Source organism: Phragmites australis, chromosome 11, assembly GCF_958298935.1.
Source record: "Phragmites australis chromosome 11, lpPhrAust1.1, whole genome shotgun sequence".
NCBI lineage: Eukaryota > Viridiplantae > Streptophyta > Magnoliopsida > Poales > Poaceae > Phragmites > Phragmites australis.
The window spans coordinates 30,561,452-30,627,373 of NC_084931.1; the positions used below are offsets into that span (position 1 = coordinate 30,561,452).

The window sequence follows — 65,922 nt, forward strand, 5'->3', positions numbered from 1 at the left end:
CCTGAATTGAGTTCGAGGTTTCCCCTTCATCCTGTTCGGTAGGCAGGACGGAAGGCCATGCGAGTCTTTCTTCAAAGACTCCTGCAGGGACGCGCGCACGTGAGGAGGCCAGGCGAGAGAGCTCGTCGGCCGGAGTATTGTCGCGGCGAGGGATATGCCGCAATTCGAGGCCGTCGAAGCGTCTCTCGAGCTTCCTGACTGCAGCCACGTACGCCGCCATTTGAGGATCCGTGCACTGGTACTCCTTGGATACCTGGTTGATGATCAGTTGGGAGTCCCCTTTGACCAGGAGGCGACGAATCCCGAGCCCCACCGTAGCCCGGAGGCCGGCGATGAGACCTTCATACTCCGCCATGTTGTTGGATGCGCGGAATTGCAACTGTACGACGTACCGGAGCTCTTCACCCGTTGGGGAGGTGAGAACCACTCCGGCCCCTGCGCCTTTCAGCGAGAGGGAGCCATCGAAGTGCATAACCCAGTACCCGGGCGCGTCGTGCCCAGGATAGGCAGAGACCTCTTCTGGGACGACGCAGGGGACGAGCGTCCACTCTGCCAAGAAGTCAGAGAGTGCCTGGCTTTTGATTGCCTGGCGACAGACGAAGTGTAGGTCGAACTCCGCCAGCTCAACCGCCCATTTGACAACGCGCCCGGTGCCTTCCCGGTTCCGGAGAATGGGTCCCAGTGGATAAGTGGTAACCACCGAGATCTTGTGCGCCTGGAAGTAGTGGCGCAGCTTCCGGGAGGCGATGAGCACGGCATAGAGTAGCTTCTGCGCCTGGGGATACCTTGTCTTGGCCTCCCGGAGGACCTCGCTGACGAAGTACACCGGTCGCTGTACCCGGCGGGCTCGGACGGTGGCCCCACCCGGGGGGCTGCCGCAGCCCCCAGGGTCGGCGGTATGGTCGGGGCTGGCCGGGCATTCGGGCTCGATTCCTTGGCTGGGAAGAGCAGTGTACTCGGGCTCGACCCCTTGCCCAGGGGGAGCCGCGAGGACAAGTGAGTGGTCGGGGGCCTCTGGGAGCTGGGACCCAGCACCCGGCCCCGAACACTCGTCGCGCTCCACCACCAGTACTACGCTCACAACCTGAGGAGTGGCCGAAACGTAGAGTAGCAGGGGCTCACCTTGAGAGGGAGCCACCAACACGAGTGGCGAAGTAAGGTACTTCTTTAAGTTGCGGAAGGCCTGCTCGGCCTCCGGCGTCCAGTCAAAATGACCGGATTTCTTCAAAAGCTTGAAGAGGGGGAGCCCTCGCTCCCCGAGCCTGGAGATGAAGCGCCCGAGGGCTACCATGCAGCCGGCGAGGTGCTGAACCTCTTTGAGTCGAACCGGGGGTCGCATCTGCTCGATGGCCCGGATCTTCTCTGGATTGACCTCGACCCCTCGGCCAGAGACCAAGAAACCAAGGAGCTTGCCCGCCGGCACCCCGAAGACACATTTCTCCGGGTTGAGCTTGAGGCGGGTAGAGCGGAGACTGTTGAAAGTCTTGGCAAGGTCCTCGAGCAGGGTGGCGCGGTCTCGGGTTTTGACCACGAGATCGTCGATGTAAGCCTCGACGTTGCGGCCAACCTGCGAGTTAAGAGTGATACGAATAGCGCGCTGGAAAGAGGATCCAGCGTTGCGCAGGCCGAAAGGCATTGACATGTAGCAATAAGTCCCCACCGGGGTGGTAAAAGCAGTTTTTTTCTCGTCCCCCACGGCCATGCGAATCTGGTGATACCCAGAGTTTGCATCTAGGAAGCATAAAAGATCACATCCCGCAGTTGAATCTATAATTTGATCAATGTGAGGTAAGGGGGAGGGATCTTTAGGACAAGCCTTGTTAAGGTCGGTGTAGTCCACGCACATGCGAAGCTTGCCGTTGGCCTTCGGGACGATGACTGGGTTTGCTAGCCAGTCGGGGTGGAGGACTTCTCGGATGAATCCGGCGTCGAGGAGCTTGCTGACCTGCTCGCGGATAAACTCCTGGCGCTCTGGCGCCTGCCGCCGGACCTTCTGCTTCACTGGGCGGGCGTCCGGACGCACGGCCAAGTGATGCTCGATCACCTCCCTAGGGATCCCGGGCATGTCGGACGGTTGCCAGGCAAACACGTCTACGTTAGCCCGGAGGAAGGCGATGAGCGCGCTTTCCTATTTGCTGCCCAGGTCGCTGCCGATACGGACAACCTGGGTAGCGTCTTCGCCCACCACGACCTCCTTCGTTGGAACAGAGGTGTCGGCGGCGAGTCGGGTCTGGATGAAGAGGGTCCCGGGCCCCCTGTAGAGCCATCGACCTCGGCCTGCGCTGAGACCAGAGCCATGTATGATTGTTCAGCGCAGGAGACGGCGTCGCCGGAGTCGGCGATCACGGAGATAGAGCCTGCGGGGCCGGGCATCTTAACCGTAAGGTATGCATAATGCACGGCCATCATAAACTTGGCAAGCGCCGGACGCCCGAGGATGGCGTTGTAGGGGAGAGGGAGCTCTGCGACATCAAAGAGGACGCACTCCGTGCGGAAGTTGTCCCGGCTCCCGAACGTGACAGGCAACTCAACCTGCCCGAGGGGCAGGGAGTGCCCAGGGGTCACTCCACAGAAGGGGAGCGACGGCTTTAGGTGTCGGGAAGACACTTGTAGCTTCTCAAAAGCCTCCTTAGAAAGGAGGTTGAGGCCAGCACCACCGTCGATCAGCACCCTGCCGACCTTGACATTGCAAACAGTGGGAGACACTACCAGAGGTAGCCGTCCCACGGCTGCAGTACTGGCGGGGTGATCAGCCATGCTGAACGTGATCGAAGTATCCGACCATCTTAGGGGCCTTGTGGCCTCCTCGCTTGGGGTTGCCGAGCACACTTCGCGTCGCATGACCTTGATGCCACGGCGCTAGCAGGGTGTGTAAGCGCCCCCGTCGATGAAGGCAACGGCATGCTCGGGCTCCTGGAAGCCGAGCTCGGCGTTGTTGGGGACGACCTCAGTATCGCCTCCTCCGCGGGACTCGTCGCGCTCCCTCTGGCGCTGCTCCACGAGTCCTTTGACCGTACGACACTCCGTGAGGTCGTGCCATCTGGTCAGGTGTATGGGACACCATTTACCTAGCTCGGGCCCCGCGGGAGCGGGGGCCCTCGCTGGAACGGGAGCTCGGCCAGGGGCCGGGGCTCTCGCTGGAGCTGGCGCCCTTGCTGGAGCCGGGGCCCTCGTAGGCATGGAGGCCCGAGGAGGAGCCCGAGCAGGGGCCCTGACGGGGCGTCGATCGACACTCGGCCGACGCTCTTGCCGGTGATCGGGCTCTTGCGGCACCCTGTGAGCGGGGACCTGGGCTGGCTCAACGGGAGCGGCCTCGCGCTTCCTTCTCTTTTTCTTTTCCCGCTTGTCGAAGCGGGAAGAACTCGGCTGGTCGGAGGCGGGGCGAGGAGCATGCCACGCCCTGGCCTCCGCAGCCATGGCGCACTTATCGGCCAGTGCGAAGAGTTCCGCAGTGGTCTCGATCTCGTGCGTACCTAGCTTTTCGAGCATCCGCTCATCGCGGACGCCCTGTCGGAAAGCAACAATAACAGCGTGGGGGGCCACTCGCGGAATGGTGTTGCGAACCTGGCTGAAACGCTGTATAAAGCGCCGTAGCGTCTCCCCTTCCTGCTGTTGGACGGCGTGGAGGTCGCACTCCAAACCGGGACGCGTAAACGTGCCCTGAAAGTTGGCCACGAACTGGTGGCACAGGTCATCCCAGGAGCCGATAGACCCTGGGGGTAAGTTCATAAGCCAAGAGCGGGCGGAGCCCCTCAGGGCAACATGAAAGTAGTTTGCCATCACCTTTTCGCTGCCTCCGGCCGCTTGGACGGCCGTTGTGTAGATCTGGAGGAACTCGATGGGGTCGATGGACCCGTCGTACTTCTCCGGCAGCTCGGGGCGGAACTTGGAAGGCCACCTGACCCGGCGGAGCTCGGCGGTGAAAGCACGGCAACCGGTGCCGTACCCCGCAGCGCGAGTGGGGGTCCTTGGTGGCGAGAAGCGGCGAGCCGGGGATCCCCGGTGGCCGTGGGCCGGGAGAGAGGAAGCCTGGTCCTCTGCCCCGACCCCCTGCCGAGTCTCCCGCTGACGTTCGAGAGTAACTCGGGCATCCTCGTGGCCCCTCCGCTCGTCAAGGTGCAAACGAAGGTCCTGGACTTCAGATGCGACCAGGGGGACGGCACTCCGCCTTTGGAGACCCCTCGGCCCGTGCGGGTGTTGCCCATTGAGGAGCCGGCTCTGGCGGCACCATGCCGGGAAGTGGTGCGAGGGCTCCCGGTTTGCACCTGGCGATGAGCAGTGCCGACCAAAGCGACGACATCTTGTATCCACCGGCCTTCCGGAGTGTTCGGCGTGGCCTGAACGGGCGGGTGCCTAAGGAGAGCATGTGCTGCAAGCAGCGCGCTCCCTGGACTAGCGTCACTAAAAGCGAGCCCGCGTCGTGGTGGCACCCGGCGCGGTCCAGAGGCGGACCGGGCGGCCGGGGTCCCGACCACCTGCTGAGGGTCGGAAAGTGCGTTGGCAGCGGCGGCGGCGGCGCTGATGGGCCCAGCGCCTTGATCCCCTTGAGCGGGAAAAAACGCGCATGCGGACGGCGGCTGCTGCTGGCATGCAGCAGCGACGGGGTTCCTTCTGACGTCGGGCAGCGCTCCGTCACTGGAAGTGGAGCCGGAACGCTGGAGACGGTGCCCACCGGCCATCTTTTCCTGTGGGAAAAAAGTGAAATAAACAATCCAGGGATATTCCCCCCTACCTGGCGCGCCAGCTGTCGGAGGGTGAACTCCTGTCGCAGGGATCCCGAGAGACCCCTTTTTAGAGATTCGGCCGGGGGGATGATCCTGGATAAGCTTGTTTGGGAAATAAGCGGGAACGGAAACAAATGCAATGGCTGGTGGGAGATGATCGCCCTAATGCGAGAAAAATGGGTGCACCGGGGTTTAGACAGGTTCGGGCCGCACGGAGGCGTAACTCCCTACTCCTGTGTGAGCGCTATATTTATCCTTGAAGGGAATTCTTCAAGGATGTATCTGGTTCCAAGGGGAGAGCCGTTTACAAAGAACTTGAGGCTCTCGTGTTCTAGCTTGGCTTGAGCTGGTTCGAGCGTCTGCGTCCTCTTCTTCACACATTTCCCGTCCCTTTTACGTGTTCTCCATCCTTTCCTTTTATAGGCGCGCCGACCTCAACATATCATGAATGGGAAAGAGGGGATGCGAATGCCAAGGTGCCACGGAGAAAGGCGTAATCATTTCGTCTTGGCGAAGTGACAGGGGCGGTGGAGAAATGCGGCGCGCATCCGACCACCCGCCACTGTGGAAGCCCTCGGGCGCCATAAAGGGGGCCCACCGGGCAGCCTCAGAGGTGCCCGGTGCGCCCACCCTGTCTTGTTCTTCTGCTAGGGCAGGGTGGCAGGCGGAGCGCTTCGATTCTGGCAACGTTATCCCGAGGCACCCGGATGAAACGGGACGGGACCCGTGCATTTAATGGACCCACGCCCCCCTGCCAGTGCATGGCAGGGTCTGACACTGGGGCGTGGGCAGCTGAGAATGTCAGGATGTCAGGATGTCAGGCCGCGCGTGCCTATTAAATGTGGCATTGGGTCTTCGACTGGCTGACACCCCGACGATGGGACCCTTCGGGTCGTCGAATGATCTTGCGCGAACCTTCGGGGAACCGGGTCCTCGGGGGTCGCCACGCGCAGCCCCGAGCACTCTCTCCCGAGGACTTCGGTGGGACCTTCGGGGAACCGAGTCATCGGGGGCTGCCACGTGCAGCCCCGAGCACTCTCTCCCGAGCACTTCGGTGGGACATTCGGGGAACCGAGTCCTCGGGGGCTGCCACGTGCAGCCCCGAGCACTCTCTCCCGAGCACTTCGGTGGGACCTTCGGGGAACCGAGTCCTCGGGGGCTGCCACGTGCAGCCCCGATCACTCTCTCCCGAGCACTTCCTTCCCGATATTTGGGCTCTGCGGATCATCGGGGAACTGGGGTGCTCGGGGACCAGAGGCGGCGGCCCCGAGCACCTTCTCCCGGGACTTAGCTTCTTCTTATCTTGCAGGGTGGTGACATGTGGCGGATGGACGGCCTGGTCTCGGGACTTAGGGACCCCTGGTTCCGAATACACCGACAGAACCCGAACTTCGGAAGTAGTGCCGCAACTGTGTGATTTAGGGTCTCCTGCGATCTCTTCTTCACATATTTCTCCCTTCATTTATCATATTCTTGTCGGAACATGCTAAGGAGCTACATCTTTTCATTCCAAACAGCAGAGGGCTAAGACTGGCAATGCATTAGTTTTGAAACGTTTACAACTCACAAGAAGAACATCAAGAAACCAGGCTACAAAGATGGGCGGCGTCCACCTCCCACCTCTGAACACACGCATCTCCGTTGCCTCAGAGTTCAGATTTGCGAAGGTGGTATTTTGGATTCCGGACAATTCGGAGAGCCACGCAACAACGCACAATTTTTCATTCAAAGATATCCATTGTTCAGCTCAAACATTCATCACAAATGTAGTTCAAACTTACAAAGCATCATTCATTCATTCGGTTGCAACAACAACCTCGTCACAAAAGCATCAGAGTTCAGAAAACATCGTGTCTTTACATGCGTCACGAAGCGCCTCGGCAGAACAACTTATCAACACACTTTATTCGGCCGGAACGGCTAACACTCCAGGATGGCACCAGGCCAGGCCAGGCCGGCGCTTCTCTTCCTGCCGGGGCCTCACGACCTGCGCACATTCTACTCTTCGTCCATGCCGTCCTCGTCCTCGTCCTCCATGATCCTCATCTTCTTCACGGTCTGCGCGGCGTCGCTCCTGGCCGCGCCGTTCGGGACCTCGATCAGGATGTCCGACTTCTGGCCCGTCTCCGCGTTCACCAGCCCACCGCTCCTGTCCACCTTGTAGGCCAGCTCGTCCTTCGCGGGCGTGGTGTCGATGTACACCGTGCAGTTCTCGTCGATCTCCTCCTGGATCAGCATCTTGGACAGCTGGGTCACCACCCTCTTCTCGATCCATCTCCTGATGGGCCTCGCGCCGTAGACCTGTCAAGCCAAAAATCAGAACACAGAGTCAGCAAGTCGGCATCGAAATGTATGAGAGATTTTCTAATAGATCGTAATTCAGATGGATGCTATCACATACCGGATCGTAAGACAAAGATAAGATGACATCCAGTGCAGCGTCGGTCACGGCAAGAGCAATGCCCCTTTCGGCAAGACGGACGGCCACGTCCTTCATCTGAAGGCGAGCAACCTTCCTTAGTTGCTCATGGGACAGAGGATCGAATATCACGATCTCGTCGAGCCGGTTCAGCAGCTCAGGGCGGAAATGCCTCCTCACCTGCACACACACAAACCACTCGAATTGAGCATCGATTTGTTCCGAAGAAAAGAGTAATTTCGATTGTACATGGATCGTTCTGGATGCCTTGCGTGGCGTACCTCCTGCATGACAAGATCGCGTGCGACCTTCATGGAGTTCTTGCCCACCATCCCGGCAAGAAGGTGCTCTGCGCCGAGGTTCGATGTCATGATGATCACGGTGTTCCTGAAGTCCACCGTCCTGCCTTGCCCGTCTGTGAGCCTTCCATCGTCGAGAACCTGGAGCAGGGTGTTGAACACTGCGACGTGCGCCTTCTCGACTTCATCGAAGAGGATCACACTGTATGGCCTCCTCCTCACTTGCTCAGTCAGCTGCCCACCTTCCTCATGACCAACATAGCTTCAGTCACATAAGGAACTCCTAGTCAGCACCCAAATCCAGTCGTTTACAATCTAAACGCATATAAAACTTGAGAATTGCATGTACTACTTACCCAGGTGGTGCTCCGATCAGTCGGGCAACCGAGTGCTGCTCCATGTACTCAGACATGTCAATGCGGACAAGCAGGTTCTCGTCGTCGAACAGCTGCTCGGCGAGGGCCTTAGCGAGCTCGGTCTTGCCTACACCAGTCGGACCCAGGAAGAGGAAGGAGCCGGTGGGCTGCTGTGGCCGGCCAAGACCAGCCCTCGACCTCAACACCGCCTCTGCAACGGCGTTCACAGCCTCTCCCTGCCCGACCACCCTCTGGTGCAGCCTGCCAGCCAGGCCAACCAGCCTCTCTTTATCGTTCTGCCCGAGTCGGGTCACCGGAATGCCAGTCCATCGGCTCACCACCTGCCCACAAGAAAGAACACCATTTCAGCACACACTAACAGTATGTCAAAGAAGCAATCTGCATTGTTCTTGAGATGTCTGTAGTAGCACACATACCTCTGCAATTTGTTCAGGGCCTACAGTTTCAGTGAGCATCAGGTTCTCCCCTGTCTCGCCCTCGAGTTTGGCGATCGCGGCGTCGATCTCCTGGAGGGCGCCGTACTTGAGGTCGGCCACGCGGGCCAGGTCCATCCGGCGCTCGGCTTCCTGCAGGGTGAACTGCAGCTCCTCGCGGCGCTGCTTCAGCTTCCTGATCTCGTCGATCCTCTCTTTCTCCTTCCTGTACTTCATTGTCAGTGGCTGCAGCTTGTCCCTCAGATCGTCCAATTCTTTCTTGACCTGAACAAAAAGGCATGGTTGAGCAACATCAGTACCAACTACCAAGTAGATCAAAGCTGTCACAAATGACTAGAAGATTCGGTAATTCAGGAGCATGAGATACGCACGTCAGCCAACCGGGCCTTGCTGGCTTTGTCCTTCTCCTTCTCGAGCGCGTGGAGCTCAACTTCCAGCTGAATCCTCTTCCTCTCGAGGTTATCAATCTCCTCCGGCTGGCTGTCGAGCTGCACCCTCACATTCGCGCAGGCCTCGTCAACCAAGTCTATGGCTTTGTCCGGAAGGTGCCGACCCATGATGTATCTCGCGGAGAGCTGCGCGGCGACGACGAGGGCGCGGTCCTGGATCCTCACACCATGGTGCCCCTCGTACTTCTCCTTCAGCCCTCTCAGTATGCTGATGGTGTCGGCGACGCTCGGCTCGGCGACGAACACCTGCTGGAACCGCCTCTCGAACGCGGCGTCCTTCTCGACGTACTTGCGGTACTCCTCAAGCGTTGTGGCGCCGATGCACCGGAGCTGGCCTCTCGCGAGCATTGGCTTGAACAGGTTGGCCGCGTCCATGGACCCTTCCGTCCTGCCCGCGCCGAGGACGAGGTGAATCTCGTCGATGAAGAGGATGACCTTCCCCTCGGCCTCCTCCACCTCCTTGAGCACGGCCTTGAGCCGCTCCTCGAACTCGCCGCGGTACTTGGCGCCCGCGACGAGCGCACCCATGTCGAGTGCAATGAGGCGGACGTCGAGGAGGTTGCTGGGCACGTCACCGCGCACGATGCGCTGCGCGAGGCCCTCCACGACGGCCGTCTTGCCCACGCCGGGCTCGCCGATGAGGACGGGGTTATTCTTGGTGCGGCGGGAGAGGATGCGCACCACGCGGCGGATCTCCTCGTCGCGGCCGATGACGGGGTCCAGCTTCCCGGCCTGCTCGACGAGGTCGCGGCCATACGTCTTGAGCGCCTGGAAATTAGTGTCGCCGGACGCGGACTCCACTCGGCGGCCTTCCCCGCCGCGTAGCTTCTCGAGCTCGGTGCGCACCCGCGCCGCGGACACGCCGGCCTCCTTGAGGCAGTCGGAGATCTGCGAGTCCTCGAGGAGGCCGAGTAGGAGCTGGTCGACGGCGAGATGGGAGTCGCCGCGCTTCTTCTGAGCGGACTGCGCGCGGCGGATGACCTTGATCAGCGCCGTGGACGCCGGGACCGAGTCCGGCGGCGGGGACTGCGACGGCAGCTTCTTGAGCGCGTTGCTCAGCACGCGCTCGAACGAGTCCCCCGCTGCCCCGTCGCCCCCCGACGCCTGGGTGATGGCCTGCCGCAGGAGGCCCGCCTTGTCCGCCGCCAGCGACGCCGCCAGGTGCAGCGGCGTGAGCTGCGCGTGGCCGGCCTCCGACGCCATCTCGTGCGCCGCCACCAGCGCCTCGTTCGTCTTGTGCGTGAAGTTGTCCGGGTTCATGGCCGCTGCTCTTTGCTCCTCCTCACAACCTACTGCAACAAGCGGCAAGAAAAAATCCCTCTTGGTATCTAAGACGAGATGAGATCACCGGGTGTTTGTGGAATTGCTTCGCTTCTGCACGTGTTTCTGATTGAAATGTGCCTCGGCGCCGGAGGCCGGCGAGCATAAGAAGGCGGGGTGGAGAGTTCGGCGGGTGTCTAGAAGAGCGTGGAAGCCTGGAAGAAGGGACGGGACGGCGAGGGATGCGGCTAGACGGTGCGAGAGAGTTCCATGACATGTGGGGCTGCACTGTCACGTACCGTTGGATCGTTTGGGATAGTGCACCGATGCGCGACATTTGTAGCGCTACTGGATGCGGTTGTTCGATGTCGGCTTTGCTGGCCGTATGGAAGTCTCTGATATGTGGGGTATGGTTAGTGATAGTGCACCGATGCGCGATCAGTGCGTGGGCCCATGAGTTATCCACAAGCCAGATTTTTCTTCTCGAGAGAAAAAAAAGCAGACTCTTGGGCCTTGGCACGTGACCACTGGCAATTCTGGAATGCGACGATCAGTCCAGTGTTTGTTTGGAATTACTGTTGTAGTCTGTTTCGGTACTTATAAATATATAATTTTATTTTAGTTTGAGAGTGAGTAGATACATATTTTGTATCCGTTTATATAAGTATATTTATTTGTCAGTGTCATAAATATTACTATAAAATTATTTTTAGAGTCGGGTTATAATTTATTACTACAAATGTTTAGCCAACTCGTCTATGATTGAAGTCCTGTAAAAATGTACGATTTTCACAGATACAAAAGAGACCATCTGTTAAAATCTATTATCATAGACGGTTCACTTAAGGAACCGCGTGTGATAATAGATTTTTATAGGCAGTTCCTTAAGCGAATCGCATATGGAAATCAATTACTACAGGCGATTCACTTAAGAAACCGTCTGTGAAAATCGATTACTACATACGGTTCCTTAAGCAAACCACATATGGTAATCGGTTCCCAAAATGACTTTTTTTCCTCCCAAAAAAGTGATTTTTTTTAATTTTTCACCCGACGAACCCTCGCTATCGCGCCATCGTAAGTCATAAGCCACGCTATTTTTTCACACTATTTTCAGCCTTTGTGTCGATTCACATAAGAAACTGTTTCTGAAAATAGCTCTCCATTTCTACATACGGTTCACATAAAAGAATCGTCTATAAAAATAATTATTACCGCATACGGTTTCTTACGTGAATCGCCTGTGTTAATCAAATTATTTTTCACATACGATTTATATAATAAACTGTCTATAAAAATAACTATTTTATAATGATCACGTAAACAACCGTATGTAAAAATCAGACAATCCGATACCGTTCGGGACTCGTTGGGAAACCTCGTTGGGAACAAACACACACCCAAAAAGCCCAGGCTAGCAGCGAACGGTCGATCCAGGGGCCCAACATGGACGCCTGTGCAATACTAACGTCGAATCTGAGCCGTTTCCCTCCAATCCCACCAGACCTAGTCTCGCACCCAGCCGACTCCACCCCCCCCCCCCCCCGCCTGGCCGCGCATAGCCGGTGTTGGGAGCAGCAATTCGTCGAACGCCAGGTGCGCGCGCTTCGTCTCCCGCGTCCACCAGCCCGCCATGGCGTCCGCCTCGCGGGCCCTGGTCGCGCTGCTCCACAGAACCTTGTCGCTGTTCTCCTCCTCCGCTCTCCGAAGTGCCTCGCTCCTCCACGGTAACCCGCCCATCCTCGTTCGCCATTGCTCGGTCTCCGACTCTCCTCTCCGCCGATCCAGTCCCCTTGAGTTCCCGAAAAGTCTAGTGTTTTGACTATGCTCTGGTGTCGTCAGGGAATGGCTTTATTGGAAACGCCGGTTTGTTCCGGAGGCACGCGGCGAGGCGGAGGATTTTGACGTTCCATCCGCTCTGCATGGGACGGCGCTCCTGCAAGATCGCCGGAAGGAAGGTGATGTGTTCTTCTACGCCATATCTCAGTCGTTCGAAACTGGTGACAGATCACTATGCAAGTTTCGGTTGGCTCTCTGCTCTAATTAGAACAATGGTAGTGGACGTAGCAAGGAATACCGTGTTTCGGTTGCCTCGAACTAGCTGTGCTGCTAAGTATTACTGTTCGTGGCATAAGGAGAAATGGCCAAACAATATTAGCAGGAAGCTACGTCCATTGCTTGTTGAATGCAGTATAGTATTGCAGCTAGCTTTAGCCTCTCAATTTATATTCTTACACCAGCTATTTCTTTGCCTCAGGATGCCCAGAATTTGAAAAAGATGAAGCGCAACACCAAAATTGGAAAAGAAATTGTTGCTGCGTAGGTGTTTTTGGAGTTTGGACTCTGTGAGCTTGTATTGCCTACAAATGTCTTTGCCATACCTTGATATTTTGTTGATTTAGTAATTTGGATGAATCTGGAGTACAGAGTTAGTCCAACGCTGCCATCTGCTAACATGTTAAACTATGTACTCTTTGAATTGTATAGCGTGTTTTACTTTATTTTACTGTTTTTCAACACACAGTATTCTGCTAATATGTTCACAGGGAGTAGCATAGCTTGTTTTACTTATATAATAGATGTCTTGTTAGGTGTTACGATTGTGTTCTGTAATTGATCATCTCCTGCTTAGTACCTATAAGACTGAAGTCACTAATTCATTGTAGGCATAGGTCTAGTTACCCCGGAGTCGTCTCCTGATAGGCGACACGGGGGCGACACCACCACTGCCACTAGAGGCCCTCCCCGCCGCGCCCTGGAGCGGCCGTTGCTGCCACCCGTCAGCTGGAGACGGTGGCGGCGGCAGCGGTAGCCGGCAACGGCGCCAAGCAGTGGCCACCGCGGTGTTCCCCCTTCCCCTCTTTTCTCCTCCCTCCCTCCGCTCTCTCTCCCTCTCCTCTCTCCTCTGGTGGAACGCTGGCGAGATTCGGCAGGTTGGCACGTGCTTGGGCTTGATCTGCTATTTTGGAGGCCGGATCTACAGATCTACGGGTGGGCTGCTGGTTCTGCGCCCTGCTGACAGTGGGCGCGTGTGGGCGCCTGCTCTTGCGCTCCGCCGCCGTGCTGTGTTGCGCTGGCCATGCCATGCTGTGCTGCGCCACCATGCCGAGCTGCGCCATCGTGCCGTGCTCCGTAGGCCGTGTTGTGCCATGTTGTGCTGTGTTGCGCCAGTCGTGCTATGCTTCTGGAGCAATGCGGCGTCCTGGTCCTTCTGGCTTAGTGCTAGAGCAGCCGGCAGGCTCGGTTCTGTGGTCTCCTCGGAGGCCGCGCGTGGTGCCATTGCACGTGTTGGCCGCTTGCTGCTGCGGCTGCCGATCTCCATGGCTGTGCTGCCACCCCCGTCTCTCCATCGCTTGGGCTCCTCTCCTTGTTGGACCTGCCTATTCCCTCAAATCCGGTCCATGGGGAGCCTTTCGGTGTGCGGAAGGCTATGGGGTGGTGCACTCGTGAAGACAGTGCTGCAAAAGTGGCGACGCGTATACTGTCAGGCTATGTTCACAGTGGGTGGGCTAGGGGTGCCTAGGGTGAAAGCCTAGCCCAGTTTTGTCGGTGCCGACGACGGCGATACCCTTGGGCGCTGTCCTCCTCCATGAAGGAGTCTGTCTATGTGGCTTCCCTTCCCATCTCAATGGGCTCTTCCGGGTGTAAACCAAATCTATGCTTTGGACCGGCGATGGCGGCGCCATTGGCGTCACGTTCTTCTTGGAGGCATCGTCTTGGAGGACTCTCACTGTGTTTGATGGCTGTCGACTTGGGTGTTGCGCAATTGCGATTAACGGCGAAGTTTGTACACACCTAACCTTGTTAGGGGCTTGTTGCGACGTGGTTGGGTTTTTTTGTGGGAAGTCGGAGCTGCTGTGTTGCTAATGCGGCGAGCTTGGCAACGATGACCCACGTCGGACCCCTAGGTTGTGTTTGTTCGGGTGTGTGGTAGTGCGCCGTTTGGGTTATTGGTGGTCGTGGCGTTCCCATGGTTGGGTTTTTTGCCGGTTTCCCCTAATTAACCACACGGTTGTATGGTTTTTGGGTCCGATTTATCTTATAAATTGGATCAATTCTTTTCTTCTATGATAAAATCGGTAGATTTTGTGCTGTCGTTTTAAGGGAAAAAAAGGGTCTAGTTAATGTTGGTTTTCTCGTATTCCTTAGACTCTGAAATCTTTAGGAAAAAAAAGATGACATAGCAAATCAAGCATCAGAGTTCTTTTGTAACCAGTTTGTGTCCTTCTATGCATATCTCGCAGCATTAAGAAGGGTGGCCCAAGCCCTTCATCCAACACAGCTTTGACAGCAATATTTGAGAAAGCAAGGGAACTTGATATCCCCAAGGAAGTTGTGGAGCGTAACATCCAAAGGGCTTCAGAAAAGGGCCAAGGTAGTTACACAGAAAAGGTTTCTGATGTAAACTTCTCTGCCAAGTGTGACATGATACTTTGCAATAGGTTTTTAAGTATATGAAGCATTTTCACAGGTGTATGGTTTTGGTGGAGTAGGTATGGTCGTTGAGGTCCTTACAGACAAAATTACAAGATCTGTTGCAGACATTAGAAATGTGGTAAAAGACTATGGAGCAAAATTGGCTGATCCTGGGTCTGTTACCTTTAGATTCAGACAAGCTCAAGTGGTGAACATAGAAGTTACTGATGCTGATAAGGACCAACTGCTCTCTGTTGCTTTAGATGCTGGTGCTGATGATGTCATTGAACAAATTTTGATGATGATGACGATGACTTTGAAGTAGTAGAAAGGTACCAATTCGTATTCAGCTGCATGCATTTTCATTGTTATGCAACAGTGTTAAGTGTGAGCTATGTTATCAATGAAAATTTAAGTTGTAATACATTAGATTTGATGTCCACATATCATATGACTGCCAGTTAACACAAATTAGGTACTTTAGGAACCTTTTGAGAGGCACCGCATACAGAGAAGCTTTGTTAGAAGTCAAAGAACATAAAGAAGTGAAGTCACTACTTTGTGTACTTACAGTGCTTTAATTCTCTGAGCATGGTTAAGGTAGTTTTCTAGTTATTGGCCAAAATGCATGTGGTATTCCTGGTGCTTTACTTTCTGGTTTGGTGCATTTCGCCACAGACTTTCTTCGGAGAAATTCTGCGATACATGTACTCCGTTGGTCTTGAAACTTCGCCTTTCTCTCCTAGGTTTTACAAGATAGTTACTACAAAAGAAAACTATCCAGTCATGCTATCGAAGCTACAAGAGGAAGGACTGAAGTTCGAAACTGATAACAGCTATGAACTTCTGCCTCTGAACCCAATTGAGGTACGCTGTTTTCTTTTCTTATGGTCAAGTCTGCACGAGTTGCACATTAATGAATTAATGCTATAATGGGTTTCTCTTAGAGCTTAAGGTTGCAGCTATACTTTGAACAAACGGTTCAATAAATGCCCAAACTTTTTCAATCATTATAGTGGCAGTTTATTTTGTAATATGTAATACAGGGCAGCCAATATAAGTGTAAACAAATGACTAGTGAAGGCTGAAAGGCAGGATGATTCTTTTTTCTGATGTCTAGCATGCAAATTCTTAACAAGGCAGCTCGTCAATCATGAGATCATGTTATCCATGTGGATTCTTTTGTTGCATGATGTCCATGACTTACAATTTCTAGGAGCTTCATAGTATCTGGAGGAGTTCTGACACTTTCCATGTCTCAGGTGGATGATGAGGCCATGGAACTGAACAAGAAGCTTGTGTCAAAGTTGCTTGAGCTCGATGACGTTGACGCCGTCTATACAGACCAAAAGTGATAGTGAATTCACGATCCTACAAGCTCTCGACTAAAGGCGACAGCTCTTGGGAGTTGGGTCGTCGGTAGAGCGTGTTCACGGCTTCTCATCCATTGACGGGATAAACGTTGATAGTGCAGCCTATGAGGCCTGGTTAGTTAAGCATCATCAGTTTTGAGTTCCCCAAAATTGAAGTCGATGATACACCATTTTTTAATACTTACTCTGCCATGCTAGCATCTCAAACTCATATCTTTACCTTACGTTTTGCGCCCATTTTTGTTCTCTTCACTTTTTCAGTGAATTGTTATATGTTCAGAGAGCAGATATGAGAAATCGTTGTAAAATAATACGATACAACTGACCCATTTATGGGTCTTGACGAGCATTGTAATGAAAAAGTTTGGCGGAAATGAATGACGATGTGTCGTTGCTCCTTTGGCAAGCAGTTCTGAAAGGGGGGATCAAGAAAGGTAGAACGGGTACAAATTATCATTGTCCGTATCACTTTCACCCCTAGCACCATACATCATGGTTACACCCTTGCAGCCAATGGAACCTGTGCGAGGTGCCAAGCATAAGCACTTTAAGTGTTTAACCCGTTGAATCGATGCTTAGTATGTGCTTACATGAGATTCTAAGATGGTGAAACTTTGTGAAAGCTAAGCACCATTACTTGCAGGGCATGCCCTTAGAATTAAGCAGGCCCATATACCAAGTCCTCCAACCATGACCATATTGGCATCGTTCTAGACCACGCCTTCACTGTATTATAGTCTCAACATTTTCGGTGCAAACAGACATGAAACAGCGTATCCCAGAATAAGGGTTAAGGGGGAAGAAAAAGCTTACTCAGGTCTACCAAAAATTTCTCCAGCACTCCGGCCGATTCCAAGAGTATATAAGAAGGGCCAAATACAACAACAGTCCAGATTTCTCTAATCTAGTTCTGTGGTTTCTAATTCTCGAGCTTAGTGCAGTTGACCTAGAAATAGCAAGTTTCAAGAAAATGACAATATCCTATCTTTATCTACTGCCACGGGTTCTTCTTTCGGCCTGCTGCAAGTGCGGGACTAGTTTTGGCATTCTGCAGATACAAAAAATAAGCATAGAATGTGTTAAGGATAGTCTCAGAAAGAATAAGACGTGATAATTAGTATGTTGTCGGACTCACAGATTTCAACTTCTTCAACTTGCCTCGAACCCTGTTCCTCTGAGGTTTCAGTTTGTAAATGCGGACCATCCAATGGTGGGTTGTGAAAACCTTTATTCAGCACCAAGATAGGTAATGGTAAGCACCACGCAAAGGATTGAGTTAGGAAATAGATGAAAAATGGACTTTGGCTAATTGGAAAGGAGAGTAACATCATACTACCTCCTCAAAGTGTGTTAGCTTGAAATGCTTCTTTCCTATTTCATATCCTCTTACTTTATCAAAACCTTTGCCATCAGTCTCGACAAACCTAGAGGGAGCAAAGGAAAGAAATGTCAAAAGGACATGCATAATGATTGCAGTTCCAAATGAAATCGATTGGATCCAGTGTACCAAACCTGTAGTAGCAAAGCTTGTACATGAGGCAATTTAACATAGTTGGCGTAGCTTGAGCATCAACACGGTATTGACCATCCCTCTAGCAATAATATAAACTCAGAAATCAGAATAAAGATTCACTATTTCTGTCCCTTACGCTACCAAAATGATGTGTGGGGTACTATGGAAGAAAGGAGTTCACAACTCACAAGATAATCCGGCTCCTTGATGTGAGGGAATACACCACCTCCTATGCGAACCATCCAAAGGAACTTATTAATATCATCACTAGGGTACCCGACAAGCCCTGTAAAGAAAACTCCCGATTTCAGGGATTGGGGACACTGGTTCCAGGTATATTGAATTTTTTAAATGCATAAAGCATCAACCTCCAAATACAACAAGGATGTATTTGACATCTAAAGAATTGAAGATTTCCCATGCTGCTTTCTCTGGGGACGACATTGCAGTCCCAACTGTTGCTATGTGAGTGTTGTTCCAGGTATTATTGTCTACAATCACAGTCCTATTGGCCATTGCTGTTGTTTGGTAACCATAGTCCCACCAGGAAGCAACCTGCAGCGGAGCATCTTACTATAAGAACAAAAGCCAGTCCACATAACAATAGAAGCCAAGGGATGAGCATACCTTGTCATCTACATCTGTGTTATGGCTCAACCATGCATAAGCTTCACGAAAATCATCAAAAACGTGCATTCCATCACGTGAACGAGATGTCAGCACAATTGAAGGTGCGGAGTACGCTTCAGCTGCTGCCCATACACAATGGACCTGCATGTGGTACCAGTACCATTAAGGTGCCTCTCATCTATGAAGAGGCATTCTTTCTGGTAAGACTGACGAAGAACAGTGGACTTACCACGTAGAAACCGCCTAACACAATCAGCAACAAAATACCCATAACGGATAATTCAAAAGGCAGTACAAGAAGCCTCTTTTCCTTTTTAGGTTTTACAGGAACACTTTCTGCCACTTCCTTCTTCTTCCGGTTCTTCTTTGATGGTTTTTCCTTTGGAGCTGTTTCAGTTTTTTCAGTCCTATTTTCGCTTTTTGTTGAATCTGTATTGACAGAACTAGAAGAACTCTCTGGGCTACTATCCCCTGACTTTGGTTTCAGAAGAAATAAGTTGTCAATAAGCCGTTGAAAGAGCACCAAGTACTTCAGTCATTAGAAAGCAATTAAAAACAATGAAAGAAGCAATCATACTGCAGCAGGGCTATCATCAAATAATTTTGACAGATGAGTTTTCATAGATCGTGTGAGGACACCGAAAACTTCTGAGAGAGCAATCCCAGATAAAATGCACGCAGCAGGAGCAAGGACAAGCATAAGCCGCACCTAGCAAAGCATGAATGCAACAGAAAGTTAATAAATAAAATTAAATAATATGGCTTTATAGATGCAATCTACTACACTGATTCTTACCATTACTCCAGAAAAATACACTGCGGTGACCAAGTACAAGACCATGAAGGAGCTTGCATCAGATAAAGGCAAGAAGCATGACTGTGGATCATGTAAATATGGATAAATTAGAAATAAAACTGGTGCTAATGTACTTGAAATTCAAAAGGTATATTTCTTACAATGATCCCAGCAGGAATCAGGAAGGCCAACACATTGATATCCATAAAATAAGAGGGCCAGGTAGGGGGTTGGTGTTCACTGACACTGGCAATGATAGGAATGTACTTGCTTGCATAAGTTCTGTCAGAAAAGCAATAGTAAAAGTGTAGTGGTTAATACAGGAAGATAAGCAGAGCAGACACACTCTAATGGGACACTATATACAGAAGGAGCAGGCATCAGAAAGACAAAAAAAAAGAAGTACGTAGTAAATTGGCGATATAAACAACTTCTTTGTCAAAAAGGCTAAGCATCAAATGTCAACGTTGTTTTATTAGCTGCAACAAAAACTAATAACACTAGTTATAACTCACTATACTTTCATGTTTATGATTTCCCAGCTCAGTTTATTAGCTCAACTGGCAAAATCAATGAATGTTTAATTGATGATGAGAACTTACGGGTCAAGTAGACTCAAACTGCGCCCACTCCAGCCTTTTGTTGGACTAGATGCCACCAATGCGACGAGAATGGCTACTACCGCAAAACAAACAGCTCTGCAGGAAGGATCTTGCATCAGCATTTGGTGATTGCAAGAATATTAATTTTACTTAAGTACAAATAATCAAATATTTATAGTTTGAGTAGGCGTATGCTCATTCCAATGTCCAAACGAATGGTTAGATGTCTAATTGTTTCTTGTGTATTATAAGTTTATAACTGATTGGTGAGTTCACAGACTTACAAGCCAACAGATATGACAAGAGTCATAGCAACTTTGAACAGCCTAGGAGTCAAGAGTCCTTTGATATAATACACAAGAGCAACCACATGAAGGATTATGAACACCTGCAATACAAGTGTTGCCATTGATGAAATCAAGAATATAGTTTTATGTTTTCTTCATTTCTAGTCCTGGCCAACCTTGCAAAGTTAGAAGCAACAGTTGAGAGGTTAAAACAATTCTTTAATAGGGTAGCATGATCCAGTATAGTTTCTATTATATAGATTATATTAGTCTATGTGCAACGTGTAGAACGTGTTGATAGCACGGTGGTAAGTCACCCAATTGTGGTGCTACCAACCAAGGCTCAAACCCTGGTTCTCACAAAATAAAGGCGCCTTGTTGTGTGTCGCTTCAGTGTGGTCCTGGACGGCCGTGAAGTCGCTTTCAACGATGCCCATGGGTGGCCGGCCTTCGGTGCCTTTTCTCGACCTTTAAAGTAATGCCATGGGCTGTCTTCCCCCATAGGTCGAGTTTTTTTTTTATGTGCAACGTGCCATGTATTTGAACAAAGAGTGTGAAATGGAAGGGATATTTATCATGCATATGTTATACATGAACTGCACTCTAAAAGGTTAATTCATGTATATATTCCGTCTCAACATCCAGGAAATGTATTTTATAACTCTAAGAGAGTGATTTTCCACAAAAAAAAAAAGAACTTGACAACTCAGGGAACCTTCACATTTGAAAGACCAGCCTCAAGAAGACAAACAATTGCAATAGCTTGTAACAACTGTTCTGATAAATGGAAAATTTTCCAGAAGGGAGAGAAGGTGTGCATATGCACATGAATGTTAGTACCAGAAATGAAGCAAAGTGCTCAGATGTCATCACTGCATTGAAACCAACCACAGGTACTAAGGCTGCCAGAAGTGTCCCCAGTATAACCTGCAAAATTATCGCTTGATCTGATAAGGTAATCTTTCGGAGAAGCATTATGGAAAGAGCATGTCAGCATGTTTGCATTCCTTTCATTTTTTTCCTTTTGGGTATCAAAATCAAGAAAGAAGAGCGTAAGCTTATGTACTTACAAGGGGAGCATATGCAATGTAAAGTCGCGAAGAATAACGGCCAGTTACAATGCACAAGAGGACGTGCATTGGAATAAGATTGATAATGAATGTGTAGCCTCCCCAAGAACAGACCTGAAAAAGGTTAGTACATGATTATAAAATTCATTTGAGAAAGGTGGATCAAAATTAACAAGTTTACCATGTAGAAATACGAGAGAGCATTGAGTGTTGCATAAAAGAGTGATCCAGTGTTCAGTGTCTGTACATCATTTGCATATAAGTCAGAGCATAGCGTTATGTCAAAAAAGATTCTAAATGAAAAACGCAAATCATGGACCATTACCTTTACATATAGATAAAATGTAAATATCAAGGCAAATATTGCTACAGCTTCATTATCATAGCTACCTGCAACGGATCTTGAGATATACGAGGGGACCTGTGATGATTTCAAGAGAACAACATTCTGATTAATACACAGTAACTATCACAGTAGGGAAGACTACATACATCAGCATTCTTAGAAGGAGGCAAGTAGCTATAAATTGAACATCTTGCTATTAACCGAATGCAGTGGTACAATTAGAGCAAACAAATAACATTCCATAAAATTTATTGCAAACCAAATAGCTGGGGAACTCAATTGTCAAGTGCCGACAACTCAACATCACATAGATTCAGTCATTCAGGTTTCAGCAATTTCCAACAAGTTTAGAAATATTTGTTGAGTGTAAAATATTCAACAATCATAAATAGTATTCCAAATTGTTCTCACTCTTCTTTGTTACACCCTCAGATACAGATGGGTAAAGCTCAAACTAGCCAACAATATCTGTAGCTTAATCGAAAATAATTCATATTTTCATTTCCACCATGACATGAAAATCTATCAACATCTATAAATTGAGTAAACAAGCCCTGGTACTGATTTAGTCATTTTCATGGCCAAAAGTGATGGGGAAGTGGCTAGTGCAATGTACCATTGCCAAAATGGCTGCTGCCATCAATCCAGCTCCAGTGCCCTTTGCTTCCTATGGAAAAAGTTGAAAGTAAGCACAGAATTTGCAGATAAATAGATCTAGTGCGAGAACTCATGTTTCCAAGGAAAAGCAACCTTTGTTAAGAGGTAAGTAGCCCAGGAAGCATTTGCAGAGAAAATTGGAGCAGTGAACACACAAACAGTTTCCACCGACAATGGGATGTTAAGAGAGTTCAGCAACCTAGTGGACCATTCAAATACTTTAGGCATGTTTGTAGTAATACAGTAAAGTGTGCCCATTTGATGACATACCACCAAATAGTTCCAGCTGTCAATGTCAAGCCAGGATACACGGTGCCACCAATCACACGGCCAAGGGGATACCTAAAACAGAAGCAGCAGAAATAAAATCAGCCAACTAGCTGTATGGCACATCTCATTTTACACAAAAGGTGCACAGTAATAAACGATTGGGAAGTTGGAACTGTCCTTACCATGTCCTATCATCAAACCAGTTCCAGAACTCGTAAATTCCATTCTTGGACAAAAACTGTAACCGGTAAGGGGAAATTTAGAACAAATACGACACATAACAGCTTCAGCTAACACCTAATGTTCCTTAAAAACTGTTGCATGCTCTATAATTCCACTAGTCATCTCATAGTAAACTAAATCTATCAGACGACGGTCAATTTCCTAAACCCAGAACCCTCCGACACCAATACTCAGAATGCACATAACATGCAGACTTGCAATCTCCTACCAGTTTCACAAGCTTCGGAACAAAAAAAAGTTCTCGATATAGATGGAATCACGCGATTCAACCTGAGTGACGCGGAAGTTGAAGTAGGGGTCGAACTCGTGGATCACGCTCTCGTACTTGATCACCTGCGGCACCAAACGGCGGGGCTCGTAAACATAGACAAATCTGGAAGCTCATGCGAGCAGCGAACTGGATCTGGAGGCTCGGGGGCAAAACGGATCTTACGGAGAAGAGGCGGATCGAGAACGCGAGGACGCCGATGAGGAGGAGGGCGAAGGCGCACAGCACGCCGCCGAAGGCGTTGCGGAGTCGCCCGCCGCCGCCGGCCGCGGCGGAGGAGACCTCGGGCTCCGCCATGGAGGCCGCGTCGTTGGCTGCGGGTGGAGGGGCGGGGGCGCGGAAATCAGCCGGAGACGACAGCCGAAGACCTCGCGATTGCGAACTTCCACTCCAGTGCCAGGCCTAGGGATTTTTGCGGGTAAGCCCCTGTGGATAGTGTAATAGTGTTATTTGTTGGAACTGTCCTGCTGCAAACTTCTCAATTCCGTAATCTTTTAGCTTGGAAAATTGATTTCTTTAGTTAATAATCCCAATGAGAAATTTATATCGCAAAATTCGAGTTTTCAAGGGGACGTGGGAGGCTCAAGCCTCACTACTGGCTAGGCGCACATCAATTTTGTGATATGAAGATGACATGCTAAGCTGAAGCACGGGGAGGAAGAAGATAAAAGGGTCTGAATGGTAGAGTTTTTGTTGATCTAAATTTTTTGTGTGGAGTGATTTTTTTATGAAGTGATTATATGGCTGAAAATAATTTTTTTAGTGATTCTTTAAAATAAAATATATGGAGTAATTGATTCTATGCGAAAAGTAAACCAGAGAAAGTTGTTTCTCTCTCTAGTTTTTAGTTTATTTCAGAAAATTACTCTAACAGATTTTACCTAGAAAACTAAAAAATCTTACTGGACAACTTAGTGCAAAACTAACCAGCCCATTACCTAAGTGACATCTGATATTGAGTTATTCTGCATTTCTGCTCTTTGCTTTGCTAACCAGCCTAGCCCCCGTATCATTTTGTTGTGGATCCGCCCCTATCCGTTCAAGTGACGATAGATGGTTTAGGAGTGATAAAGAGCAAATACTGAAAAGCATATCACGTTGGCAGCAAAAATACGAATTTGTACAATATATTTGAGCGTATTTAATAAAATGGATAATATTTTTCTGTATTTACGATTCTAGCATCCATATTCGGTGCACGACGGCGTACCGAAAAACCATTTTCGGCACACCGTGCACCAAATACAGATGCTAGAATCGTAAATAAAAAATATATTATCTATTTCATTAAATACACTCAAATATATTGTACAAATTCGTATTTTTGTCCACGTTGACAAGAGGAAAGGACTAATGTGAAAAAATCGAGGGAGGTCCATAGTTCGTGGTATGGCCGTACGAAGTGACAATCAAGACCGTTGGTTTTTTTCATCCATGGTTAGAGGACTTCATTTCTCTTTTGCTGCAAGGAGGTTCCTCGTGGTTGGTTCGAGACGTATGTTTCCAGGAAACCAGCCAATGAGAACTCAGAAGGATGTAGCTTGGGACCACCAGAAGAACCTTTGGTGTACAAAATATGAAAAGAAATCAACAACCCAAGTAAATTCCAAAAAAGAAAGGTAACCGGATTAAGATTCCCAAGCTGTGTCTTGCGTTAGATCCGAAACAAGAATCCAAATCCAACATCGGTCGGCTTCAACATTGTCTGTCTGATTGTCTCAAGCGCATGAATTTCAGATAGCAGCAGAGCTTCTTCTAAATTCCTACCAAAACATCCTCTTCTAAGCAGGCCTTAACGAAGTAGCTACCTGGGTACTGGGTACTTTCACAAGCAAGTTAAAACTTTAAAATCCACAGAAGAAATACACAAACAAGTTGAAGGAATTGGAATTTTCGTTTTATGAGGTGCAACGAAAGTTACATCGCCAGAAGAAAGAAGTTCAGTCTCTGGAATCTCTCAAACTTCAGCAAAATCTAACTCCGAATCTTTGGTGTGCTGGCCTTCTCGGTTAATTAAGCATAAGAAACAGAGAAGGCTCACGATGCATCACAGGTCCTCGTCGGCATATCAAATGCCAAATATCAAATCCATCACATTGGTTACAATTGATTTTGCTGGTGCAGCAACGCTGCGGGTTGCAGGACGGCCTGCATCTCGGTTAACATTTGTGTTAGCCTTCGGGTCATATGGGCGAGGCAAGGCTCCTAGCTGGTTTGATGCACCTGTGCTCTTCAAGGCAAGTGACTTTGAAGGCAATGAAACCATGAAGCCACCTTGATTGCTTCCAGTGAACCTCTCATCAAGCTGCTGCCGGTGCACCGGATCAATAGGCTTCACTCCAACTATGAGACCGCTGCTTAATTGGATACCATTCTTTTGAAGGGCCTTCCGAGCATCATAGGTGCGCTTCAAGACCAATTATAACATGAAGAAAGCAGTCAGTTTTTTGACAGATTAAACAAAAGATTTGTCACATAACAATGTAGAGACCTATCATATGATGCACGTACACCGCAGGGAGACAATGATTTGTCAAAGTAACAGTTAGGCAATAACTTGTTCAAAATTTCAAAGATATCAGAAAACAAATTAGTCTGAAACTGTAGGAACATTGGGGGGAAAAGTCCATCTAAAAAGGTAGATTTGATAGTCACGGTAGACTGTACAGGTTCATAACCTGAATTCTCAATACATACAAAAAAACTAGCATTGCCACCAACAAAACTACTTGATGACAAAAGGGGCTTTGAAGAATTGCTCTTTGAATAAGCCTAATAACTAGAATGTTCCAAGGGTATTTAGTAAGTACTCAGAATGCCTAACAGATTATACTATTTGGTTTTGTTTTCCAACATCTTACAACCAAGAGGTCATGGATGTTTACAGACCCATCATTAGACCCATAAAGATGGATTATACTATAATTTGGAAATTTGAAATAGTAATAAAATGTTCCTTCATATGATGATGAAAACATATCCAAGACTAACTTATACCCACATGCTTCAAGTTCAAATGATAACCAAACAATATACCACAGCAAGTACACATGTGGGAATATAACTTGGTGTTCATGGTGGCCTATGCCATTCTTTTAACTGAAACTGATATGTAGAACATGCAACCTTATAACATGTGCGACAAAGCAACTGAAAACCACTGGTAAGCAAAACCTGAGCTATTACAACTACTTTGGGAAACATTGGTGCAGGGAAATCACCAAGGTATAACAGAACTTGCGAGCACAAAGGTAATTGAATATATCATTACCTGATATAATATGTGGATCCAATTACCATCTCTTGGACCAGAGTGATGTCTCAATATTACTCCGCATTTCTCAAACTCCCGAAGAACAAGGTTGGTATCACCAGTGGAGAATCTGTATAAAAAATAACAAAAAAAGGAACCAATTTAGCATACAAGGGGGAAGCGCCCTACAGTTTGGGGTTAGCAAATAAGTGTCCAGGAAAAGCTAATCGATAACCGATACCTGCTTTCTCAAGCAAAATCTAGGAACTTATTGGCAAATAAGTGCCCAGGAAAAACTAATCGATAACTGATGCATGTCTTCTAAGGACCAATGGGCAATGCGCAGGCAAGCATGCACCTCGTCAACGCACACAAGAGCAAGTAAGGGTGGCAACTCATACTACGCAATAATCACCTCAGGTGCACAACGCTATTTTTAGAACCGAATCTACCATATACTGATATACATACGCGTCTACCAACACATTTCCAATCCACTACAAAATTGAGCATAAGCACCATTTACTAACCCGAATACAGTGACCCACTCCTCCCGTTCAAACCGTTCAACCTCCCCTCCGTTCGCCACCGGCTCCGTCCTAGCCGGTGCTTGCGCCGGAGTCACAGGCGACTGCGCCTCCGCAGCCGGGGCAGGAGGAGGGGTGCCGGGACTCGAAGGCGGCGGCAACGCGAGAACCTCCTTCCGGGCCGGCTCCACGACCCCATCCATGGGGGATCCGGGCGCAGAAAACGTCGCCTTGCCGCGGGACCGGTCCCATGACGGCGAGCGGCTGGCGGCGGCGCGCGGGGAGGGAGAGGAGGGGACGGGGAGGAGGTCGGAGGCGGTGGGGTCGGGGGAGAAGTCGGCCGCGGCGAAGCGGTCGTCGAGGGTGAAGAGAGGCGGCGGCGGCGGTGTGGCGGCGGCGGCGTAAGGGGACCCGGCGGGGGACGAAGCGAAGCGGGAGGCCGCGCGGTGGGTCGGGATCGGGGAGGCGAGGTCGCGGAAGAACGGGGACTGCCGCGCGGCGCCACGGCCGCGGCGCGAGGCGGCGGGGGACCGGGAGGAGGAGGAAGCCATGGGGGGAGGTGCGGCGCTGGCAGGGGTTGAGGTTTTGGAGTCCGGAGTTGGTGGTGCGCCCTTTCCCTCCTGCAGCGTGGAGAGGGGAGCGGGGCGGCGGCCGAGCGAGCTGGGTGGCTGGGTGTTCGTTGTGGCCTGTGGGGCGCGGAAGCCTCTGCCTCTGCCTCTGCCTTGCCTAGTTGCTCGCCTTTATTGGGCCTCGTTATGGCTTGCGAGTTGCGACTTGCGAGGCTGGAAACTTGGGCATTGGAACAGTCCAACCCGAATTGGTTGACGAGGAGTAAGTAAATAGCGATCCATAAATTTTGCAGGAACCTGCTACTCCCTCTAGTCTGAAATAATATTATTTTATATATTAATATAGTTTTTAAAATATAATTTTGACTACTATTTTTATTATAATATATTAATAAATATAATAAATATATTATTATAAAAATATTTTTTAAAACAAATCTACCTGTATAATTTTCAAGTATCTAAATTTAATATAAAAAATAATTTATAACCAAAATTTGAAATAGTTGTGATAACACACAACCTAAAACGATATTTATTTTGGAATGAGTAGAATTTTCCTGACATATGGAATAATTACAAACTACTCGATTTTTCATGATATAGTGTATCATCCGCGTTAAGGGCGTGTTTAGACTGTTGTTTCGCCAAAAAATTGGCGTTGACCCCGTTTTCTATGGACGTCAATAGTTAGCGAGCCCAGCTCTCATCGCCCAGCGCTTAGTTTTTTCTCCCCAATCACGGGCGGCGTTCGGTTTCTGCGTCAAACTTTTGATGAGCCAACGGAATGGCAAGGTTAGTAAGGGCTCAATCCAAGTTCCGTGCTTTTTCCACATGTGTTGAACTTGGAACCGAACTACATCAGCCAAACCATTGGAAACTGCTGCACACCGTGGGGGCAGCTTGCCCGGTTGAGGAAAGTATCAGCACTCAGCAAGTCAGCAGGAACACTTGATGATACTTCAGCAATCCAGCATACCCTGCCATTTTCCAGGTGCTAGGAAGGCAGGCAGAACATCTGATAGAATTACAGGTAGAGATGCCGTGAATATTTGACATGGAAGGCTACCAAGCCCACTACTTGAGGATTACAGATGTTTGAAGTTTCCCTTTGACACACGATACAAGTAATCCTTTACTTGGACCGTTCGACGGTACCTCCTTCAGAACTACAAATACCTTTTCAGCTTCACAAACTGTATTAAGATGAAGCATAAAAGATTACCAGTGACGGAGCTTGCACCAAAATTAAGATGGTCGATCAAAGGACTGTGTACTAATATTTATATAATTAGATGATTTATTACCTAACATCAATGCTATATTTAAGAGTTTGAAGTTATAATTCTAAAAATATTTATTAGTCATTAGTGACAGATTAAGATTACAATCCGTAACTAATGTTCAGTCAATAATGACGGGTCACGATTACGATCTGTCACTAATAACTGAACATCAGTGACGAATCATAGTTATGATCCATTACTAATGATATCAATAGTGATGGGTCACCACCTGTTACTAATATCTGTTATTACTTATCACTAATAACTTTTTTATGTTAGAAAGCCGATAGGTTAGCAAGATTGCAAAATAATGCATCAGAACGAACAGAAGACTGAGCATCTTTGGGATCACAACAAACACATTTTCCCCAGTAACTGAATCGATGTCTGCTTTCCTCCGTTGCACCGCAAGATTGCTCTATATTATTCTCTACCGAAGTGCCAAACAATTCTAAAACCATTATTGTGCTTCATGGATGCTAGTTAGCTATCATACCCCCAATACTCGAGCAAGAGAGGTGTTTGTCTTGTCGATAACGGGTTACTACATGGGCTTAATGGTTGCCAGTTTTGCTGGCTCTTAGGATACAAGTTCTGTATTTTTTATTATTAGGTCAGCCTAAACCTAAAAAAACAAGCTAGAGATTTATTTTCACTTAATTAAGTTGCGAAAAAATAAACTAAGTAGTTATACAAAACGACCTAAATCTCGGCTCAAATGGGCATCGTTGGGCTGACACCTGCTACTGGGCAGTGCTGGGCGCTTGGCCCGTACGGGCTGGGCACAAGCATGCAGGCCGAAATTAACAAGTGAAGCTAGAATATCATTCCTCCCAAAAAAAACAAGTGAAGCTAGATTTCGCTGCTCATGCACGAACTAATTAGCTGTACTAATTTCGCAGGTTATTCATGCGTGCATGTCGTACCACGCATGCATGCATACTACGTACATTGGACTTGCACGTGCTTGGTACTGGGTATGCACGTGTCCCATCGTTGTGCCTCTTGATCTGGGCAGGCATTCGAGCCTGGCAGAAAGTAAGTTCGGCGCATAGCACGGCAGACTATTTCTCGCCTAATTTGCTCCAACTTCGTCGCCTCGTCGGTGCAAAAGAAAACTCGTTGAGCTTCGTGTCAGATCGTGAAGCAAAATTTGGTGTTGGGCAGCCAAGCCAATTAAAGCTCTCCGTTTTCGCCCTGCCTTCTTGTGAGTTGTGTCATCCTCCACGGCCTTGTACACGACGAGACAAGGGAACACGTATCATTCGTTCTCTGAAAGATGCTGAGACGCATTACCCATCCCAGTGGCGGATCCAGGATTTTAGGCAAAGATGATCCAGAGCGCGTGTTGCAGCCGAGCCTAGGCCAGCGGCGCTGCAGGCTGAGCTGCTGAGGGACGGCCGAACGGACGGGAGTCGAGCTGCTCTGCTCGCCGTGCCCGCGCGCTACTGCTCCCCTCATCGTGCCCTAAAAACAGTACGCACACATTAACATCCCAGCTCCATTGCAATGTCCAACACAACTGCATAAGTTGCATGCAGGATTCAGTAGTAGCAAATCCCTCACTCGCATGAAATCCAAACCATCGGTCCATACACCTTGACCTAAAAAACACCAAATTATCTACCTCCTAGACCGAATCAGGCTGACAATCCGCACTAAATCCATCGTTTCACACCCACATGCAGGCAAAGTGATTCGCACCAAGTACGAGAATAAGCTTTTAGAAACGGAAGACCCAACCCAATGCTTCTCGAAACGGGTCTACCATAAACACGAAGAGAAAAAACTCCGCATGACTTATAACAATTCGGATCGAAACGCAGCGAGCCTGACGGATCGAGCGGATAGCAGCGCCGTGATGCAATACTGGAGTAAGAAGGGGTGTGGCGGAACTGGAGCGAACCAGCGCAGGTCTTCTCCTTGGTGAGCTTGTAGATGAGCACGGCGATCCTGAGCGCATGCGCGGCCTCGGCGGCGACGAAGAGGTTGTCGTGGTCGTGGATGATGAAGCGGATGAAGACGAGCGCAGCCATGCCAGCTACGACGGCGAGGAAGGCCTTGACCTTGGGCGACTACCGCCGCAGTCACCCCAACGTGCAGCACCGTCTTCACCCCAGCGCCCAGTACCGCCCCCATCAGCCTTCGTGACGCCCTCATCTCCCCGCTCCCGCTGCCGATCGGCAAAGGCGAAGGCGAGCTCTGGCTCCGCTCGCCGCTGCTCCGCGCCCGCTGCGCTGCCCGCCGCTGCTCCGCTCGCCGGTGCAAATTCTTAGGGTGGTCCACGGCCCACCCGTGCCACCCTTTGGATCCGCCACTGCCATCATGTGGCACCCAGCCACCCATGAACTTCGGCACCGAAAAAACAACAACACCCAGCACAATTGCACGAAGCATTCGAAGCATTGCTTTATCATACCCGCAGCTTCTCCGGCATTCTACGATCTACGTCAGAACTACACGACATGCATATCCTCCTTCCAATCAAAAATAAATATCATTTTATATCAACATGATCTTAAAATACGATTTTAATTATTACTTTTTATTATAATATATTGATTGAATATAGCAAAAATATATTATTATAAAAATATTTTTCAAAACAAATCTACTTATATTATTTTTAACTATATAAACTCAATACGTAAAGAGTAATTTATAGCTATAGTTTTAAATAGTTGACTGCACGTAATAAAACCAATCATTACAGTGGGAAAAATTCAACGAACAACAATCAACCAAGCATCGTGTTCGCACACGCTACCGCTCTAGTTCGACACGCCGTGGCGCAAGACTGACCGAGCTAGGTTCGCGCGTAGCAATGAAACCCGACACAGGCTCATCGCATGCAGTTACATATGCACGGGTGAAGTGAGCTATGTTAGGTTCCTGTGCTAGAACAAATTCGGGTTTTAGACTTGGTATGATTGCTCGTATTTTTTAATTAATCTTGAAAGAAAGTATATACACATGCAAATATGTTCGATGATCAAAACATATAACATATCAATTTTATTTAGGTGTGTGCTATATTTTAATCACGTGTGGTTACTGAAGTGAGTATAATCTCGTGAATATATAGGCATGGCGGGCGCTAGGGGAGTAGGGAGCATGGACTGCTTGAGCCGGAAACGTAGCCGGATGGCGCCACGAGGCGGCCGGCACTGACCGCCAGGAGGTGTCACGTCCGCGCGCGGCGACCTCACGGGGCCGGTGGCGGTGGGATCCATCATCCATCACTTCGCTCTGGGCCGTGGTGAACGTGGGCGCGGATGCGGAAATTGGAAATTTTGGCCCGTGTAGCTGTTACTGGGGAAACATCGCCAAAAAAAAGTTACTACTGGGGAAGGGGGAAAAGATAAGATAGGGTGATTCTAAACTTTCTAATTTGTGATGTTTTGTCCCCATGGTCGGGATGCTAACATTTTCTTTGAGCTAAGGTATCGGGAGTGCTGTCTTCACTCCAAGCCATCGTCAAAAGAATATTAAAGAAAAAAATCATGTCACCTCAGCTTGATTTTCGCAAGCTTCACTAAAGCCCCTCCAGTATATAATTCATAAACTATTATGAAACGGCATATTACATAAGTTGTCCTAGTGACATCTTTACATTTATATCAAAACCGAAACGTTTCGTGTGAAATATGTACAAAATTCATTTGTATCACTCAAATGGGTCCTACAATACAATGTGCCACTGTGCATGCCTTGCCTCTTATAAGTACAGTCCCGAGTTCTTTTTTTATGCAGCAGCAGCAGCGTGGTGCCACTAACTCACGCCCTGTCTGGATCGCATGATGTTCAAAGGAAATTTAAAGGATTCGTGTGGTTTTATATTTTTAGATGGGACTTGCTAGCTATCTGATGATATATAAATTCATCGAATTCCTAACCTTTGGATCTTCATCGGACATCTCAAATCAACGTCAACTTCATATACTAATCTCTATAACCGAATACTAGGTGGAAATCCTATTCCTCATGAACCCACATCACCATTTGGTCGGCCACGTCTGATACAACAACGAGTGCATATATACCATCGGATCGTAGCCTACGTGTGAGTCATCTTCGCGATTCATTCAGACCGCGTCGATCCTTATCCTTCCCTCCTCACGGTACCTCACTCTTTTCTACTATCCTTCTCCCTCCACTGCAGCTGCCCATGCCAATCTGCTATCCACCACACAATCGCCACCCAATTCAAGGAGGAGACCCCCGAACGACAGCATAGTTCGAAAGCACACTAGAGAATGAAGAAAGGAGGAGCAAAACATGATGGGATTGAGCACAGATATCCGAAAATCAACCGTGGGATTGCCAACAAACCTGAACCCCCTCTCGAGCTTGATTCCGCACCCACGGGCTATAATCCACTGACATCCCCATTCGCATCCCAGGAGCTCTCACATCCTTTCCCCTCTCTTTCTAGGACTCCAACGTCGCACGTGTACCCCTCACCCACCGTGAGTCGCCGCCAAAGCTCCTCGTCATCATTGTGCCACTGCAAGCCTCCTCGGCAACCACATGACCCCAAAACGGGATCCTCGTTGCTCGGAGATCTTGCTCCGCTCGTCACCGTTGCAATCCACCCACCGAAGCCCAGCTCCAACGAGCTCCCGTGGTTGCGCTGCCATGTCCTTCATCACCGCCGTCGTCTACACACTAGAGCCTAGGTAAAATCCTCTTCTGCCATCTGATGTCGCACCAACGGTAGATATTAAAACGTCTCATACCCTATCATTTGTACCTAGTCAGCATGTAATCCGCGTCATCATCGCAACGCCAGCACCACGTAGGCGCAATTCTCCTACGTGGCAGCTCAGTCAGCGTCGACCTGCCTCGTTTGCATGCCACATTAGCATCGTACTTTTCTTTTTCTTTTTAAACCCTCTGCTCACGTCAGCCATACGCAATAAAGACTTTTCTTTAAAAAAAATAATTCGCAAAATCCTAAAACCTGAAAATAGCTTCTTGTTTAACAGAAAATTTTGGTAAATTCATAATAAATCAAACTAAGGTTTTAAAAATGTTTTCTCAACAAAATAAATTAAATTAAATGTTTTAATTATATTTAAATATGGTTTAGTAATAAAAACAATAAATAAAATTTGAATAATGTTTTTGAAAATATAAATAATAGTCTTAATGTTAAAATATGTTTCTTTAATTCTGGAAAATCAGTGAATAACTAGGATAAATTAATAAATGTGTTTCTTTAGTAAAATAATTTAAAACAATTTTCTTTAATTCTTTTAGGTGTTTCTTTAATTCCTAAAAAATCTTTTTAATTCCAAAAATTGCTAGAAAACCCAAAGAACCCTAGAAAATACCCAGTGCCTAAAAAACCCAAGAAAAATCCTACGCCCTTTTTCCACCATTCCAAAACCATATCTCCACCATCGCAACTCTGATCAAATCATTTCCTTCACCAATAATTCACCAAAAATCATAAAATTAATAAACAAAATCATAAAATTAATAAACAATCAGCGATAATAGAGGGCCATCCCATTCTTCGGGTGAGTTCACCATTGCCAATCCAACGACACAAATGGTGGAGAAAAATCTAGAGTGCCCAAAGCAGCACATACAAAGATGGAATGGGTTTTTGCAGAGCTCCTCCAAGCTCTGGGGTGACTGGGATAGCTCAGAGACAACATGGGCACTGTTGATTGACTCGGCGATAAGATGTACGTAGTGGGGGAAAAAGGAGAGGAGAGGAGCTGCTGCTTGGGCTAGGAAGGAGCAGCAGGACGAGGAGATAGGAAATTGTTGCTGCTGCTACAATGCAACAACAGCTACAGAACAGAGAGAAGGATCATGACATGTGTAAATCATTTGGAGGCTGCGGGGTAGAGTAGCAATACATGTAGGGCTGGGGGCCAATTGGAAGGGTGTGTGCAGGAAGCAGGCTTCCATGGCTGCCATGGAGAGCAGTATTCACCTGAATAGCCCGTGTATATTTCGAATTATAAATTCCTCAAAGTGGTCCACTTTTAAGACTTCTAGAAATTTTTAATGCCTCAAATAAATTCTCAAAAAATTGGAGAAATTCACTAATGTTCCTCTCATCTGATATACCAATTTATAAAATTACTAATGTTCCTCTCATCTGATATACCAATTTATAAAATTATTCTCAAATATATATTATATGGTAAAAAAGTGAATTGCTTTGTAATGCTCCATTTAATTGTATATTTATTCTTTCATGTGATTTTCACTTCTTAATTCAATTTGAATTCAAACTAATTCAAATATGCACAAATTTATCCAAATGATTATGAAAAGCATGTAAATATGAATATGCACAAATTTAGGGGTGCGACAAACCTCCCCCTTAAAAGAACCTCGTCCTGAGATTCAGGTGAGCTTTGGAGAGGGTGTAATGAAATTAAGAGTTCAAGAGTTGAGCAGTCAGACAATAATTTACCAAAGTTTTATATTACTAATATCCATAATTAGATCTTTATATCATACTATTTTATAATTGACTCACTAAATCCATTATTATATACCAAAAACAAAAAGACATGGGTGGCCACGCGCAAAAAAACCGTCGTCATCGTCGGCCACATGCAAAAATGTGACTACTGGCCATCGGTCATGACGAAGAAGAAGTAGTCGTCGTCATCATCATTGTCCTCATCCTCGCCTTCACCACCAATCTCGTCGGACTCCTCCTCATCATCATCATCTAAGCTCGACTGGGGCTTCTTCGCATTCGGCTTGTCGAGGACAAAGTCCCACATGTCGTCCTTAGAAAAGGACCCTTTGTCGAGTCAGCAGAGTTCGAGGTCTCCGCCTCATCGTCGAACAATGGCGCAGGTGTGGGAGGTGTGTCTGGAGAAGGTGGCAGCGGTGGAGTGGAATCGTGTGGATCCATCACGCGACGACAGTGGAGGGGAGATGGTGAGAGCGAGAGTGAGAGAGCGATCTAATGAGAGCTTCTGTGGTCGAGTGTGAAATATTTAAAAGCGCTCGTGAGAAGCCGAGCAGGCGGGCGCGTGAAGTCGTACGGATTTTTAGAAATCACCATCGGTTATTAAAAGTATGTCTTTTAATAAACTAATATCATTACCAGTTTAATGAAGCATTAGTGGTGAAAATTTAATTAGCACTATCGGTTCATATAATAAACCAATAATGATAATCACTAACACTGCTGGTTCTGGCTGATTCGGTTTTTTATGTGTTCCTATGAGCTTATGAATCTACATTAAATATGGGGCAATGATAACCCTTTCTGTGATAGTGCGTTCATAATATAAAAGCTAATTTTCATTATTTATAATCCATATTGTACTACTAAATCCAAAATTGATAGTCTGGTAAAAAAGAGATTCTACTTATTCTACGGACTAAACTAGATTACTACGATCTAAAATTAAAATAAACATATTCTAAATTAGGCTAAGAAAAAGTATAATGAAACCACATCACTTTACATAATGGATGAGAGAGAGAAAGAGAGGGAATGGACCGACTGCTTGCATGAGTGACCGGCTAGAGCACTAGATAACAGACCTACCGATAGGCTTAATTGGAGCCCACGCACATTTTGTTTGATACAGTTTATTGCTAGCTTTTGTTTCTCAGAAACTATAAGCTAAAGCAAATAGACTGATTTATTATTATCTTTTGAAAAGCTGAAAAACTGTTTTACGATGAAATTAACTAAAAACTAATAAGTTGATTAAGAATGATTTTTCTGAAAAGTTAGTATGCTAAAAACTTAAAAAATTCTTGTGAAAATTAACAACTTTTAATATAAACCATAAACTGTTTTCAACAAAAGCTCGTAAATTGCAGCTGTGACAAACACAACCGTAGTTTGCTCTGCACGCGATTTGTGGAGCCTGCGCTTTCGATGGCGAGCTTAGGGACAACGATGACAACCGGGGATGCAGCGGCGGGCACAAGGGGCGATGGTGGGCTCGAGCAGCTGCGACGTCCGGTTCTGCGGTAGGGTGAGCAGTAGCGGCGTCGGGTTCTGAGGGAGGACGAGCGACGGCGGTGTGTGGTTCCATGGGCAGGTGAGCGGTTGCCGCAGCAGGTTCAGAGGGTAGGCAAGCGGCCGTGGGCGCGAGGTGCGCTCCGCAGTCCGCGCGACGCATCCGTGCCCTTCCGCCTCCAAGCGTTCTTCCTGCTACCGGTTACAAATGCATCGTGAATTGAACACAAGGCCACTGCTGTTCTGATCACGCAGGGCCATCGAGCGCCAGACTCCTTAGGTGGTCGGTGGAGGAGATCACGAAATTAATCTATTTATCTATTCTTCTTGGGATTCATAAACTGATTCTTGAAGATAAAGGCTTGACGATCCTGATCAGATCAAGCACAACATAGGTGACTTAGGGAATTTTTGGAGAAAACAAGAACATCTGCGAGGGTTTGTTTGTTTGTCTAAATTGCCCTTAGCCTGACTTTAAATGTATATAATCTCAGAAAGAAACGTATTTGATAGCCTGTATCTACTATTACTGTCTGTATGAGTGGATAAAAATATACGATCTTATCCCGGCTCTACATCTGCTCTGTAGCATCTAGGCCCCTAGGTAAGAGGTAAGAGTTTCGGTGATTAATGACAACCGTATCATTCTAACATATGTGTTTTGAACGGTATCAAAGAAAAAGAAAAACTTAGTTCACAATGATGCTTTGATTCTCTTGGCCCTTTAAGCGCTTATATGGACGATCAAATGACATGTGCATGAAGATTAAGGATCTTCTAGTTCTAAGTGTCACAAAGAGATGAAGGACACTTAGAGTAGTATAGGTTCTATTTTTTTTTAGTCTTTTGACCGTACTATAAAGGGGGGTTAAGAGTTGTAGCTTGACCTAGGTGAGTCTAGACGGAGTTGATGCACACTTGTGCTCTAGAGCTAGGTAGCTCATACAAGCTTTTGGTTGAGTGTCCAAGAAGTTAGAACTCAAGATTGTTTAAATTGGTTGAATTCAGCGAATATTCAACACACCGGATGATCCTCTGTATGAAGAGTGTACTCACCGGAGTTTATTTTGGTCGAGGTCGGCGGAATTCTTTAGCTTGGTCAGGATGGTCCGGCGCCAAAATTGTTGTCAGCACCTGTCGGAGGATGAACTCCTGTCGCAGGGATCCCGAGAGACCCCTTTTTAAAGATTCGGCCGGGGGATGATCCTGAATGAGCTCGTCGGGGAAATAAATGGAAACGGAAAGAAATGCAACGGCCGGTGGTGGGGGATGATCGTCCTAGTGCAAAAAAGAGATAAATGCACCGGAGTTTAGACAGGTTCGGGCCGCACGGGGGCGTAATACCCTACTCCTGTGTGGATGCAATATCCTTCCTTGAAGGGAATTCTTCAAGGATGTGTCTGGTTACAAGGGTGTATTGTCTAACAGAGAGCTTGGGGCTCCCGTGCTCTAGCTCTACTTGAGCTTGCTTGTGATGTTCTTCGTCTCTTGTGGTCTCTTCTCTTGATCTCGTCTTGTCTGGCTTAGTTGTTTCTTGGCTTAGTTGTTTCTTGGCTTAGTTGCCTTCATGTGTTCTCCATCCTTTCCTTTTATACACACGCCGACCTCGACTTATCCCGAATGGGAAAGAGGGGGCGCGAGTGCCAAGGCGCCACGGAGAAAGGCGTCATCATTCCGTCTGGGCGAAGTGACAGGGGCGGTGGAAAAATGCGGCGTGCATCCGACCACCCGCCACTGTGGACGTCCTCCGGCGCCGTTGAGAGGGCCCACCGGGCGGCCACAGAGGCACCCGACGCGCCCACCCTGTCTTGTTCTTCTGTCAGGGCAAGGTGGCAGGCGGAACGCTTTGATTCTGGCAACGTTATCCCGAGGTACCCCGGATGATACGGGACGGGACTCGTGCAATTAATGGACCCACGCCCCCCTGCCAAAGCATGGCAGGGACTGACATCATGGCATGGGCAGCTGAGAATGTCAGGATGTCAGGACGCGCGTGCCCATTAAATGCGGTATTAGACCTTTGACTGGCTGACACCCCGCCGACGGGACCCTTCGGGTCGTCGAGGCGTCAGGCGATCTTGCGCGAACCTTCGGGGAACCGAGTGCTCGGGGGCTGCCACGTGCAGCCCCGAGCACTCTCTCCCGAGCACTCCTGTAGGACCCTTCGGGGAACCGAGTCCTCGGGGGCTGCCACGTGCAGCCCCGAGCACTCTCTCCCGAGCACTTCTGTAGGACCTTCGGGGAACCGAGTCCTCGGGGGCTGCCACGTGCAGCCCCGAGCACTCTCTCCCGAGCACTTGGGCAGATCCTTCGGGGAATCGAGTCCTCGGGGCTACCACGTGCAACCCCGAGCACTTGGGCAGATCCTTCGGGGAACCGAGTCCTCGGGGGCTACCACGTGCAGCCCCGAGCACTCTCTCCCGAGCACTCCTTTAGACCCTTCGGGGAACCGAGTCCTCGGGGGCTGCCACATGCAGCCCCGAGCACTCTCTCCCGAGCACTTGGCTGTTCGACTCATCGGGGGACTATGGTACTCGGGGGTGAGTGGGAAACCCCTTCGAGCACTTTCTTCCCGGTACTTGGACTCTGCGGGTCATCGGGGAACTGGGGTGCTCGGGAACCAGAGGCTGTGGCCTCGAGCACCTTCTCTCGGAACTTAGATTTTCCTCATCCTGCAGGGGGGACTTCGCGGGATGGTGACACGTGGCGGACGGCTGGCCCGGTCTCGGGACTCAGGGACCCCTGGTTCCCGATACACCGACAGTAGCCCCCGGGCCCATTGGTAGGCGATGGCACGGAGACTGCGGATGGGCCCTTCGTCGCGGCCGAGGCCGAGGCTGGCGTGGACGCCACATGGCAGGCTTTCGAAAGGTGGCCTTTAGAGACCCGGGCCTCGGGTAGGACCCAACGGGGAAACGAGTAGACGCATGTCCACACAACTCCCGAAGGGTATGATGACCGTACGGGCGGCACGCGCGGCCACAGCGCAGATCGAGGAAAATACGCCTGGCAGCCGCTGACGCCGCACGATCGGCGGGAGATTCGCCTGGCGGTTGCATCGATCGAGGCGGCACTTCGCCGAGCGAACCGTTGGCGGCAATATTTGAACTTTGAGATATAAAAAGGGGGAGGAGATCGGTCCGTCCCCCTCTTTACGCCTTCTTGCACTCCTGCTCTTGCCTTCTTCGTGCTCCGAAGCCCTTAGGAAATTTTCAGACGACCGGAGCACTTTTCCTTCCCTTTCACCATCACCAAAACACCTCCACTCTTGCCGAGATGCCGAGGGTCGGGGGAGGCCGTCGGGACAAGGCTCCGGACAGCATTCTGCCGGAGTCTCGTCTGAGGAACGAAGAGGCGGCGGCCAAGATCAGGAAGTTGCTGGTGCCCGAGGGGCAAGAGGGAGCTGTGGTGGTGACGCCGGTGAGCCTGACGCCGGTGACGACCGTTCCCGGGCGGATCGTTCTCTTCACGTCTTTCGTGGCGGCGGGGTTGGTGCCGCCATTCTCCACTTTCGTCCTTCAAGTGCTCGAGACCTACGGCATCCAACTGGTGCACCTGAGCCCCAACTCCGTCGTGGTGTTGGCGATCTTCGCGCACCTCTGCGAGATGTTCATGGGGGTGGCGCCTTCGGCGATGCTGCTTCGACACTTCTTCGTTCTTCGGCCAGTGGGGAAGAAGAGAGGGCACTCCACGGCGGATGTCGCAGGGTGCTGCAACCTTCGGCTACGGGACGACCTGGGGGAGCACTACATCCCCCAGGTACTGCACAACAAGTGGGAGGAATGGCGACGGGACTGGTTCTTCGTCGACGTCGACCCCCACGAGCGCCTCAAACTACCAGAAGCGGCGGCGGAACCTCGGAGATCGACATGGGAGGCGCCGCCGCCAGAAGACGCGAGGCTGGAGCCGGTGTTGGAGCGCATCCGGCTCCTGCGCGACTCCAGGCTGATTTCCGTCATGGTGGTGGTGGACTTCCTGCGCCGTCGTCTGGCGCCTCTGCGGGAGCGGGCACGGCCGTGTTGGTTCTACACCGGGTCGGAGGACATCACCCGGACCCAAGTCGGTGCAAGCTGGGACCTGGGCCTGGCGGAGCTGAGGGGCATGACGCGGGTGATCACTGGAGTAGAAGACATGGGCCGGGCGGAACTCCCGTGGCCGGAGATGGCGCTCTGCGCCAATCCCGATCGGGTGGCGATCATGGCGCGGCTGCCGGAGTTCGACGCCCAGGGGCCCGTGGACCGGCCGAGGAGCCGGAGCCCCGAGGCCTCCGAGCTCCCTGGTTTGGACGAGCTGCTCGGCGAGGAGACTACAAACAGTTCGACGCAGGCTGGCAACGGGGCCGCTGCAGGCAGCAGCCGCCGCGCCAGGGAGGAGGGCACCTCTGACACCGCGGTGGTGGTGGCGCCGGGGGATCGGGGAAAGCGTCCCCGAGTCCTCATCTCGGTGCCGGATTCTCCGCCGTCGCCGTCGGCAACGGCGGCATTCCCGGTGCTGGAGCCGCGGCTCGTGCGGATGGGGCCTGCGCCGGCGCCTGAGAGTCGCGCGGCGGCCCCACCGAGTCCCCAGCGGAAGAGGCGGCGGGAGGACTCCGGGCCGGCGCCGCCGGACCCGGACTTCAGGCTCCCGGTAGCCAAATGGCAGTACCGGTAAGTTTCTTTCTTTGCTCTTTCTTGGGCGCTTCTTGCCCGAACTGAGTTTTGATTTTGATCTTCACCTATCTCCCGCAGGCCGACCGCAGGCGCCACCGCGAAGCCGAGGCCAGAGCTGAGCCCGCCGGCCGCGTCGACGCAGGCGGACGCAGGGACGGCGGGGGCGCCAACAGTCGTGGCGGCCACTGGGAGAGCGGCGGAGGCGGCGGCCGAGAGGAGGACAGAGCAGTCGTTCGAGTCCTCGGCACCGGCGGAACCTACCCCGGGCGTGCAGAGCCCGGGGCGGATGATGGTGGAGGCAGCGGCCTTGCCGGGGCCGGCGAACGCGGCGGCCGACGCGGGGATGCGGCCGCCGTCTGAGTCTTCGGTACCGGCGGAACCTACCCCGGGCAGACAGAGCCCGGGGCGGATGGTGGTGTGGTGTCCCGTGGAGACCTCGGACCCCCCGGAGGCGATCTGTGGGGAGGCCGACGCCCCACCGGCGCCTGGCCATCCCGCCGACCCCTTCCTGGCCGCGATCGAAGGCGTCCAGGTGGCGGTCGGGCGGCTGGGCGCGGCAGTGGGAGCAAAGGAGGAGCAGCTCGAAGCTGAGCACGCCCGCCTGGCTTTGGAGAGGGCGCAGCTCGCGAGCGCCCAGGAGGAGGCCCGCGCGGCGGCCGCGCGGGAACAGAAGCTCCTGGAAGATACCCGCGCAGAGGTCGCGCGGGAACAAGAAATTTTGAAGGCCGCAGGGGCAGAAGCCGCGCGGGAGCGAGAAGACGCCGCCCGCCTGGCTGAGGTGTCGAGGCAGCAGGCTGCCGAGGCCCTTTCCAGGATGGGGCAGGCGCAGGAGAAGGAGGCTTCGGTCACAGTTCGCGAGAAGGCGGCGGAGGAGCTGCGGGCCGAGCTGACCCGCCGGGAGGGTGTGGCCGAGCAGACGCGCGCCGACCTCCAACATTGGGAAGACGACCTCCGGAAGATCAGAGAAGACATCCGCCGCTGGGAGGAGGACATCTCCCTTCGGGAGGTGGACAATGAGATCTCAGCGGCGGATCTTGGTGCCCGGGAGGATTCGGTGACCCAACAGGAGGACGCGCTGGCCCGGCGGGAGGGCGAGCTGAGTCGTCGAGAGGGAGAGGCTGCCGCGGCGGCCACGGCCGCTGCTACCAGGGCGGAGGAGAACGCGAAGCACGAGGCGGAATTAACCGCCCGTGAGCGCGCCTTGTCCGAGCTGGTGGCGAAGACGAAGCAGGCTGCCAGCTCCGCAGCCGTTGGCGGTTCTTCTGGCCCGGCCGGGGAACAGGGACTTGAGGCGCAGCTGTGGGCTGCCAAGGAGAAGCTCGAGACCGCGTTCGTCTCGCGGGTCAACCTGCAGCATATGTTAGAGGATATACTCCGGCGGATGCGGCGGGCAGTGGAGAAGGGCGGCCTCGGATGGCTCGTTGAAGACCAGAAGAGCAACAGCCCCGCACGACAAGTGTTAGGGCTTCAGCAGGTTTGCGAGCGCCTCGAGGCCCTGCCCTGGGCTGTCCAAGAACTCGCCGCCCGGGAGGGACGCGGCTTGGCCTACGCGGTGGCCGAGCACGTCCTGGCCTGCTACCGAAGCAGAAACCCGAACTTCCCGCTGGAGCTGGCGCGGGAAGGAGTGGTTGAAGCCGAGGGAGAGGCTGCCCGGGAAGCGGTTCGGAGTACCGCTGCCGAAGTGGTGGCCGGCTTTAGGCGGGAAGTGCCGCCACCGCCAGCCCCCGGGGACGACTCAGAAGACTCAGCTACCGCCTCCGCAGCCGACTAGACCTTTTGTAGTCGTTTTTCTTTCTTTTGTTGTTGTCTTGACGTATGTAAATATGGGAGTGATCCCTCAGAAATGCTTGTATGTGCCTTGTGAATATAATGGCAGCTTTTCTTTGGGCTCGCAACTCCAGTGTTCTTGAATGCTTGATGTTCCTTCTAATGTTTTGCCTTGAAGCCCCGGGGAGTACTCAGCCGGACTGTTCCCGACCTTTCCATCCCCGAGAACGAAGTTGTCCCGATTGCTGTTGTTGGCGCATTCAGCCCTCGAGCTCTCGCGAGTCCGCATCGTCTAAGTTGAAAGACAAAGACACGAACTTACTTGCTCGGGAGATAGAACGATTCAGCACGGAACACGCCGTGACCGACGAACACTTTTTCACCTCGCGACCACTCAGTTAGTAGATGGGAGACACGTGCGGGCGGAAATGTGACCAAGAGTCCCCGTGGTCCGATGGTGCCCGGGCTTAAGACGGACCGGACCGAGCACTGATAGCCCGCCCCTGAGGCCTGAGCTCCGGACTACTCGAGGAGCTCGAGCGATAGGATTACCCAGGGCACCCAGGGACTCGGTAGTGCTCGGGGTCCTTAAAAGCGGACCGAACATCACGACCACCACGAAGGGCTTCGGTCATACATTACCGTACGCGCGGTACTCCTTTCTACGAATCGCTCTGTCGTTCCAGGAAAAAGTAGACACACGGTAGGGTTTTGTGAGCGAGGAGATCATCTCGCCGAGCAGATTAGAATGCAAGAGTCCCCGAGGATGACTCGGGAAACATAAAATTATTGAACGCAGACTTGTCTGAATGTAACCACTCACCGGACAGCTGTCGGCCTTCCGGCCAACCGATCCTGGAGGGGTGTGTGCTTCCGAGCTTGGGGTGCCCGGGGACTTGGTTCCTTCAGCGGAGTGCCTGAGCGCCCAGAGGCACGCGAGGATCCCGGGGTCGGGTGATCTCGACTACTCATGCTAAGTGGTAGGACCACCCGAGAACCCTTGGGGCCGACCAGAGACCGGGGCATTGAAGCCCTCGCGGTCGAGCTGCTCTTGATTGTCGGCCTGTGACTTAAGAGAGAATAGGGAATTTCTTTGCCTGGAGCGCTCTGTTAGTGCGGTACTTGTTATAGACTGCTCTCGTTTTCGACCCGAGACCTCTTGAATACCCAAACCGGCGAACGAGAGCGGACAGAGGCATAACCCAGAGGTCCTATGGTTCGGTGGCGCCCGGGTATGACAGACCAGACCGAGCACCGACAGCCCGCTCCGGGGGCCTGAGCTCCGGACTACACGAGGAGCTCGAGCGATAGGATTACCCAGAGCACCCCGGAACTCGGTAGTGCCCGGGAGCCTGCCACGACACCGAACACCACAGCCTACCATGCCGGACGTAAGTCAGCGGCAACTGCCCGCATGCATACCGATTGGGATTCTTTTATCAGCGGGGAAAATGAGAGAGCGAACTTTTTCTCGCACAACCGAGCACCTCACCAAACAGATTAAACATACGGAATGCAGAAAAATGAATTTGACATAGCGACTGCCTAATGAGACATTGAATTTACAATTTTTACAAGGTTGGGCGACGGTGACTTACCCAATGGGTGGAGCCCCTGGTCAGCTTGGGCGGGGGGAAGCCCCCGGCCTGGCTGACTTGAGCCGCGAGCATGGCCATCTACGGGTAGAACTTGCGCAGGTGCTCGATGTTCCACGGGTTCAGGAGTGGCTGCCCATCCTCTGTCGCCAACCTGAAAGAACCCTCTCGCGGGACCCCGATCATGGTGAAGGGACCTTCCCACACAGGGGATAGCTTAGTCATTCCTTCGCGCGACTGGACGCGTCGGAGAACTAGGTCCCCCACCTCGAGAGATCGGGCCCGGACATGGCGCAGATGATATCGCCGCAGACTCTACTGGTACCGAGCCACCCGGACGGTGGCACACCGCCGGCTCTCTTCCAGGTAGTCAACGTCGTCGCGCCTTTGCTGCTCTTGCTCACCCTCAGAATATGCATGCACCCGAGGGGAGCCCAGAGTGAGCTCGGAGGGGAGGACTGCCTCGGCGCCGTAGACGAGGAAGAATGGAGTCTCCCCGGTGGCGCGGCTTGGCGTAGTCTGATTAGCCCATAGCACGGCGGGCAGCTCATCCACCCATCCCTTCCCGTGCTTGGCGAGCACGTTATAGGTCCGGGTTTTGAGGCCCTTTAGTATCTCCGCGTTGGCGCGCTCGACTTGCCCGTTACTCCAAGGATGAGCGACGGAGGCGAAGCAGAGCTTGATGCCGAGGTCTTCGTAATAGTCCCCGAACAGGGCACTCGTGAACTGGGTGCCGTTGTCGGTGATGATCCGGTTCGGGACGCCAAAGCGACTGGTGATGCTACGGATAAACTGGAGCGCCGTGTTTTTGGTCACCTTGATGACTGGGACCGCCTCCGACCACTTGGTGAATTTGTCAATGGCGACATATAGGTATGCATAGCCCCCGATTGCTCGGGAGAATGGACCCAGAATGTCCAACCCCCAGACCGCGAAAGGCCATGACAGGGGGATGGTATGAAGAGCCTGATCTGGCTGGTGAATCTGCTTTGCGTGGAACTGGCACGCCCTGTAGCGCCGAACCAGCTCGGAAGCATCCTAGAGAGCTGTAGGCTAGTAGAAACCTTGCCGGAAGGTCTTCCCGACCAGCGTGCGGAACGATGAATGGTCACCGCACTCGCCCTCGTGGATCTCAGCGAGAAGATCGCCGCCTTCTGCCCGGGAGATGCATTTCAGGAGGACACCTCCTGCGCTACGCCGGTAGAGATCCTCATCTACTATAGCATAGCGTCTGGACTGCCGAGCAACTCTTTCGGCAGACGCCTCATCCCCGGGAAGGAACTTTTCCTTCAAGTACCCTCGGATGTCAGACATCCACGAGGCATCTTGAGAACATTCGGCGAGTGCTGGCGAGTGCAGCGCACTCGCCGGATGGCGGCGCCCTGACGGGGCTTCCCACTGAGGGCACCGCCGGGGTCCCCTGAATTGAGTTCGAGCTTTCCCCTTCGTCCTGTTCGGCAGGCAGGACGGAAGGCCGTGCGAGTCTTTCTTCAAAGACTCCGGCAGGGACGCGCACACGGGAGGAGGCCAGGCGGGAGAGCTCGTCGGCCAGAGTGTTGTCGCGGCGAGGGATGTGCCGCAACTCCAGGCCATCGAAACGCCTCTCCAGCTTCCTGACCGCAGCCACGTACGCCGCCATTTGAGGATCCGTGCACTGGTACTCCTTGGATACCTGGTTGATGACCAGTGGGGAGTCCCCTTTGACCAGGAGGCGACGAATCCCGAGCCCCACCGCAGCCCGGAGGCCGGTGATGAGACCTTCATATTCCGCCATGTTGTTGGATGCGCGGAACTGCAACTGCACGACGTACCGGAGCTCTTCACCCGTTGGGGAGGTGAGAACCACTTCGGCCCCTGCGCCTTTCAGCGAGAGGGAGCCGTCGAAGTGCATGACCCAGTACCCGGGCGCGTCGTGCCCGGGATAGGCAGAGATCTCTTCGGGGACGATGTTGGGGACGGGTGTCCACTCTGCCACGAAGTCGGAGAGCGCCTGGCTTTTGATCGCCTGGTGACTGACGAAGTGCAAGTCAAATTCCGCCAGCTCCACTGCCCACTTGACAACACGCCCGGTGCCTTCCCGGTTTCAGAGAATGGGTCCTAGTGGATACGTGGTAACCACCGAGACCTTGTGCGCCTGGAAGTAGTGGTGCAGCTTCTGGGAAGCGACGAGCACGGCATAGAGCAGCTTCTGAGCCTGGGGATATCTTGCCTTGGCTTCCCGGAGGACTTCACTGACGAAGTACACCGGTCGCTGTACCCGGCGGGCCCGGACGGCGGCTCTACCCGGGTCGCTGCTGCAGCCCCCAGGCTTGGCGGCATGGTCGGGGCTGGCCGGGCACTCGGGCTCGACTCCCTGATTGGGAGGAGCAGTGTGCTCGGGCTCGACCCCTTGCTCAGGGGGAGCCGCGAGGACGGTTGAGTGCTCGGGGGTCTCTGGGAGCTGGGACCCAGCACCTGGCCCCAGACACTCGTCGCGCTCTACCACCAGCACCATGCTCACGACCTGAGGAGTGGCCGAAACGTAGAGCAGCAGGGGCTCACCTTCGGAGGGAGCCACCAGTGCGGGTGGCGAGGTGAGGTACTTCTTTAGGTCGCGGAAGGCCTGCTCGGCCTCCGGCGTCCAATCGAAACGACCGGTCTTCTTCAGAAGCTTGAAGAGGGGGAGCCCTCGCTCCCCGAGCTTGGAGATGAAGCGCCCGAGGGCTGTCATGCAGCCGGCGAGACGCTGGACCTCTTTGAGTCGAACCAGGGGTCGCATCTGCTCGATGGCCCGGATCTTCTCTGGATTGACCTCGATTCCTCGGCCAGAAACCAAGAAACAAAGGAGCTTGCCCGCCGGCACCCCGAAGACACACTTCTCTGGGTTGAACTTGAGACGGGTAGTGCGGAGACTGTTGAAAGTCTCGGCAAGGTCCTCGAGCAAGGTGGCGCGGTCTCGGGTTTTGACCACGAGGTCGTCGATGTAAGCTTCGACGTTGCGGCCAACCTGTGAATCAAGGGTAATACGAATAGCGCGCTGGAAGGAGGATCTAGCGTTGCGCAGGCCAAAAGACATTGACATATAGCAATAAGTCCCCACCGGAGTGGTAAAAGCAGTTTTTTCCTCGTCCCCTACGGCCATGCGGATCTGGTGATACCCAGAGTTTGCATCTAAAAAGCATAAAAGATCGTATCCCGCAGTTGCATCTACAATTTGATCAATGCGAGGTAAGGGGAAGGGATCTTTAGGGCAAGCCTTATTCAGGTCGGTGTAGTCCACGCATATGCGGAGCTTGCCGTTGGCCTTCGGGACGATGACTGGGTTTGCCAGCCAGTCGGGGTGGAGGACTTCTCGGATAAATCCGACGTCGAGGAGCTTGTTGACCTGCTCGTGGATAAACTCCTGGCGCTCAGGCGCCTGCCGTCGGACCTTCTGCTTCACCGGGCGGGCGTCCGGACGCACCGCCAAGTGATGCTCGATCACCTCCCTAGGGATCCCGGGCATATCGGACGGTTGCCACGCAAACACGTCTGCGTTAGCCCGGAGGAAGGCGACTAGCGCGCTTTCCTATTTGCTGCCCAGGTCATCACCGATCCGGACGACCTGGGTAGCGCCTTCGCCCACCATGACCTCCTTCGTCGGAACAGAGGCGTCGGCGGCGAGTCGGGGGTTGGATGAAGAGGGTCCCGAGCCCCCTGTAGAGCCATCGACCTCGGCCTGCGCTGAAACCAGAGCCATGTATGACTGCTCAGCGCAGGAGACGGCGCCGCCGGAGTCGGCAATCACGGAGATGGGGCCCGCGGGGCTCGGCATCTTAACCGTGAGGTATGCGTAGTGCACGGCCATCATGAACTTGGCGAGCGCCGGACGCTCGAGGATGGCGTTGTAGGGGAGAGGGAGCTCCGCGACGTCGAAAAGGACGCACTCCATGCGGAAGTTGTCCCGGCTCCCGAAGGTCACGGGCAACTCGACCTGCCCGAGGGGCAGGGAGTGCCCGGGGGTCACTCCGCAGAAGGGGAGCGACGGCCTTAGGCGCCTGGAGGACACCTGCAGCTTCTCAAAAGCCTCCTTGGAGAGGAGGTTGAGGCCTGCACCACCGTCGATCAGCACTCTGCCGACCTTAACATTGCAGACAGTGGGGGACACCACCAGGGGTAGTCGCCCCACGGCTGCAGTACTTGCGGGGTGATCGGCCATGCTGAATGTGATCGGAGCGTCCGACCACCTCAGGGGCCTAGCGGCCTCCTCGCTCGGGGTTGCCGAGCACACCTCGCGTCGCATGACCTTGATGCCACGGCGCGAGGAAGGCGTGTAGGCGCCTCCGTCGATAAAGGCGACGGCATGCTCGGGCTCCTGGAAATCGAGCTCGGCGTTGTCGGGGGCGACCTCAGCATCGCCTCCCCCGCGGGACTCGTCGCGCTCCCTCTGGCGCTGCTCGACGAGTCCTTTGACCGTACGACACTCCGTGAGGTCGTGCCATCTGGTCTGGTGTATGGGGCACCATTTGCCTGGCTCGGGCCCCGCGGGAGCGGGGACCCTCGCTGCAGCAGGAGCCCGGTCGGGGGCCGGGGTTCTTGCGGGAGCCGGTGCCCTAGCTGGTGCCGGGGCCCTTGTGGGCACGGGGGCCCGAGGAGGGGCCCTAGCAGGGGTCCTTGCGGGTGCGGGCCGTCTGTCGGCGCCCGCCCGGCGCTCTTGCCGGCGGTCGGGCTCTTGAGCCGGCCTATGGGCGGGGCTCTGGGCCGGCTCGATAGGAGCGACATCGCGCTTCCTTCTCTTCTTCTTTTCCCGCTTGTCGGAGCGGGAAGAACTTGGCTGGTCGGCGGCGGGGCGGGGAGCATGCCACGCCCTGGCCTCCGCAGCCTTGGCGCACTTATCAGCCAGTGCGAAGAGCTCCGCAGTGGTCTCGATCTCGTGCGTACCTAGCTTTTCAAGCATCCGCTCGTCGCGGATGCCCTGCCGGAAAGCGACGATAACAGCGTGGGGGCCACCCGCGGGATGGTGTTACGGACCTGGCTGAAACGCTGTATAAAGCACCGCAGCGTCTCCCCTTCCTGCTGTTTGACGGCGTGGAGGTCGCACTCCAAGCCGGGGCGCGTGAATGTGCCCTGAAAATTGGCCACAAACTTGTGGCAGAGGTCATCCCAGGAGCTAATAGACCCTGAGGGTAAGTTCATAAGCCAAGAGCGGGCAGAGCCCCTTAAGGCAACATGAAAATAATTTGCCATCACCTTTTCGCTGCCTCCGGCCGCTTGAACGGCCGTTGTGTAGATCTGGAGGAACTCGACGGGGTCGATGGACCCGTCGTACTTCTCCGGCAGCTCGGGGCAGAACTTGGAAGGCCACCTGACCCGACGGAGCTCAGCGGTGAAGGCACGGCAACCGGTGCCGTACCCCGCAGCGCGAGCGGGGGTCCTCGGTGGTGAGTGCCGGCGAGCCGGGGATTCCTGGTGATCGTGGGCCGGGAAAGAGGAAGCCTGGTCCTCTGCCCCGGCCCCCTGTCGGGTTTCCCGCTGGCGCTCGAGAGTGACCCAGGCGTCCTCGTGGCCCCTCCGCTCGTTAAGACGCAAGCGGAGGTCCCGGGCCTCGGACACGGCCAGTGGGAGGGCGCTCCGCCTGGAGGCCCCTCGGCCCGTGCGGACGTAGCCCGTTGAGGAGCCAGTTCTGGCGGCACCACGGTGAGTGGTGGTACGAGGACTCCCGGCCTGCACTTGGCGGCGAGCAGTGCCAACCAAGGTGACGACATCTTGGATCCACCGGCCTTCCGAAGTGTTCGGTGTGGCCTGAACGGGCGGGTAACTGAGGAGAGCATGCGCTGCAAGCAGCGCGCTCCCCGGGCTGGCCTCGCTGAACGCGAGTCTGCGCTGAAGTGGCACCCGGCGCTGTCCAGAGGCGGACTTAGCGGCTAGGGTCTCAACCTCCTGCTGGGGGTCGGAAAGTGCATCAGTGGCGGCGGCGGCGGCCCTGCTAGGCCCAGCACCTTGATCCCCTCGGGAGGGAAAAACTGCACACGTGGATAGCGGCTGCTGCTGGAACGCAGCAACGACTGGGCTCTCCCGGGCGTCGGGCAGCACTCCGTCACTGGAAGTGGAGCCGGAACGCTGGAGACGGTGCCCACCAGCCATCTTTTCCTGTGAAAAAAAGCAAATGAACAAATCCAGGGATATTCCCCCCTACCTGGCGCGCCAGCTGTCGGAGGATGAACTCCTGTCGCAGGGATCCCGAGAGACCCCTTTTTAAAGATTCGGCCGGGGGGATGATCCTGAATGAGCTCGTCGGGGAAATAAATGGAAACGGAAAGAAATGCAACGGCCGGTGGTGGGGGATGATCGTCCTAGTGCAAAAAAGAGATAAATGCACCGGGGTTTAGACAGGTTCGGGCCGCACGGGGGCGTAATACCCTACTCCTGTGTGGATGCAATATCCTTCCTTGAAGGGAATTCTTTAAGGATGTGTCTCGTTACAAGGGTGTATTGTCTAACAGAGAGCTTGGGGCTCCCGTGCTCTAGCTCTACTTGAGCTTGCTTGTGATGTTCTTTGTCTCTTGTGGTCTCTTCTCTTGATCTCGTCTTGTCTGGCTTAGTTGTTTCTTGGCTTAGTTGTTTCTTGGCTTAGTTGCCTTCATGTGTTCTCCATCCTTTCCTTTTATACACACGCCGACCTCGACTTATCCCGAATGGGAAAGAGGGGGCGCGAGTGCCAAGGCGCCACGGAGAAAGGCGTCATCATTCCGTCTGGGCGAAGTGACAGGGGCGGTGGAAAAATGCGGCGCGCATCCGACCACCCGCCACTGTGGACGTCCTCCGGCGCCGTTGAGAGGGCCCACCGGGCGGCCACAGAGGCACCCGGCGCGCCCACCCTGTCTTGTTCTTCTGTCAGGGCAGGGTGGCAGGCGGAACGCTTTGATCCTGGCAACGTTATCCCGAGGTACCCCGGATGATACGGGACGGGACTAGTGCAATTAATGGACCCACGCCCCCCCTGCCAAAGCATGGTAGGGACTGACACCATGGCATGGGCAGCTGAGAATGTCAGGATGTCAGGCCGCGCATGCCCATTAAATGCGGTATTGGACCTTTGACTGGCTGACACCGCGCCGACGGGACCCTTCGGGTCGTCGGGGCGTCTGGCGATCTTGCGCGAACCTTCGGGGAACCGAGTGCTCGGGGGCTGCCACGTGCAGCCCCGAGCACTCTCTCCCGAGCACTCCTGTAGGACCCTTCGGGGAATCGAGTCCTCGGGGGCTGCCACGTGCAGCCCCGAGCACTCTCTCCCGAGCACTTCTGTAGGACCTTCGGGGAACCGAGTCCTCGGGGGCTGCCACGTGCAGCCCCGAGCACTCTCTCCAGAGCACTTGGGCAGATCCTTCGAGGAATCGAGTCCTCGGGGGCTACCACGTGCAGCCCCGAGCACTCTCTCCCGAGCACTCCTTTAGACCCTTCGGGGAACCGAGTCCTCGGGGGCTGCCACGTGCAGCCCCGAGCACTCTCTCCCGAGCACTTGGCTGTTTGACCCATCGGGGGACTATGGTACTCGGGGGCGAGTGGGAAACCCCTCCGAGCACTTTCTTCCTGGTACTTGGACTCTGCGGGTCATCGGGGAACTGGGGTGCTCGGGAACCAGAGGCTGTGGCCCCGAGCACCTTCTCCCGGAACTTAGATTTTCCTCATCCTGCAGGGGGGACCTCGCGGGATGGTGACACGTGGCGGATGGCCGGCCCGGTCTCGGGACTCAGGGACCCCTGGTTCCCGATACACCGACAGCACCGGAGCAATTTCCTAAGAGTTCTGAGTTGTAAAATTGTTGAAGTCCACGCCGGATGGTCCGGCGTTCGAGTGGTGAGATCACCGGAGAAATATTTTGCAGTGCCGTCTCGGCTTGATTCTACACGCCGGATGGTCCGTCATAGTGAAGAGTAAACGCCGGATGATTTTATACAGAGAGGTTGTAAACTATCATCTGGCCGGTTTCAATTGCTGGATGATCCGGTGTTAGTCCGGATGAAACGCCGGAGCTTTAACGGCTAATGGAACAGTTAACGGCTATTCTGTCAGGGGTATTAGCACCGGATATTCCGATGTGGAGAGAGTTATTCACACCGGACCTTCCGGCGTTAAGAAAAATTCTGGGTTGTTAGGCAACGGCTAATTCTTGATCCTTAGCCTATAAATACCTACTCATTTGGACTCATAAGGTGCTCTTGCAACCCTGTAGCAGCTCATACACTTGGTGTGTCATTTAGAAGCAAGAGAGAGCACTTGTGTTTAATTTCAAGTTCTTAGTTGAAGATTAAGGACATCTTTAGTGCTTGGAGAGTAACAAGTGTGCATCTAGCTGTTGTCTAGACTTTGTCTTTGTCAAGTGAAGCTTGAAGCTTGTTACTTTTGGTGGTTGGCAACACCTAGATGGTCTTGGTGATCGAAGGTGTTCTCGGTGAGCTCTTGGAGGACTTGTGGGAGCCCCGGGAAGAGATGATGTACTTGGTTTGATGCCCGCCAATTCGGAGATGGAGAAGGGGCAATCAAGAGGGAGCACTTGAGTCTTGGTGACTCAAGGGGGAGCTACATCCTTGGTGGATGCTCCAACAAGGACTAGGGGGAAGTGCCAATTTCTCGAAACCTTAGAAAAAAATTGGTGTTCTCTACTCCAACTATTTACATTACCGCATTTTACTTTGAGTATCTTGGTTCTTGCAAGTCTTTCTTTTTACCGTTCTCTCTCTTAGTTATGTTGCTTGTTTAGTTGCCTTGTCCTAGTTTAAATCACGTAGTTGCATCCTATTTTATCTAGGCTAAGGTTGTTATTTGTTTTAGAAAGCGATAGAAGTTTTAATTAGTGTCCAATTCAACCCCCTCTTGGGCCATTCGATCCTTTCATGCTCATACAGTCGGATTCACTTATTAACGTCACAAGATCATCTTTACGCGAGTAACCAATCACAATCTTAACTTTTGTATCTGCTCATATAGCTTCAGATTCAATCAATAAAACAGAAAATCAGTTCAATCTATCTAGACAAATACTTTAAATTTCATCCCTTATCCTAACTCTACATCCGCTCATGCAGACGGATCTACTTATTAGTATCATAAAATTATCTTCGCACGAGTAACTAATTACAACCTCAACTCTTACTTCCGCTTATACAGCCTTAGATTTAATCAACCAAACAAAAAAATCAGTTTAGGATATCTAGATAAATATAATCAACTAAATATTTTTCTTTTCAATACATATAACTCCACTCAATCTATTTCCCATAGCTTACTTATACAATACAATCATATAAAACCATATTCCAGCAAAAAAAAAAAAACACCCTAAGTGTTCCGACCATGTCATCGCGCTCTGTAGCGATGTGTCGGTGAGGAGGTTGAGGACGAAAGAGACGAGGATAGGTGGCCGAGCAATGAAAAAAAAGAGCAGGTCTATGCACTCAGTCTACACTTTCCCCAACCAGTCACGACATTCGAGATCAATCCGCCTCGGGATCGGAGACCATTCAGGGCAGGACGTTGTCTGACGCAGCCACACAGCCTGCTTTATTTTATCACTGACCCCATTCCGATGCCGCCCAAGTGTCGTCCCATGCATCATCCAACGGCGGGAGAGAGATCAGCGGCCGGCTCGCCCACGTGGTGGTTACGTGGTAGCACGAGATGGGCCCGTGACGTGCGCGTCTTCAGGGAGGAGACTCCGGAGAGCTCGACGTGGCGCGGTCTACAACGTCGGTTTAGTCTCCCTCGGCTTGTAAAGGTGGTGATTATAACGTGGGTGAGAGTCTTTTTAACACACTGCAAGTTTTTTTAATATACTTATCTTCAAAGTATAAGTTGTAGTATTTAAATTTAAATAAAAACTTATACTACACATGCACTCATCTTCACATACCTCATATACAAGTTAAGACATACAATATATACTCTACACATATGACTAGAAAAAATATCTCAAACTGTAGTACGCAGCGCGAGTAAGACTTAACCCAAGCTCTACCTAGGAGAGCAAGAAAAAACCCCTGATGAGTCATGTGAGTCTTATCAGAGATCAAACTCGAATGGACTCCCTCAATGATGTCCGGGCTAGCCAAACGAGCCCAGCTCTGTCCTCTTAGCACACTGCAACTTGTACAATTGCTCATGCACCGATGTGCTCATGACATGACTCACTGTGGTAGGTTGATTCTAAGGGATTTTTTGTTTTTTATCCGATAAAAATTCACTAGTCAACGTAGCATAGCGCACTACGCTAGGTTTGTTTCACTTTGATATATGCAATTTTTTGTGTACACAAGCCATGATAATATGACATGATGTGTGTTACGATGTCCCTACATGTCATACTTTTAAGGACAATTCTATATTTTGAGAACATGTCCTCAACTACACGTGATATTTTAATGGGCATTTAATAGCTCACGGTTGTTTTTAACTTCCTAACAGATAGAAATAGGCTACTCCTGGTTTCTCCCAACGGACCTCATGCTCCCCCTCCCTGCCCCTCCTCCCTCTGTCTCCAACAACGCCCTGCCCTTGGATCCACGTCCACAATTCGTAGTCGCACTAACATCTTCATTTTGGAGCTCTCATCTGGGCATAGACCCATCCAGTGATCCTTCACAGTTCGCGGTTGATGGCGTCCCCGCCACCTCACCGCCCTGCCCCCGCGCCTGCCTCCTCCGTCGAATCAATCTATCACCTGCCAACCTCCCCTAAGCTCGAAGATGGAGAATCATGTTGGCGAAGAAGATGGGATTCATCGTCTCAGACATCGATCTCGATTTGAGGCATATGAGATTTAGAAGGTGTGCTTTAAATACCTCGGCCATTATCAAATATGTGTATCAGCGCAGCATGTTAATCGAAAAGCCTATTGCCTGTTAAGTTTAACAAAGGAGAAGGTGGTACAAAATGCTGCTCGCCCGGAAGGCGCAAGAAACTTATAAGCTAGTTTTCCTACTTTTGCATTCGTCTATGGAATTGATAAACGTAGAACATGTATAAACGAATGGCATCGTACTAATTTGCAATTGCCTTGAGATATTTACTTGAGTGCAGCTTGCTCCCGCTTCCTCGCATGACAAACGGATCCATCACTGATATCACCAAATTGTCACCACTGGTGCGTAGCTATTTCAGCCTATTCGACGGTATGGATAGTACAATGTTTTATCTTGCATCACCAATTTGTAATTTTGCACCGGTGTGAAGCTATTTCAGCTATGGGGCAAACACGATAAATTGCGAAAACTCTGGCTTCCATCTGACAACAATCTCTCCTTGTTTTTTCTTCTTAAAGAGCTGTACCACCACAGTGTCCTATGACTGAGCAAAACTCCAAGCATTTCTTGATTTCCCCTTGTTTGATAGAATAAGAAATTTTACTGTTCCTTGCGCACCTGTAACTTATCCATTTTCGTTGAGATTTTAGTTAGAGTTGTTAAAAAAATTATGAGATAAGTAAGAAAATTAGCAGATAGATAAATATTAGTTGTGAGAAATGAATATGTCATGTATTCAAAAGTAACGTGGAGTTGCATTTCTCTGATTTCTGGGTTCTTTTCTTTGTGAGGATTAACTTCTTGATTCTTACTGCTATAAAAGAGATATTCTCATTTTAACCGGCCATTAAAGCTGCCTAAGTTTCCAGCCAGGTGAGGGAGGAGAGTGGCTGTGGGCTGTTGCTTTATTTACTCCTCAAGAAGCGTTCATCTCTGCTGACCTCCCTCCGGCCTCGTCGTCGTCCTCCACTCCGCTCTCCAACGCGTCCCAATTAAACCCTACGCTCTCTCTCTCTCTCTCTCTCTCTCTCTCTCTCTCAGACAGAATAAGCGGAGGGAAGGGAGAGGAAGAAGGGAACAAAAAGACGAATTCTCTGCGGTGAATGGAGGTGGCGGCGGAGTGCGCGAACGGCGTCCGGGCGAAGGAGGCGGACCTCTTCCTCGTCGACGACCTCCTCGACCTGCCGTGTGACGACGACGAGGAGGGACAGGAGGCGGTGGTGGGGGAGAGGGAGTGTACGGCGGAGGTGGCGGTGGACGGGGCTTGTGGCGCCGCCGCCGGAGGTGGTGGGGAGGAGGGCGCCGCGGTGAACGCGTCGAACGACTCGTCGACAGTGACGGCTCTGGACAGCTGCAGCAACTCCCTCTCCGGCCTCGCCGACGGGGACTTCTCCGGCGGGCTCTGCGAGCCGGTAAATTCCTCACCCTCGTCGTAAATGTCGCATCATTTTGCATGAATACCAGCGAATTTCTCGAATTTTGCCGTGATTTGTTTGAAGAATTAACGGTTACGATAACCCGTCCAGCTATCACCGGCACCCATTAAAGTTCTCCACGAATGAAGGAAACATCCTCTGAATAGTAAGCAACCGATGAAACCTGCAACCAAAAATAGCAGCATCCTAAACGCTCGCCATACTCTGCAGGCACCCAAACATGTTTTGGTTTTGATTCGACGAGTTTGACGGCGCCATTGCTGAATTGTTTCTTGCTGTGAATCTCTACGCAGTACGACCAATTGGCGGAGCTGGAATGGCTATCCAGCTACATGGGCGAGGACAACTTCCCGACGGAGGACCTCCGGAAGCTGCAGCTCATCACCGGCATCCCGTCGGCCGCCGCCAACACCACTGCGTCCGCTATCGCTCCTGCGGCCGCCGCGGCGCAGCCCAGCAGCGGTGTGCTGCCCCCGGAGGCGCCCGTACCCGGCAAGGCGCGCAGCAAGCGCTCCCGCATCGCGCCATGCAGCTGGTCGTCCCGCCGCCTCGTGCTCCCGCCCCCTCCCGCCTCGCCGCCCTCCCCGGCGTCCGCGGCCATCTCGCCGTCCGAGTCCGGCACCGGCACTGGCACCGCGCTGGTGTTCCCAGCCAAGAAGCCCGCGAAGCCGTCCAAGAAGGACGCACCGGCGCCCGCGCCGAACGCCGCGGCGGCGGCTGCAGAGGAGGGGAGGAGGTGCCTGCACTGCGAGACGGACAAGACGCCGCAGTGGAGGACGGGGCCCATGGGGCCCAAGACACTGTGCAACGCGTGCGGCGTGCGGTACAAGTCGGGCCGCCTCGTGCCGGAGTACCGGCCGGCGGCGAGCCCGACCTTCGTGGTGTCGAAGCACTCCAACTCTCACCGCAAGGTTCTCGAGCTGCGCCGCCAGAAGGAGATGCAGGTCCTGCACCACCCCCACCATCAGCACCAGCCGCAGCCGCTGTCACACGTGGGCGCAGGCGGCAGCGGCGGAGGCCTAATGCACCTGCCGGGTCCGCTGCTGTTCGACGGGCCGTCGGCGCCGCTCATCGGGGACGACTTCTTGATCCACAACCGCATAGGGCCGGACTTCCGTCAGCTCATGTAGGGACGTCTTTGCTTGCTCTAGAGATTATCCAAATCCAATAGCTCAGGAATAATCCAGCCAAACAAAAACAAAACTTTATTAGGAGTTTTTACTCCTGTTTTAATTTTTTGCCGGTTTTTCTGAACCTTTAAATCCGCGCTTCTCTCGATTTCTCAGATTTTTTTAGTTTTTTCCAGACTCTTCTCAGCTTTTGAGTTTCTGATCCCTTAGAGAAATAATTCTAGGGAGTTAATTTCTTAGCCTTTTTTTTTTGTTTCTCAGCATCTTTTCGTTTGTATAATGCAGATCTCCTAGAGGAAGAGTAGACAAGCAGTTTAAGTTCAAACTTCCAAGCTAGTACGTGTGCGAGACTCCATTCACTTCTACTTGTTTATGCGATTCCCAATCTTGTCTTCGTTTTGGCGAGCAAGATGATTCGCTTGCAGTGGTGAATCGACGATGACTGTTGGCATATCGGTAGGGCCGAGACGTCAGTGAGTGTCTGCAAAGGAAGCATTCACTTCCAACGACTTGGCTGTAAAATCTTGGTCCGGCTTTGTTGGTTTGATTCTCCTCTTTCGGGCCCATTTTTGGGATGAACGACTGGTACGTACCTGACCACCGAAAGCTTCGATTTACCTGCTGTGTGCTACCAGCCTACATCTCTATGTGACGATGCGCTCTACCTGCTTGCCAAAGGCCTGACACTTGTGCACAGAGTGCCACTGGTAAATGTCACATGAGAAGAGCCAGGACATGCATGTACTGACGCCGATGGACGGACGTCTGATAGATTTCGCCTGAAGCAAAGGCACACTTCCGCTTTTAGACTATTTCCAACCATATTTTTTCATTTTATTCTCTCCTCAATTCTTTTGCTCGTTCAAAGTAAGTAGTAACACTGTAACAACACTGTAGTAGTACTGTTCACAGTGGCTGACAGCAGATCCGAAAGGGAGGAACACTGTAGAAGTACGGCAGTAACACTGTAGCAGTACTGTTTACAGAGGCTGCCAACGGGATCGAAGAGAGAAAAAGATGAGTAGAAGGTAAGAAATAGGAAAAAAAATAAGGTATGTTGTAATAGTGATAAAGGATGCTGTAATAGTATTCTTAAGGATGAGAATTTGAGTAGCTGCTGAAGATGACCTAACAGCTTCTTTTCGAGGATAATCGTAAAGTAAAAGTAGAGAGAATCTCGTCCTAGAGAAAATGACTTTGAGAATCTCTTTATGATAAAAATTATGAAAAAAACTGTTAAAATACTAAAATTAATAATAATTTTTTTCACGATAAAAATCTAGATCATGAAAAGAAACGTCCGGAAAACTGCTTGTTGGAGATAAATTATCTTCAGAAACTACTGAAGCTGTCCAACTTGGTGCAATTGTACGCATGGTACAGCCAGTACATATCAGGGAAAATGGCTCCTTATCGTACAAGCAAAGAAATGAAAGTTAGTGTCCTGAATTCCTTCGTACTACTAACTCAGCATCAATGTACGTGGACCCACTACAGGTGGGACCCACTAGTGGTGATAATAGTTAGGGTAAAGAACGTAATGTTTATGTCAGTATATAAGGCGAGGCCTATTTGTATTAAAAAATCAGAGAAGAAAATACACAATAACAATACTAATATTTTATTTTTATGGGCTGCTTATATACATATAGATAGCTTATATTATAAACTGTTTTTATAATGATTACGGATGCCTTTATGATATCATATAGACCTATTTTTCTAGGTTGCCCTATCGGTATGGTTGTAGGTCTGCAGTCGCACCACCGCGTAAGACGATGGTGGGTGCTAACTCTAGGACCAGACTGCATAAGCGTCATCAGACTGATGCCATCATTTATTCAGAGTGTAGATAGTTAGATCATTTTCAACTATATTCTTTTTATTTTATTTTTTTAATTTTTATTTCTGTTTCTATTTTTTTATTTATTTTTCATCTTTAACAGTTTTTCTTAAGGCGAATTGCGAAGAAAAATAGAGAGAATCCTGTACTAAAGTGAATGATTCTGTAAATCCCTTTGTGACGGAAAACGTAAAGAAAAACTGTTGAAACGCTGAAGAGAATGAAAACTCATTTACGATGAAAATTTGACCGGTGAAGAGAAACACTTAACCATGATCTTAAATAGAACCACGACAGCAACAGCAAATGGTGCGATATGGCGATATTTGATATCCATCATTGCCATGCATGTAGGATCGCTCAGCGGCAGACTAATCCAGTCAGCTGGAGGTAGCTACTACAGGCAACCGAATGCGATGCAAATTAAGCCATACAACTAGTCCAATCCTTCAACCCGAACGATGAGGAATGAAGCCTGATGCCCTGATCGACGTTCACGACTACAGCCGGCCTGGATTTCTCGTTCCAACAACGGAAGATGGACGCACACCGGATTTGTCAGACAGCCTCGAAAGAGCCCTTCGGTGAAGCCCGAATTCATTCGGATGGCACGCACCGGCAACGCTCGAAACAGGGCTTCACAGGGAGCCACGGACGTGCCGCGGCGCGGCGCCCTTGGCTTGGAAGACAGCAGCGGCCAGCACGCAACGCAAGCCAAGCGGCCGCGTGCCGGCTGTTTCGCCTAGCTCGCAAGACGCTAATAGCCGCCGGACGACGTTGCTCCCTGGCCGCTGCCGCGGCCGCGGGAAGGCGGCAGCGAAGCGTACGCGGTGGGCGCAGGCGCGCAGCATCTGACCCCTGAGCACGTGCGGGAACGTGCTATCGTGCACGGGCGCGTGCTTGGGTCCCACCACCAGGCCCCGGCGTTGGCGGTGGGCACGGAGGAGGCACACTGGCCGCTGGGTCATCGGCGCACTGCCCGGGCGAGAACCCCATGAGCAGCGCACGCCGCTAGCGCCGCCAAGCAGCTAGCAGCCTTCGCTCTCGATCGGCATGCGGCAGCTTTCCCGTGCCGCGCGTCCGTGACGCCTTTAACCATCCGGTGCCTGCGTATCCAAGACACAAGCGACGTGTTCACTGAACCGAGAGCGCTGCGTGCGTGAGCTCTCGAGGTCGTGCTCTGCCTCTGAATTCTTCAGTTACTCCAGTGGGAGCAACCTGAGCAACGCTGGACGGCTGGAGAGGTTAGTTACTTGAAAAACTCTCAACAGTTTAATCATCGCCCTCTATCAATTCGTCGTGATTCAAACATCAATTTGGACGCATATTCTTCAGTTACTTGAAAAACTCCCAACAGTTTAATCATCGCCCTCTATCAATTCGTCGTGATTCAAACATCAATTTGGACGCATATTCTTCAGTTACTTGAAAAACTCTCAACAGTTTAATCATCACCCTCTATCAATTCGTCGTGATTCAAACATCAATTTGGACGCATATTTTTTAAAACAAAATTGTTCGACGATTTTGAGGGAGAAAGAAGCAGAAATTTTATGCGCAGAGAGTGATGCTGCCGCAAATTTGCAAATATACCCAAAATTGGCCGAATGTTTCGGTACTTCTTTTTTTTTTAGAGGAACTAAAGGCCCGCATACACAGCTGCTACTGTTATACGGCCTACACACTAGCTGCTACTTTTGGCCCAGAACAGAAGTCATGGTTAGGAATTATCTTGGCGGTTTTATGTTTGCTGTGGCTTGGGGCCGGAGCACACCGTTTACTGCAGTGTTCTTTTTTTCTACCGTGGAGTTGTAGCATCATAGGTACCGGAAACATATTTCATGATACCTAGACAACCAGGGAAAAGTGAGGGTAAAGAAGTCGTAGATCTGTCGTCGGCTCGTGAATCTTTTCCATACTTTTATAATTTTATATGTAAGATAAGAATTATACACTGTATATATGTAGCATAGTTATATCCATTTATGACATAGACACCTATAAAATTTATATATGATCAATGATATACATATCCTAGGTAATATAAGTAGGTCATATACTAAAAGGCTAATATAAAGTTAATGTCATGACAAATATACATATCTCACTTGTGTGGCACCTAATTAAAGTTAACCACTTTTTATCTTTGGCCATCCATTCAACATAATCTTGACCAGACCAAAGGGCCATGACCGGTACACTGCAAAAACCTGTAGCTTTATTAGAAGTGGTATTGCCTTTTCACTCGTGTCCTTTTAGATGTCTCCACTTCAAAAAAAGCTTTTTGCTCATGCGAATTCCCGATTTTTCATCCTCTTAGCATGTAAATATGATCAGTCCGATAGATAATCCTATGGAACAACCTGGATATGGTCTTAATATATCTACGCATACAATATAATAGCCGCACCACAAAATCTCCATTTTATACCTTAGTTTACCCACTTTATACATCAACCAAACTGAGCCCAAACATCCACCACTATTTACCACGTAAAAGGAATCTACAAAGTCTCAGGGAGCTTGAAGAAAATCATTGGGAGGGCTGAACTAATTTAAAACGTACACATTTAAATATTTTTATTAGCATTTTTTTTATCTCCACTGAGGTAATATATCACTCCATATTCGCTAAATAAAATTATTCATTTATACAGTACTAATAATATCTCCAATGGAAATCATGTATTTCTTACGGTTTGTCATTTGAATCCCAAAGTTAATTCAACAAAATAAAATTAATACAGAAAAAAATAGTGCCTGGATTTAATTTGAATGAACAGAGCTGTGAGTATATAGGTAGGTACGTAACACCTACAGTAATAGTTTAGGCGGGTTAATTGTAGTATCGGACATTAATGCAATTCCTTTGACTATTTTCTTTTTAAAAAAAGGTCATATGTATCGAGTCTTTACATAAAAGTTTGTTCTCCTTTAATTACGCTATGAAACAGTACAAGTAAATAAAATCAAGGTTCCATCAACCTAAATAATTTGATTATATTTTTTTTAACACAATGTTACCTAGAATCACCATACTGCACTCATCCATGTACAGCTTCTCGTGTTACAATGTTAGGTGTTCCTCGTGCTTTTCTCATTCTTCACGCCAATTGCCATCCGAATGTGATTCCGAAGTAGAGTACTTACGTTGCTGGCTGCGGACTTGGCAGGGCTAAGTACGTGTCTGGTAGATTTCTTTTGATTTAAATTTTTTGGAAGGGAATCTCTAGTAAAGTGATTTTATGTTTGAAAATAATTTTTAAACAATTTTTTAAGTAAATTTTTTAGAGAAATGATTGTACGGGGAAAGTGAATCAGAGTAAGTTAGTTTTTTCAATTTTAAAATCTAATTTATTTTAAGTAATTACTTACATAAATCACTCTAACAGTTAAAAATTGCAAATTGGTGTTAACAGAGCTTTCATAAATTCCATTCTATCAATTGATCTCAAAGCTGTACCTTTTGCCCTTTGCTGATCCGCGTAAGAAGAAAGAACAGTCCTGCTCCTAGCTCCTCAATTTAGGAGTTGGGACACTCAGCTCCTAGCTCTGGCTACTCCTGATAGATAGCTCTTCGTACGTCAACCAGCTAGCGCCGCCGGGTAAAAGCAGACTTGTCGTCTCGACAAGGCACAGGCTACAGAGCCACGGATGAACGAGGACGGCGAAGTGACCTGAAAGAGGAAAAGAAATGAAATGAAACAAAAAAGTGCTCACGATGGAGGTGTGTCATGTGGTCATGGTAAAATCCCCCCGCCGATGCGCATCCCGTGAGCCGCTCACAGGCGCGCGATTTCGACAACCCGCTGCTCGATGCACGCACATCATCGATCCGCCATGCTTGCGCTGCTGCGTGCGCATGCCTTGCAAAATGGCAGAATTAAGCACTACCTTAACCTCACAAATCAAGAGTTCACTCCGGTAACTAACCATCATGCTTGCATGCAAATGACGGACATTCAGACAATGGATTGGCATTTAACCTGAGGCTTACTCCAGTAAACAGTAGCGGCAACCGATGAGAAAGAGACTAAAGCAGGTTCCATGCAAGTTTGTGCAGCTGATCAATCCCAGCTCCCATTTGGCAGCACGAAAAGATCTACACTGTGGCCGTGCCCTTTTCTGGCAAAGAGAGAATCGGAGATATATTGAACAAGATATTTTGATCCCGTGGAAAAGAGGCGCTCTTTTGGGGTGACAATCGCCTGGCCCAAGTTGCTGGATCGTCAGGAGAGGTTCTTCCCCTTTTGCGCCTCACCCGCACGCGTGCACTGGACCAATCCTGCCGCCGGCATGGCGCCTATAAATAGGCCCTGGAGGGAGGCCTCGCTAGCCAGCCCGTGTGCACGAGTGATCGATTGACCAGGCTAACTACTTGATTAGAAAGTAGCTTAAGGAAAGTTCGCGATAGTCTTTGGCCATCATGCCCTGGCGTCTAGCTAAACAGGCGGAACCCACGGTAATGATTGTTATTCACCTGCAGATTACTTCCTTCTCCATCCACGGTTCTGCATGCCTCTCTTATTGTCGAGCGACGCATGTGCGATGGACTACACGCGCGCATGCTTGCATGGAGCCAGCATGGACAACCTGCGGGTGGCGGACGTGAACGTCCAAACTAACCTTGTACTGTTTGCGCCTGGTGCTCTGCAGCGCTCGGGCTCGGAGGGCGGGGACCCGCTGGACGTGGAGGCGCTGAGCGTGCGATGCGAGTGCTGCGGGATGGCGGAGGATTGCACGCCCACGTACATCGGCCGCGTGCGGGAGCGGTTCCAGGGGAAGTGGGTGTGCGGGCTGTGCGCCGAGGCCGTCAAGGAGCGGCAGGCACGGGAGCCGGCGCTCACCGTGGCCGGCGCCGTGGAGGCGCACGCGGCGCTGTGCGAGCGGTTCAACTCCACCGTGCGGCTCAACCCCAAGCTGTCCCTCGCCAGCTCTATGCGCGACATCGCGCGCAAGAGCAGCCAGCACCGGAGCGGCGGCGCCGCCACCGCGACCACCCCTCCATCCGCATGCGGCGGCGACAAGCTGAGCCGCGTCGCCAGCTGTGCGCTGCTCTACGCCTGACACATGGATGTGTGATCCCTATCGATCTGATCACCAACAACCATATTACAGCAGCACGTACGAGCTAGCGCGTTAGCTCAACGGGATGCACTGCTTGCCGTGATATATATATACTCACACGCGACATGCATGTATACGTAGCATAGGACATGCATGTAGCCGGTAAGTACTGTAGTAGCAACTGATGTTATTGCATGTACTATTTAATTTGTGACGTCTTTATACATGATACATAGCAGTACTAAGTACGTTGTATACGCACAACTATTTAAGTTGTATATCATAGTAGTGAGTATAACATGCACATCCATACTGCTGTATATTCAACTGGTTTCTTATCCAGGTCGGTGTCTTCATGTGTCGTAGTTCAGCTCATGCACGGTATATTCAACTAAGCAACTGGTTCCTCACCTGCAAGTCGGTAAATCATGCACGCAGTTATGCATACTACTCTGCAAATCAAAATGGCTTCTGGCTCGCGACTGTTGCTGCTCAGTCCTTGGTTGCGTTTGGACATTTGGTTGGCGTGAAGCGACCTGCCTTATCACGTTATCAGAGAACTTGTACGTACCTCTAGCTAGTTTGGAACCGGGGGATTGCTATCGAGTTCGAGTACAGTCAGTATGAAATCAAGCCTGGGCCTTCCAGTATAGCTCTGTCCAGAGGTTTAGACTGAGTTGGGCTCGAAAAGGCTAACTGGGTCGGGCTACTATTGGACCAGAATTTTCCTCCTTAAAAAAGAAGAAGTTTGTATACTACTGTAGTGGGTTGATTTAACGCGGTAAGGGTCCTGTCTGGAAAGGAAAAACCTAACTAAAGGAAAGCATGGTAGAGTTCCATATGAACTCTGAACTCATGAGAAAACGGTACATGTGTATTGAGAGAAAGAGAAAGAACACATCAAACTTTTCAGAGGAAATGATACAAAATTTAATCTCATGTTTAGAATCCTCAAAAGTTCGAGCAAATAAAAGTTCCAATCATCCCATAGGGGATTGCTTGAACCATTCCTGCAGTAATCCAAAGGTTCTGCTTTGATTAACTGGGGTCACAGTAATTCAATCAACCCATTTATCTCGATCATGTTTAGGCTTACCATACCAGTTGTACGTCATTTCAGGCTAGCAAAATTTGTTGCCCAACAAAGAGATCTAGATTAGGATTAGCCAAACTTTGTTATTTTTGGAAAAACTGAACGAAGAAATCTGCTGTTGATCAGTCCACACTCATTCGGTCACCAGTCACCGTTACAACATCTCTAACAATATAGATAGATACTATACATAAGAGTTGTATATATCGCCAATAGATAATATAATAGTCAACTTCTCTAATAACATAATAACATAATTATAACATTATATATAAAATTAATTTAGACTCACGTGCAGTAGACTATAATATTATTTTATTTAATGAGTAGACTACCTAATGACTTGTACCTAGTTTTTCTCTCTCTTCGTTCATTCTCTCGTCCACATAGTAAAAAAAATTAACATGCCATCTCTTATACAGAGAGCTGATATAAATAGTTGGAGACACTATTATAAGTCTAGATCGAGATAGACTTCAATGAACGAAAGAAATATCTAGCCCAAGTGTACAGAGCCCCCCAAAGTGGATGAAGCATACGTATTTGCATGCTAAGAA

At 50.8% G+C, this 65,922-nt stretch overlaps 5 protein-coding genes and 1 pseudogene across 6 annotated transcripts; 3 read left to right on the top strand and 3 right to left on the bottom strand.

Annotated features, from left to right (window-relative positions):
* Window positions 1-6,502: 6,502 nt before the first annotated feature.
* Window positions 6,503-10,175, bottom strand: LOC133884681 (chaperone protein ClpB1). Its single transcript, XM_062324193.1, has 6 exons — window positions 8,625-10,175; window positions 8,236-8,517; window positions 7,799-8,139; window positions 7,425-7,704; window positions 7,126-7,323; window positions 6,503-7,025 (listed from the first exon to the last, which is right to left on the bottom strand). Exons 1-6 carry the CDS (start codon window positions 9,960-9,962, stop codon window positions 6,723-6,725), a joined length of 2,742 nt encoding a protein of 913 aa, XP_062180177.1. The 5' UTR covers window positions 9,963-10,175; the 3' UTR covers window positions 6,503-6,722.
* A 1,384-nt stretch (window positions 10,176-11,559) lies between these two features.
* Window positions 11,560-16,114, top strand: LOC133884683 (probable transcriptional regulatory protein At2g25830; annotated as a pseudogene).
* A 336-nt stretch (window positions 16,115-16,450) lies between these two features.
* On the bottom strand, window positions 16,451-22,857 carry LOC133884682 (dolichyl-diphosphooligosaccharide--protein glycosyltransferase subunit STT3A-like). 2 transcript variants are annotated; one of them, XM_062324195.1, is made up of 23 exons: window positions 22,599-22,857; window positions 22,436-22,498; window positions 22,105-22,160; window positions 21,923-21,994; window positions 21,746-21,851; window positions 21,612-21,662; window positions 20,975-21,070; window positions 20,831-20,890; window positions 20,650-20,763; window positions 20,420-20,506; window positions 19,577-19,680; window positions 19,293-19,388; window positions 18,852-18,972; window positions 18,691-18,771; window positions 18,472-18,603; window positions 18,124-18,369; window positions 17,892-18,035; window positions 17,633-17,819; window positions 17,453-17,550; window positions 17,264-17,343; window positions 17,088-17,175; window positions 16,887-16,976; window positions 16,451-16,799 (listed from the first exon to the last, which is right to left on the bottom strand). In XM_062324195.1, the coding sequence occupies exons 1-23, from the start codon at window positions 22,728-22,730 to the stop codon at window positions 16,743-16,745; spliced, it is 2,361 nt and encodes a 786-aa protein (XP_062180179.1). In that variant the 5' UTR covers window positions 22,731-22,857; the 3' UTR covers window positions 16,451-16,742. The 2 variants fall into 2 exon arrangements, with proteins under 2 accessions (XP_062180179.1, XP_062180178.1); XM_062324194.1 differs by having other exon boundaries at window positions 18,124-18,375.
* A 1,204-nt stretch (window positions 22,858-24,061) lies between these two features.
* On the bottom strand, window positions 24,062-26,920 carry LOC133885770 (nuclear pore complex protein NUP35-like). The gene is made up of 3 exons (XM_062325516.1): window positions 26,217-26,920; window positions 25,705-25,816; window positions 24,062-24,840 (listed from the first exon to the last, which is right to left on the bottom strand). Exons 1-3 carry the CDS (start codon window positions 26,762-26,764, stop codon window positions 24,502-24,504), a joined length of 999 nt encoding a protein of 332 aa, XP_062181500.1. The 5' UTR covers window positions 26,765-26,920; the 3' UTR covers window positions 24,062-24,501.
* A 28,755-nt stretch (window positions 26,921-55,675) lies between these two features.
* On the top strand, window positions 55,676-58,176 carry LOC133884233 (GATA transcription factor 12-like). Its single transcript, XM_062323583.1, has 3 exons — window positions 55,676-56,208; window positions 56,526-57,358; window positions 57,648-58,176. The coding sequence occupies exons 1-3, from the start codon at window positions 55,900-55,902 to the stop codon at window positions 57,697-57,699; spliced, it is 1,194 nt and encodes a 397-aa protein (XP_062179567.1). The 5' UTR covers window positions 55,676-55,899; the 3' UTR covers window positions 57,700-58,176.
* A 4,952-nt stretch (window positions 58,177-63,128) lies between these two features.
* LOC133885533 (uncharacterized) lies at window positions 63,129-64,530 on the top strand. The gene is made up of 2 exons (XM_062325262.1): window positions 63,129-63,667; window positions 63,862-64,530. The coding sequence occupies exons 1-2, from the start codon at window positions 63,632-63,634 to the stop codon at window positions 64,270-64,272; spliced, it is 447 nt and encodes a 148-aa protein (XP_062181246.1). The 5' UTR covers window positions 63,129-63,631; the 3' UTR covers window positions 64,273-64,530.
* The last annotated feature ends 1,392 nt before the right edge of the window (window positions 64,531-65,922 follow it).

Bases quoted from the DNA above. Each gene is read 5' to 3' on its own strand.
- LOC133884233 (XM_062323583.1), top strand. From the start codon at position 55,900: ATGGAGGTGGCGGCGGAGTGCGCGAACGGCGTCCGGGCGAAGGAGGCG. The intron at 56,209-56,525 runs GTAAATTCCTCA...ATCTCTACGCAG, and splicing joins CCGGCGGGCTCTGCGAGCCG to TACGACCAATTGGCGGAGCT. The intron at 57,359-57,647 runs GTAGGGACGTCT...TGTATAATGCAG, and splicing joins CCGGACTTCCGTCAGCTCAT to ATCTCCTAGAGGAAGAGTAG.
- LOC133885770 (XM_062325516.1), bottom strand. From the start codon at position 26,764: ATGGCTTCCTCCTCCTCCCGGTCCCCCGCCGCCTCGCGCCGCGGCCGT. The intron at 25,817-26,216 runs GTTAGTAAATGG...TTTTTTATACAG, and splicing joins GAGTGGGTCACTGTATTCGG to ATTCTCCACTGGTGATACCA. The intron at 24,841-25,704 runs GTAATGATATAT...TTGGTCTTGAAG, and splicing joins GGATCCACATATTATATCAG to CGCACCTATGATGCTCGGAA.
- LOC133884682 (XM_062324194.1), bottom strand. From the start codon at position 22,730: ATGGCGGAGCCCGAGGTCTCCTCCGCCGCGGCCGGCGGCGGCGGGCGA. The intron at 17,344-17,452 runs GTGAGTTGTGAA...TATTATTGCTAG, and splicing joins TCAAGGAGCCGGATTATCTT to AGGGATGGTCAATACCGTGT. The intron at 17,176-17,263 runs GTTTGGTACACT...TGCTCCCTCTAG, and splicing joins TACAAGCTTTGCTACTACAG to GTTTGTCGAGACTGATGGCA.
- LOC133884681 (XM_062324193.1), bottom strand. From the start codon at position 9,962: ATGAACCCGGACAACTTCACGCACAAGACGAACGAGGCGCTGGTGGCG. The intron at 7,324-7,424 runs GTACGCCACGCA...GTGTGTGTGCAG, and splicing joins GCGATCTTGTCATGCAGGAG to GTGAGGAGGCATTTCCGCCC. The intron at 7,026-7,125 runs GTATGTGATAGC...TTGGCTTGACAG, and splicing joins TATCTTTGTCTTACGATCCG to GTCTACGGCGCGAGGCCCAT.
- LOC133885533 (XM_062325262.1), top strand. From the start codon at position 63,632: ATGCCCTGGCGTCTAGCTAAACAGGCGGAACCCACG. The intron at 63,668-63,861 runs GTAATGATTGTT...GGTGCTCTGCAG, and splicing joins CTAAACAGGCGGAACCCACG to CGCTCGGGCTCGGAGGGCGG.